The sequence below is a fragment of the Lichenostomus cassidix genome, chromosome Z (genome assembly GCF_008360975.1).
Source record: "Lichenostomus cassidix isolate B80296 chromosome Z, HeHo_3.0, whole genome shotgun sequence".
Taxonomy (NCBI): domain Eukaryota; kingdom Metazoa; phylum Chordata; class Aves; order Passeriformes; family Meliphagidae; genus Lichenostomus; species Lichenostomus cassidix.
The window spans coordinates 58,236,438-58,308,526 of record NC_139511.1 but is presented as its reverse complement, the minus strand read 5'-3'; the positions used below and the strand labels follow the sequence as shown (position 1 = coordinate 58,308,526).

Sequence of the window (72,089 nt, the reverse complement as noted above, 5' to 3'; positions counted from 1 at the left end):
ATTCTCATTAACATGTTTTTCTTTTTTTCCATTGAGGGAGAGGCCAGCAGCCAAAGTATAGCTTTCTTGCCTTTAACCCATCTGAAGAATATGTGAGCAGGAATACTTGTAGTGTTTTATTTCTGTTTTATTTCAGTGTGAAGGATATGGGTAGATCTGGATCATACAGGACTTTTACAGTCCTGGCTAAATAACAAACTACTTTTCTGTGTAACTAGAATGAAATTTGATCTCTTGCTTCTATGTGGAGGGTTTAAGAATAAAATGGAGGTGAATTTGTTAATTCATTAACGTGCAACTCTGTTAATACTTACTCAGGGAATTAAAGTTAAACGTTGTTATTCTGAACACATAAAAACCCCTAAGTAATGGTATTAAATTATCCAGATGCTGGGCGATTCTTTCAAGTAAAGCTGTTTATATTGTGTGCACTGTCCATTTGTGTTTAGAGCAAATGATTCTCATTAATATTGATTACTAATTCTTCATTTTCACCCTGCTCAGCAGTTCGGCATGCATATTTATGCATTGTCTTAGAACTGAGCCGTAGGCAAAAGTAATGTTTTTCACACACTCACTGTTTTAATGGCTAGCTTTAAGAAAGCTAAGACATTACTTCTTACAAACAGATATTGGTAAAACTCCCAATAAATTCTGTGGTATATAAGTAGACTTTTTTTAATTTTAAACATTTTAACTCAGGTCCTACCACATCCTGCCTACCTTGCCTAATATCATTCTGCTGGAGATTGGGAAGTTCTGGTGTATCTTTGCTGGGAGAGTGGGCAGAAAATACCCAATAGATTCAGTCTCTAGACAGGGAAGTGCCAAGAGATTTCATTTTACTGCATCAGCTGACTTGTAATTTCCAGGAAAAGGAGTAGGCAGAAGTGACAGTGTGCTTAGATCTAACTTCACTTTTGAAAACCTTACATTACTATCTGAATTAATTTCCAAATGTGATTCTATCTTTCTACATATCTCACATTGTTATAGCAAGTGATGTCACATGCTGAAAAACAAAAGAAGAGGAATAGAAACTTAACAATTGTGGCCGTAGTATAGTAAATTTTTAAAACACTTAGGAAGAAAATGCTAAATTTCTAATTTCCTGTGCATCTTTATTTCATCTGCACATGCCTGTATATTATGATGTGTTGTCCAATTATATAACTCTACCGTATATTTTCCTTCTTAAATTATTAAAATTTTTTCCTTCTTAACTTATTAAATTTTACTTCTTCTTTACTTTTTAGTAAAGAATTATGGTTCCATGTGGCCTCATGTCTTTTATTCACCACTTGACAAATTCTGTCTGAGGACAGATTTGGTTTTTTGCTTTGTCAAATAATCTGACACTAACTTCTTCACAAATACTGTTTCTAAGATTTCTATAATTCTATTATATTAATCAGTTCATTTTCACAACAATCCACTAACATGAGAGAATATTATTACCGCTTTCTTTCAGAAACAGGAATGAGGCACAGAAAGTTACAAGTCAAAGTATCTATTCATTTTGGGCACCTAATATAAACCAGAAAGGATTCTGTAGTATTTAACATGAAGTAGCTACGAGCCAGACCACTTTTAATATTTCCTGGAAGTACAGCTCTGAGTCCCTAGCACTGCTGTAGGTCTTGACATTCTGGCTCAGAATGTTGTGGAACAAAGCATGGGCTAAGGGAGCAGGTATTTCTGCTAGCCTTTCTCAACATCTGGAGGTAATCACTGCAGGGGTTTGTATCCAGTAACTCAAGGGATCAGTCCAGTCATTTTGAACATGCAGGCAATCAACTCCATATTAGCTGGTACAAAAGGCACAGCTGACATGTGGCAGCCTCCTGTGCCAGACAATCTGGAGTCGGAAAGGCACCTCTTAATGAACTCACCCACACAGGAGATGGGAACATTAAGGGTAACAAGCTGTTGGAGACAAGTGACTGTAGCAACTGCATTTTGGAAGACCCTAATGGCTTTTAGTCTGCTCAGTAGAGGCTGAATTTTATAAGTGGTCATGCACCTGATATGTAATTGGCATGTAGCAAGCATGTTTTGTAACCACACGACCTATCTGTTTAAATGCTTGCTTCACACTTGGATATGGATAAAAATTAACACACTTGTGAAATCAATGTGTGACATTTTACAACAGGAAATTAAAATTATTTTCAGAGTATGTAAAGTGCCTTTAAAGACTAAAGAAATTGAACTACTGAGAAAAAATATTAACTGCATGATTCTACATTATCAGAGTGTAGAACTGCAGCAGTAGAATAACTAAAACACACTTTTCCAGATTGCAGAATAGTTTGGCGTCTTTTTATGGTATCAACAGGATGCATTTTTGACTCTGGGAACAATAATAAGAAGAACAGGAAACTATTTGATTTCTCAAAATAGCAGAGGCCTCTTGCACAATTTAAGTACCTAAACTTAGGATGCTGATTTCCTATGGTTCTAGACTAGACCCTAGGTTACAGAATTATCAGTTGTTTGTATATTGGTCCCAAATCTCTGCTGCTTTGCAGTCTGTGCATGTTAGCCCTCCTACAATTACAGTTCATAGAAGAAGTCATTACTATTGTTTGCTCACTGATGGCTGACTGCTCTCTGTGGCTCACTATACAAAGGAAGAATGAAGCATGATTTGGCAACTGATTTGGCCCCCATTCTTGTTCCTGAGCAGAAAAGGGCCCTGTCTCCAAACTACACAGATTTAGGTGGGAGAACTAAATGAAAAACAACATAAAACTATATCAAAGTAGGGAGGAACTAGAAAGCATCCCTTCCTCTGCTAGGTCATGTTCTTCACCTCAAAATGTTGCACATGGAAAAAAGAAAAGCCATTGCCAAAAAAAAAAAATTCAAACATTGCATCAATGGAAAAAAAATGCCACAGCCTGTGAACCACTGGTATGTGATTTAATAGTCTGTCATTGTTCTTAATCCTGTTATTGTTTTCTTTGCTATTTGTTTCCACAGCAAAATTCCAGCAGTGGCAGAAAATGAATAGCAGTGAGACAGCTTGGAGTCCATCTAAAACTGTCTGGTGGTTCTTTCTGTCCTGGATTTTTGCTAGAATAAGATTTAATCCTGCAGCCTTTACTTTGCTGATATCCTCAGTGAATGCTCTGGGAATAGCAGTAAGAATAGGGAGTTGACAAACTGGACAGATAACCACAAATTGTTCAACATCCAGCTGCCTTTAGCTACTATTACTCAGTACAGTTGCTGAATGGCAGCTTGCTTGTACGCTAATAATCGAATTTCCTTGTGTTTAGAACATTTTGTCTTTCATTCTACTTCAACCTTCTTTATCCATCCATCAGTCATTCTCTATGTAAAAGTGAATATGTTTCAAATTGATAACAAAATGTCAACAATACTAAGTCCTTTGACTGCATGTCAAAGCCCCCTCTGCAGTTTGTGGTTTTGCTTATGATTAACTCTTTTGAATTATTTTCCTGTGGCTTTGTTCATCCCTGGCACAAAGAAGCCCCACCTCAATTTATAAACCACAGAGTCCATACTTTGCTATCTGTAAGCAGCTTTAATTGGCCCCAAAGAAAGTTACAACCTATATGGAATAGCTAACACACTTATGCTCAGTAAATACATTATTTTTTAAAACATCTCTCCAAGTATAAGTAATCACATTTTAATCCAGTTTTACTAATTGTTAATTACCAGACTTTGACTAGAGAACTACCCCATTAGCCTGCACAGACTTAATTTACCTCCTTGGTGCAGCAAAGATTATTATGGAAGAAAGAGCTTCTACTGTGAAAATAAAATGGTTTTTCTAATATGTGAGTTAAATCTGCCTTTATAAATATTATTGTTCTCTCATGATCTCACTACAAACATTTTATTTCTTGGAGAGCATGCTATGTAAACACAAACCTTAGCAAAACAAAGTTTAATTAAGGATCTTCTGACCTTCAGTAGAACAACATACAAGCAACAGATTTGCCCAGCAGTTCTGATCTATGTTATAAAAATAGCTGCATTGACAAACATGTGTTGGGAGAAAAGTATTTTTGTAATGGAAAGAAAATGCTACCTTACCTACTAACCAGGTATCTGGTCATCTTAAATAAATGTTTACATGACATTTTTGCTTAGAGGGTATGCAAAGACTGAGTGAGGTTCTGCCAGTATTTTATACGGCACAAAGGTTTCTTTAAGAAGAAAAACAAGTCTCCAATTTTTTTCCAACATATGTGGCATGGGGTCTTTGCAAACAGACCAGTGTACAAAGCAGGCCAGAAAACATTTTTAGATTTTTCAAAATCTAACATGTATAAACAGAAGCTCAAATAAGAGAGAGGAGAAAAAAGTTTAAAATTTCAGCCCTAACACTTCTTTTTAAAGCATTCAGAACTCGTGTATGTGGAATAACCTACCTATCCTTGTATTGTAAAATCAAGGTTCACAGTAAATTCATCTGTAATCTTAAACAGTCTGGCCAAATTCTTTCTTCTGAGATGAACACATACTAGGAAAGAAAATGTAACTTCAGAACTAGTATGGATGATAGTGTTAAGATTAAGGATGTAAATTCTGCACTGATACACACCAAGTGCAAGTCCAGTAAAGATAAGGGATTATATAATTTATATATCAGAATTTGTGGCTCAGATTTAACTGAAAACTATCTGCAGAAAAGGATTTCTAGCAGCAGATTTTACCACGTCTGCAGCCTTCCTGGCATTGCCAAAGTCAGGAAATTAGAACAATATGAGAGTATTGTTCTAATTCCAACACTGAAGGAAATAACAGCTCTGACATAGAAGTGAGATTTTGGTTGGCTTTCACCATGTGGAGAGGCAAGGTGAGACAGTATTTCTGCCAGTGAATTATTCACTTTCCTTCTAAGACTGGAATTTCACATTATCCACTAAGTCACCATATGAAGACAATAGCATTGAGATACCATCAATTCCCTGTCAGTCACTAAACTTGAGATTTCAGGGCAATCCTTCCACTCTCATTACTTACCCAGTCAGTCTCCCGCTGCTCCTTGTCAGTTAAAGATGCTTGACACAGTAGTTAATTCCCAGGGTACATTGGTATCGAATAGCATATTTGTGTCATTCCAGAAAGGAATTGTTCACTAACCACAGCAAATTTTTCCTGTAAATCCTTCACAAATCACAGCAGTTTCTGTTTAAAGACTTTCTGGATGAAGTATTTCTACCTTAGGATAAGCATCCTTCCAGGCCAACATGTTGACACTTTGCCTCAATGAGTTCTGGGCTGTGTTTTCAGGGATTCTTTGAACACAGAATTTTTTAAATCTCAAAATTCATTTATTAAGTTCAATTATTTTCTGGTAAGCAATTAGGTTGACAAATATATGCAAAGGATCAGTACACCACGTATCTTCAATATGCTTCAATATAACTTCATTCTAGCTATTTAACTTCAATCTTCACTCTGTTCTTAGGAGAGGAAAAAAACCAAATCAAACAAACAAAAAAAGGAGATAATGGGTGCTTTGTGCTAATTGCAAGTTAGCAGGTTTTATATGTAATGCAGGACCTAGACAGTACATAATTTTAAATATCAGAAACATTGCTACTTCCAGAACTTCACAGGTGAGATTTTCAGTACTTGTGTTATTTTTACTAAAGTGGTCCACATGAAAACATGCACAGCTGCAGATGTAATCCATAGATAGGGGCTTCACATCCTAAATATGCACACAAGCACTAGCTATAAAGTTTTAACATATGCAAAATAAATACACCAGTCTTACAGCACTTTACTGACTTGTGTCATTCCTATCAAGACTCAAGTAAAACCTTCAGTGAGGCAGAAGAGGAGGAAACCTGAAAATTGGCATTCTACTTGGGACACTAGTTGATTTTTAACTTGTGAAAAGTAAGACTGTTTCTACAGCAAGAGTGCTTTGGATCTTGACTTCCAGTGGCAAAACAGAGCTTTCAAACCCTTAGGCACATTATTCTCTTTAAATGTTCATTTCCTCTCTACTGTTCTGTCTGCAAGAATTGAACAGGTTATTATCACTTTAAAGAGTTTGCTTTCTATAGGAATTCCTCAAGAATTTGTGAGGGACAGATGCATTTGCCTCTAGCATATATAGAAATGTTTAAAAACAAGCCATGTGAATAACAAAGCAAATTTGTGTAAAGAGTTGCATGACATCACTTTAAAGTAACTTTTATGTGAAATTTTAAAATTATTGTTATACTTATTGTGTTTTTATTCCTTCACTGCTCCATAAAGATGTTGCTCCAACAGCAGCTGTTGCAGTCCTGTCAATGTTCATCCTTATCCTTCATCTGCTCTATCATCTCAACATTAAAAAAAAATTGTAATAGTAGTAGCAATGTGTCAAAATGATAGTCCATTCCATGATTACTTACATTTTTCACACTGTTTCCTAAAAAATGAGTAAACATTGATTCTTAGTGCAAAAGCTGGGATTAGTTTTCCACTTCTTAAGAGGCCCCTAAGTTACAAGAGAGCCCTGGAGAGATTTTCCAAGAGGTTGAGCAGATCCAGCCTTTTCCAGGTTTTGAAGGACATGACCCACAAACTGAAGTCTCCCTTCAGTGAAGCTGGCTATGTAACAACACAGCCTTTACCACTTGCAAGAATTTTTATAAAACAGCATGAAGTCTTGCTGCAGAAAGAGTTATGTTGTGATTCACTGACCAATCTAAACACCATGTGATTGGAATGAGACATGACTTTAAAAAAACCAAAAAAACCTCAATATTTATTGAAAACAGAGCACTCAGTATCTGCTGATTAGGCACTTGCAGGACTTGGGGTTACATTGCTGATTTCTTCAGAGCTTACACACATGCAGACCTAACAATCCAGCTAAAAAGAGAGCTCATAGCTTTAAGGAGCAATGGACTCAAAGCAATGGAAGTAAGAAACAGTAATTTTCTCAATCTAAACAAATATATTAAATACCATGTGGAAAATAGCTCTTTGCCACGGAGGTTTTGCATGTATCACTCCATTCTCACACACATTTTATTTTAATATCTAGCTCTTTGATATCACCACGAAGCTTATATTTTCCCTATGGGTGTAACAGAGCACTGGTAAAACCCACAAAGTCCTACTTTTCCTTTCATTTCATGAAATGTACTGCAAAATTTGAAGTGACAAAATTTGAATGACATGTGAAATGGATCATGAGTGGCATCCTTGGGTGCTTTGGTAAAAGTAACTGCAGTGATTAATCTAAAATCATTTGGATAATTACATGACCCTAATGTGAATTTAGCCTATTAGCTTCCTCCGTAAGAGTTCTTGTTCAATTCAGCCTTTCAGCCTTTTCACATTTTTCCCCTTTCAGCAGTTACTGAATTTTAGTGGTAGTTGAAATACAAATTTCTCTTTGGGGAATCAGGCCCACAGACAATTGTGATAGGGAAATGTACTATTTTAAAGTTGTGCCAAGTATATTGAACCTGTATTCATTTAAGAAATGCATCAAAAAGGTGTTATTCTGACGATTTTGTGCACCTTACATTTTTGCAGTTTAAAATACAGCTTTACCAGGATTTCTGCTGATCTGCTATATTTAATAGCATCAGAAAATCATAGAAAGGTTTGGGTTGAAAGAGACATTAAAAATAAATTAGTTCTAAGCTCCCTGACATGGGCAGTGATGCCACCCTCTAGATCAGACTGCTCAAAGCACCATCCAATCTGCCCTGAACACTTCCAGGGATGAGGCATCCACAATTTGTCCAGACAATCTGTTCCTCTGTTTCACAACCCGCACAGGAACTAGTTTCTTTCTAAAACCAAATGTAAACCTACTCTCTTTCAGTTTAAAGCAATTCCCTCTTGTCCTATCACTACATGCCCTTGTCAAAAATCCCTCACCAGCTCTCTTGTAAGCCCCCTTTACATACTGGAAGGACACAGTAAGGTGTCCCTGGAGCCTTCTCTTCTCCAGGATGAAAAACCCCAACTCCCCAGCTCTCTCAGCCTATCTCTACAGGAGCTTCTCCAGCCCAGTGATCATCTTGGTGTCCCACCTCTGGACCCACTCCAACGGGTTTATATCCTTTTTATGCTGAGGACCCCAGAGCTGGACGCAGCACTGCAGGTGGGGTCTCACCAGAGCAGACGGGCAGATCCCCTCCCTCGACCTGCCGGCCACGCGGCTTTGGACGCAGCTCAAGATGCAACTCAAACACTGATTCCGCCACCCCCTTCCGAAACACGGAGGCAGTAGCTGGTGTCAGGGTGGAAGCAGCGGCTGCAAGTTAATCCCGCGTTTCGTGCCGCAGAGCTTGCGCTGCCGGCGGGGCGGTGGGACCGTGCCGGCGCTGCCCGGCCTCGCCAGCAGATGTCGCTGCGCCCCGCGGATCCGCGCATCCCGGCGCTGTCCTGGAAAACCGCGGGAGACGCGGAGAGCGGGAGTACCTGAACACCTGAGCAACTGCGGGAACACCTGAACAACTGCGGGAACACCTGAACACCTGAACAACTGCGGGAGCACCTGAACACCTGAACAACTGCGGGAACACCTGAACAACTGAACAACTGCGGGAGCACCTGAACACCTGAACAACTGCGGGAACACCTGAACACCTGAACAACTGCGGGAACACCTGAACAACTGCGGGAACACCTGAACACCTGAACAACTGCGGGAACACCTGAACAACTGCCTGAACAACTGCGGGAACACCTGAACACCTGAACAACTGCGGGAACACCTGAACAACTGCGGGAACACCTGAACAACTGAGCAACTGCGGGAACACCTGAACAACTGAACAACTGCGGGAACACCTGAACAACTGAGCAACTGCGGGAACACCTGAACAACTGAACAACTGCGGGAACACCTGAACAACTGAGCAACTGCGGGAACACCTGAACAACTGAACAACTGCGGGAACACCTGAACAACTGAGCAACTGCGGGAACACCTGAACAACTGAACAACTGCGGGAACACCTGAACAACTGAGCAACTGCGGGAACACCTGAACAACTGAACAACTGCGGGAACACCTGAACAACTGAGCAACTGCGGGAACACCTGAACAACTGAACAACTGCGGGAACACCTCAACACCTGCGGGAACACCTCAACACCTGCGGGAACACCTCAACACCTGCGGGAACACCTGAACAACTGAACACCTGCGGGAACACCTGAACACCTGCGGGAACACCTCAACACCTGTGGGAACACCTCAACACCTGAACAACTGTGGGAACACCTCAACAACTGAACACCTGTGGGAACACCTGAACACCTGCGGGAACACCTGTGAGAACACCTGAACAACTGAACACCTGCGGGAACACCTCAACATCTGAACAACTGTGGGAACACCTGAACACCTGCGAGAACACCTGAACAACTGCAGGAACACCTGCGAGAACACTGCAACGCCTGCAGGAACACCTGAACAACTGACCGACTGTGGAAACACCTGAACACCTGCGGGAACACCTGAACAACTCAGGGAACACCTGCAAGAACAGCTGAACACCTACAGGAACACCTCAACACCTGTGGGAACACCTGAACACCTGTGGGAACACCTGAACAGCTGAACACCTGTGAGAACACCTCAACACCTGTGGGAACACCTGAACACCTGTGGGAACACCTGAACACCTGAACACCTGTGGGAACACCTGCGGGCAGCAAGGGACAGCATGCACTGCCAAGTGTAAGGCTGCCGCGACGAGCTGCCCGGCTGCTGCTTCGGCAGCGCGGCTCTGCAGTGCTTGCCCAGGGCAGCCGGTGGGCTCCTACCCGCTGGGCAGCATGGAGAGAGGCCTGTGCAGGCACGGGAAAACCCGGAAACAAAACCTGAGACACCAAGCTGCTGGTTTAGGACATCAATCCTGCTCCTGTTGGATCAGCTCTGAAGCTATTAAAAGACCACAGTAACCAACTGTTATTAAAACGTATTGCTGGATCAAATCTTGCTATAGATATTGCAAGAGTACAGCAGCGTACATGTCTCAGTACTGCAGCACTCCATGTCATGTTCAAGTTTGAAAGGCAAAAAACATAATAAGGGTGTTTTCTTGTTCCATTTGGCATATTCCCCGTGTTAGTAATAAGGAGATAAGAAGCATGGTGCTAATTCTTGAGTCCACAGGTGAAACACTGAGAGAAGAAGGGAGTGGAACAGAGGAGAGTGCAGGATGGGAAGGCAGAAAGACGCTACATGGCTTCATTACCAAAATCTTTCTGATTTCTTGTCATACGGAGTAGAGAGATCCTATAAACCTCCGCAGCATTTTGCATTCAACATGAACTTAAAGCATATTCAATGCATCTTTCGTGCCAATTAAACCAGACAGTTCCAAGTATGCTTAACACAGACGTTTGAAAGACTAACACAGCTGTTTCTGGGAATAGATACAGCTGTCCCACAGTGACTTGCACTGAGATGGCAATTTCCATTTTCATTTGAAGGGTAACTATGGGCAAGTTTACCTTTTTCCAGAGATGACGGGAATAATTAAAACAAAATTTAAAAAAAAAATTAAAGTGATATTCCTGCACAGTACATTTATTAATGAACTGCAAAATTGAAGTAAAATAAGTCAGGCTATCATCACACAATTAATCAGGGACAGCAAGAGCTTTTGGCAATCTGTATAAGCATAATATCACAACCAGCCAGGCATACTGCTTCACTTCAGGGTTAAAGTTTCCTCATCAAGTGAATCATTTGCTAGCAAAAGCGAAAACAGCTGCTGGACAGATAGCCGGCAATACTCCTGGTTGGCTTTATCACTATTTCAGTCAGTCAGACATTCAGAATTGCATTTTTAAATTATTTCTGGAGGACAGTTTAACAGAAGAAGAGCCAATAGTTAAATAAAGTAGCCTAACTCTCCTTACTCACAATACTCCTCTCTCACAATACTTAATTAATTGGTTGGCCATTTATGTAAGTTGTCTTTAATTTCTGAAAATTTCCTTACCTTGCAATGGAGCCTTTCTAAGTTTAAAATAAAATGGCAGCTCTAGAGCTTTAATTATAGATACTTCTGGTAATTCTGCTCTGCTATTAATGTAATAAAGAAGTCAATATCTGATAAGTATTGAACTTCAATTGCCTCTTTCTTCATTACTCCATTAGCAACCAAAGATCCCATTAGGAACTATGATAATGGAATATGTAAGGACAAGAGAGAGACAGAATTCTGAAAAACAATAGCCAAACAAGAAGAAATAAAAGTATCTTCTTTGATTATTTCTAGCACTAAGGCAACTATTATTGCACTAAAAAATTAAATAAAAATCTTCACCATTAGTTGCCATAACACATTCTGCTTTACATTAGCAAGCTCAGCTACAGCAATTTTCTAGCAAACATACTAAAATTTAGAAATTATTTTCCCTTTTTACTGCACTTTTCTCTTAGCTCACTTTAAACAAGCTATTGAATTTTGTAGGCATTATTTGCCTTGCAATCAGAGAGTAGCAAGAAGATTACAAGCAAGAGATTGTAGAAGCTCTTTCCCTGGGGATATTTGAAACCCACCTGGATGTGATCCTGTGCAACCTGTTCTAGGTGAATGATTTAGCAGGGGGCTTGGTCTAGATGATCTCCAGAGGTCACTGTCATTCCCAAACATTTCTCACTCCATAATTACACCACAGAGAGCCTTCGGGGTCATCAGTCCTGCTTTGCAGACACATGCAGTAGATGAGATAATAGGTTCAAGCTGTTAAGCAACAAAAGCAGATTATTAGAACAACATGACAGCTTTAAGGATTTTGAATTGTCTTTACTATTCTGCTGGGGAAAAATAGCCCTACCATCTTCTGGAAGCTCTGAAACATGAGCTTTCACTGAAGTTCTCTCTGCAGTCTTGTGTCTGACTCCCTGACATGGTGAAGACATCTCTGCTGTGTTTGTAGGTCACTAAGATTGCAGACTCGGCACTTCAGGCTCCTTCCTTGCAGGCAGAGATGGCTCCCTCCTCACACCAACAACATGGTTAACCATGCCCAAATTTCATCTATGCACAACTTGTGCAAAAACATACAACGCACTTGCTAACTTTACCATTTACCTAACCTGAAATCTGCTCCATTCCTGCTGCCAAAGTAATTAAATCTCTTCCCTCACTAGCTCCACATTTCAATTAGAAGAAATACAGAGTTTGTACTTACTGCCACATATCCCTTGGAAAAGCAAAAATATTAAATATCCATTTAAATAAAATATCAAAATCTTTCACATTATTTGTGTAATCATTATTCATAATTATAAACAGCACAATATTGCAATAAGAAGGGCATCAAAATTTTGCTTTCACTACTCCTGCATGAAACCTGTGCATATGTTGAAGCCACTCAAGACTGCAGCACTATAAATAGTGCTCTATTGTTAGTGGATAAAAGATGAAACAAGTCTCGCAGCACTGGAGCACAGGACGCTGTATTAAATGTTAAGCTCTGCCTGCTCTAAAAGTGAAAGGCGACATCAACTGATCGGCTGGTCTGTGGCTAAGACACTCGGCTGGGAAGAGCTCGCTGTGACTCTGCAGCTTCCCGACACAGCACGAGCAGCAGCTGATCTCTCTGCCTCAGCAATGGCAGAAGCTGTCATAAGGCACTGGGTGGAAACTCCTGTGCGCTACCAGGAGCAGTTTGCTGACCAGGAGCTGGAAGCACACAAACTGAACCACCTTTTATACGCTTTGCCCGGCCCTGCTACCGCTGCACCGAGCAGCCAGAGGTGTGCTGCAGAAAGCACGGCTGGGGCTGGGAAGAGCAGCCAGGAGGAGGACAACTCACACTTTCGGGTCTTGCTGGACGTTGTGCAGTTCCGCCCTGAAGATATCATTATCCAGACTTTCGAAGGCTGGCTCCTGATTAAAGCTCAGCATGGACCCAGGATGGATGAACATGGTTTCATATCCAGAAGCTTCACCAGACAATACAAATTACCTGATGGAGTGGAGAACAAAGACTTGACTGCACTTTTCTGCCATGATGGCATTTTGGTTGTTGAAATGAAGAACTCAGTGGGAAAGAATTAGAACCATGTCTATAGTTATCGGTGAGATAAAATCATTCTTAATGTAACAAAATAATATCAGTCATGCATCATTGTAGGGTGTAGTAAACATGTAGCTGTACTTTATTACAGTAAAGGAAATTCTTTGTATATATTTTTCTGTATGTTGACTTTATTGTTTGATGAGAAATGTTAGACTGCTTGCCTCCAGCCACACATAGGTTGAAAACCCAGGCTTGTTTCAACAATAGCAAACTTGCGCTAGTCTCAGCAGGAGAAAAATATCTATTTGATAACATATTGAAAATAGAGCACATTTTTGAATTAAGTAGCAGGAGTTGTGTTTCTAAGGAATAAGCATTTGTCATACATAGTCATAAACATTAAAGAAGGAATAGACAAGTTCTGACTAATGGAAATTTAATTTTTGTAGCAAAAAATCTGTTTTCTAATTTTTGAGATTAAATTTTTCTCTCTGGAAAAGCACACAAACTGAAAGTTATTATCAAAAGTCCCTACTTCTACAGTTCAAGCTTCTATACCAAAAAACTCTTGAGAAATTATATTTTTAAAGTGTGTTGAAGGTTTGAAAGTGTAAGAAAAGAAGAATAATCACTGACTATTTGCTTTAAAACACAGGAAGTAGAAATTATACTTTCTGTCAAAGTATAAGAAAACCTTTAAAGAGAACTTTTAAAGACATTTTTGAAAATTGGTTTTGTTTAACATAATAACTGAAGAAAAATTTTTGCATACAAATGCTCAAAAGGATGAAATTCTTCTTAGTGAAACCTCAGTAATAAAAAGACATTGGTCTTGCACAAATGCCTTTTTTCTTACACATTTCAGGTAGTCTTGTTGTTTAATCAGATGAGTATTTAATTGTCCATGCTGCTTGAAAATTTAGGTTGAAATCCCACAACTCTATCTTCAAGAGGAATTTTTTCTGCCTACGTATGATCCCCCTCTCCCCATAGGAACACAGGATCTGCATGAATCTAATTTTAAATACACTGATTCCTTACTGCAGACACAGCTTTAGTTTCTGTTCCAGTGTCTCACATTTCATGAGTGGCAGACATGAAAAAATATCCACCTACTATATCTAGTATCTGGTCTTCTCACCATTAAAAAGAAATAATGCTGTGGGTTTGTAAATACACATTTGAGGGGAATTGCATCTGCAAGTTGAACTGCCTCCTTTTCTGTATACTGGAGACAAGTATGACTGGTGTGCTATGAATAGTAAAGGAATGTGGAATGGAAAGTGCCAAGTTAAATACAGACTCTTTATCACAGCCATCTGCTGTTTGGACAAATCAAAAACATATTCAAATGACACTGAATACAAATACAATTTTAAGAACACAAGAAAAATATGATGAACAAAACCTGGACTCTGACTAGCTGAAGCCAGAGTTCCTTTAGTTTAAAATGAAAATCCTAAGCTTGTATGTCTGCACATGCCCATTTATGAGAAAGATTTACATTATGCTTGGTTTGACTTCAAAATAGTTGAAGCAATTGATTTTCAAAAAATGGGTAGTACAATTCTTGTATTTTGCTTATTAATTGTGCTAAAACTCATCAGAAATTTGTACAAAAAAGGTAGAATAAAGTCTCAATTGAAAATTTCAAACATGTGCAATTACTTTATGTTTTTAATAGACCAGAAGTCAAGAGTGTAAGGTTTTCTAACAAACTAAGCCAAATATAAAACATATGTCCCTACATTTCCACTCAGCCCCATACTTTTCCCTCATACTGCCTGTGTTCAACTTGTGTATTAGTTTAAGATCCCATTAGCAAATCAGATCTTGATTTCTAGGTCAAGGAGCTTCATCAGACAGGAATCTGGCAGAAGATGTAACATGGATCTAAGAAATTGAATTCTAGATACAGGTCTGGATTTAAACTTTACAGGCCAACTTTATAAAAGCTTCCCAAGCTTAAATCTATGGTTTCTACATCACCTTATGGCACAACTTTTGGGACAGAGTTGAGAATCACAAGTTAGCAATCTGCTCTGGTGATTTTTGTTTACAGAGTTTTGTAAATTTTAACACTTAAACTTACAGTTTATTATAAAAACTACTCTAGCTATGATTGCAGCGATGATATTCATAGCCCTACAGATGAGAAAGTTGTTCTAAAAAAAACCTGACTGATTTAATTATTTCAAATTAGATCATGATTGAACTACTGGAAACTTGGCAAGGAATCAGGCCATACAGCCAAAATCATATAATCTGTTCTATATATGTTCATACCATGGTTACACACAGGCCTGCTTATGTACGCAGTCTTGCCTCACAAAACTGGATGGAAAATGTAGCATCTGACTGTTCTGTACTGTAGGTCTCTCTGCATCACTCTGTGCTCAAGGCTGTACTTGCTCACAAAATCATCAGTCAGAAATCACTGCAACACCTTGACCCACACATGGCAGGGATGTACCTAGCCAAACTTTACATTCTCTTGCAGACAGGTCTTTACAAAAGCCTACATCCATGCTCCTTCGTGAATGGGAACTTCCCCGGCCTGGCACCTGAGTGCTCGTGTAACAGGGACCACACTGGAGTATGGACCTGCCCCTGACTTCCTGCATTTTAGCACCAAGAACATCACAGAGGAAAATGTTTCTCTCCTTTTTTAAAATGGTGGCTTATCAAAAGATTGTGGGTGGATGATTTTTATGTGTTTACCAGAACAACCTCAAAGTACTTGGCAAACTGTTTCTGAATAATCTGGAAACAGCTGTCTTCGCATATTTGATATGATGTTTTACTTTTATAATCTGATTAGAACTGAATGTGAATATCACATAGAATAGTGCTGATATTGCTCATGGGCAGCAGACTGAGATATTTATCAACTGCAAAGGATTTCTGAACAGCTACCGCTTAAGACAGGCTTAAGACATGCTGATGTGGTTAGGAACCGTGAAATTGGCTGCCTATAAAATTCTGGCCCAGAATAAGTGATTAACCTGTGCAAGCCATGCAAGACCAAGCGTTACCAAGCCTTCTCATTTCCCATCAGTGAGGGATTACCTTTGTAATTGATCAAACTGCTCCTCCAAATGGATAAAGATGATTTCATGCATGAATCTAAGCACTGTGAAAAATGCCTTCATAGAGAAGAAAATGTATCAACATGGCACTATTCTCCAAAAACATATTAAAAAAAAAATCCATATGATCCTTGTGGGCAGAAAGCCCAAAAATTCCTTTCTTTGACTTGCTGACTTTTTATAGCTTCTGCTGCACCCAAGGCATTTGAGATCTCTCTAACGAGTCCAATACTGGTGGTACAGTGAACCAAGGCTGACATGATACCCACCAGTCACTCAATAACCACTCAGCTGCAGCATTGGAAGAGAGAAAATGAAATCTCTGGGGTATCAAGCTGGCAGTATTCCCGCCTAGAGGGGAAGGTCTCACATTCCTTACTTAGTTCATAGCCAGGAATAAAAATGTCTTTTTTAATCTGAGTAATGTTACAAGATTGGCTTTTAATGTAAGAATATTTCTGAAAATATTAGGTACACCTTCTGTTATTTGAAAGAGATGCAGACCTCTGTCTTGCTGACTATCAGAGACAGTGGCTGGCCCCTCTCACCGAGAGCACAGCATCTCAACAGCCCTAATCTGTGAACACAGGAGTTCACTCTGAAGGGTTACACCCTTACTACATTGGAGATACCTGAGCTGACCCCACTTGTGCCAACTCTAGAGCCAGAATGCCACCCCTGTGTGCCAGCTCAGGTCCACAAATCTCAGGCTGTCTACTGCTGTGCTCAGGCTGAAAAGTCATCCCTTATTAAAAATACATGGACAGACAGAGAGACAGGAGAAACATGGCACTACAGCTCAGGACTACCCATCCAGGTTAGTGCTGGAGTGGAGATTTCTGCTGTCTGTGCTGTGGTGGGCTGCATTTTCACCACAAATCCGATCAATCTCCTTGAAATGTAACCCTCTTTAGCCACATGGCAATACTGCTGATCCCAGCTTTTCCAAGGGTAAGTATGTCTACCAGCATCTTGAACAAACAGAATTGGTGCAAATAGAGAATAATGTGCAGTTCCTCTCATGCTCTCATGCACTGATGTGTTTACTGTGCTTTGGGCTAACCCTGACCCTAGTGAGCACTGGTGATGAAGCATGCCACTGCCAAGCTCTGCCACATAGCACACTGGCAGCAGCAGGCAGGTCTGTGCATGAAGAAGAGACGGAAAACTGTAGTATCAGCATAAGCCTTGGCACACAGAGATCAAGGAAGCCCACCAGAGGTGTCTCAGGCAAGGATGGAGAGCAGGTAAAACACTCTATCTGGTTCAGATTATATGCAATACATATATATATATATATGTATATATATATATATATAGTCATGATTTAACCCCAGCTGGCAACTGAGCCTCATCCAGCCACACACTCACTCCCCTGCAGTGGGATAGGTCAGAGAATAAGAGGAGTAAAAGTGAGTGAACTCACAGGTTGAGATAAAGACAGTTTAAAAGGAAAAGCAAAAGCTGCATGCACAAGAAAAACGAAAGGGATTAACTGACCACTTCCCATAAGCAGGCAGTATTCAGCCATCCCTCAGACAGCAGGGCCCCAACGTATGTAATGGTGAATTGGGAAGACAAATGCCAGCATTCTGAACATCCCTTCCTTCCCCCTTCTTCCCCTGTATTTATCTGCTGAGCTTGATGCCAACTAGGATGGAATATCCTGTGATCACTTGGACTCAACTGGCCCTGCTGTGTCCGCTACTAACTCCTTGTGCCCCCCAGCCTCCTCGCTGGTGGGATGCAGTGAGGAGCAGAAAAACCCTTGCCACTGTGTGAGCACTGCTCAGAGAGCTAAATTATCCCTGTGTTACCAACACTGTTTCCAGCAAGTTCAAAACACAGCGCCATACCAGCTACTGTCAAGAAAACATACTTGATCCCAAAACCAGTAGATATAAAAAAAAAAAAAAAGTAAGACTTAATACTTTAATCTTCTACAAGAAATATTTTACTTATTTGTAAAATAAGTATTTTTAGGGGCTGAGAAAGGCATTTCAAAATTATTTTTATAAAATTTTGGTTCTTAATAGAAAAGGAACACATACATGGACTGAATGCTTGGTATGCTAGCCTGAAAGAGTAAGTCACCTACTGTCATCAGCTACATTTCCTTCAAATTGCACATCTCTTCAATTTTCTCATCTATTAATTGTACATTCCATCATGTAAGTAGATAGCATATCAGAACCCCCAAAAGTTTCATTTGTTCTTAGCAGAGCGGGATGACATGCAGAATAAAGTAGGAGTGCCCTATCTGTACTAGCCATCCCAAAATTGCTAGTCAAGTCCTCGTCAACTCAAACAGGTTTACTAATTCAGTGTAAACTAATTAACTTTTGCAGTTGTCCCTCTCATTGGCTCTGCATGGAGTTAGTTTGCTCCAGCAAGATTTCCTCACTCACATGTCAATGTACAGCCTCCAGGGCTGGCTGGAACCTTTCTCTCTATCACCACAGTACTGGTGTGACTAATAAAAATGTAATTCTGGTACTCTGTGTTAAGGCAGACGGAAACTCATAAGCTACCTGCTCTGGTGACAGCTGTATGCATTTTAATAGTAGTTCAATTATATTTTGCAACTTCACCACAATTGCCCAAGCACTGGTGGCATGACTAGTATGTACTGTACAAGACACACAATAAACACAGTCTCTGCCTTAATGTATATATGGAAGCCTCAGGACTTGATCCTGGAATGAAACTGAGAGACTCAATACAGATTAGGAGACTATGAGACAACTAAGTGAAGAAACATGAACTCTGAGACTCTATCATAATAACCATAGCAATATTTAATTTAGACCTTCTAGAAACCTCAGTCCAAAATGGCTACAGCGTCGAGACAGATAAGGTTTCCAGATTTATTTTATTCCAGATTTAAAGGTCAGAAGGATCAGTGATGATCCCCAGTGTGACACCCTGAAGAGAACACACATTATCTCACTTGGTAATTTCCTCATGAAGCCATCCCATAATATGTTTGAAAAGGATCACATATTTAAGACATCAAATCTTTATTTCAAGACTTCATTTGATGGAAAATTCATCACACCCTTCCATCAGTTGTTCAAATGTTTATAACCACCATGGCCTACAAAGAGCAGGTTTTCCCTAGTCCTCTGGGATTTGTTCAGTGATATCAATTTTATCTAAAACTAAAATTAATAGTCTGGATAGCTCTTGGGACAGTCTTTTTACTATCCTGTTCTTATGAGTCACAAAGATATAAAAGTATTCTGCTAAACACCCTTGTTAGCTACTAATAGAACAAAAAGGAATTCATCAACACGAAAAACTGCGTGTAATTTTAATCACATAAAGCAGAAACATGTATTGAATAACTTTGCACATATTTAATCCCTTTCCTGTATCATCATTGGTAATTCTGTCATCTTCATGTCCTACTCATCTAAACTATTGCTAGGATTCTGTTTCTTACAGAATAAGTCCTGACTGTTCTTCCACTGACCATATAATTTTTAATATACTTTGAGGTTTTTTCTTATCAATTGGATTGCTTACTACCAACTTCTTATTTTTTCCACTTCTACTTTCACTTGCCCTTTTATAACAATGTATTTTAGATTTGGATAATTATGTTTATATGAGTACAGTTCTGTATTTTTGAGTAGCTAATAAATATTCCAAATGCGTACAGAACAACCAGGGGCAGGTTCTGACACTGTTTCTCTTAGGAAATTATAATCTCTTAAAATTTCACTAATGGTACAGGATGCCCAGTGCATCTCTGCATTGAACTCCCTCCTAAAACACTCCAAACCAGGAAGCACCAGGCTGCACCAGCTGTGATAGGGAGTTCATGACATTCACCTTCTCACAAATACATGGCCCAAAGCAAGCACAGCAAGAACCTTCTTCACCACCTCAACCTTTGCAGGCCTCTATGCTCACCAAAAGACCAGCAAAATCCAGAAGCTAAAACACAATAATGTAGTGTCATTTTCAGCCACTGAACTTCTCAGAACTCTCAGTGTCTTGAGTTGACACTGAGTTGACAGGCAAAATTAGTAACTCCTTGACCATCCTTTGAGTACTCCATTTTCTCAAGCAACAACATGGAACAAAACTTTTCTCCTTTAAGATAAGAGAACAGTCTCATCCAAATGTTGATATTAATTAACCGTAATGTTAATGTCACTGCCTCCTGATAGCAGAATGCATTGTATCAGCTTAAACACAAGCTCTGAGAATATGAAAGATTGATGGTCAAAATGCCATCAAAACTGGTCTGTTGCCTAGCTTAGTGAGTTAGAAACTTCTCCTCATTTCCAGGGTGAGACTGAGAAGCCACTCTCACAAAATTCAACAACAGACAGTAAAAACAGTAAAAAAAGTAGTGTCAAGGGTCATCCATCCTGATCAGCTGACAGGTGTAACTGAGGAGCTGCCTGTGACTAGTCCTTCACTCTGCGACCAGCTCTGCCAGGCACCTCTCTGCACTGATCAGAGCAACTCTGGGACTGATGCGAGCCTCTTCAGCCCAAGAAACCATTCTAGAAACCATCAGCATTTATTTTCCCACAATAAACCCCAGTGTTAACACAGGCACAGCGCCTGAGAGGTCCTCTCTGCAATTTCTGTGTCCTGGGTGAGGACAGCGACGCATGCAGGAATTGAATGAATGCTTAAATTCTTCATTCTCACTATAACGTGCCTCACTCATCCTATACTATGAGTTTATTGCTGGGATAACATTATTTTCATCCCACATTTACATGGTACGTGGACATAATGCTGACTTCAGCATTAGCTACCCACTTAGCTCACAATCTTGCTGTTATCAAGTATTTGTTATCACTAAAGGTATGGTACTGAAATAGGTAAGACTGAGATTATCCCTCAAGGACTTGTGCAGCTCAGGACAAATACAGCAGGCTCAGGCATCCTCTTCTGCTGCCTCAGTCTTTACTCAGCAGGCAAGTTCTGCCTGTGTGCATGTCAAAGGACTGGCAGTTGGCACAGGCCCATTTGTCCATAACCATGAAAGACTCAGAATGTCTGCCTAGCACACATCCCCCTGCCACAGCATGGGAGAGCTGCATACATAATGGATTTATCTTGACAGCATCCTTAGATGGTTTTGAAACATAATTCCTTCAGACGGGAAATGGAGATAGACATGCACTCCAAGCAGTATTAAATGGAGAGAGGAGAATAACTGAGTAACAGCCACCTATTACACACACTGGGGCTGAGACAGCTAATATATATTGCAAAGGCCAAGCAAAAACCTCAGCGTTCCTGATCAATTATCTCTAATTTTACACAACCTAGTTTGAAAAAAAGCAATGCAATTTTTGCTTCATTCATGCTTGTGATTGAAAAATATTTTGTTTTCCTCTAAATCCCACAGCATCTTTTCCTAAATTTCAGTTCATAGCACAAGATAAAGTGTCTTCATTTTTCTTGGTTTTAGGTTTTCAAGTAAGATTTTATAAAATATTTAAAATAAAATAATATTCCATCTTCCAGAAACTAAAAAAAGCCTCACTAGAACAATATATTCATCAAATTCATTGCATTTTCTTTTCTCCTTTGATAATTCAAAGTCTTTACTTGCCTTTAGCGTTTTACTTTAAGCAAGTGAAATGTTTAAATAATTTTATGTTTAAAATCATTTCGTGCCCTCTAGTGGCAGCCTTGCCAGGCACCCTGAACTGTGACTTTCCTGTTATAGATAACACAAAAATGGAAGAAAAACAGTTTATTCCCCGATTAAGTGAAATTATTATCAATCTGTATAGTTTAAAAAAATTACAGTCAGCTCTAGTTATGATGAGGTAGTACCACCAGCAGATATAACACAAATAGCAAACCCCCAAAAAATATCACATACTGTGTAAGCATTTCACCAAATTTACTCTTAGAAATTATATTGATGAAAATCGACCTATTTGTAGTCATTTCCTTGCAAAAAGCAAAATTCAGTGTATTTCCTCCTAGAGTATTGTTTAATGTCCAGACACGTGGTTTTTCCAGGGTCCACAAAGGGGTATCATCACCAAGAAAAGGCTTAGTGCCACCGAAGTTTCATCTTCTCTCATGGAAAAACTACTTTGCTTTTCTTAGTAAAACAGCAAAGTAATAGCATAGAGGATCAATCACAAAACAAAGACAGAAAGATTTCACACCTTCAAGGAAACGTTACACAGAGCAGTATCAGCTTCCACTGTTTTTGAGTTCAGAGCCTCTACTCATTCACTTTTTCCTAATTCAATATAGCTTAAATCCATACACTTCTCTAAAAATTATTCCAAATTTTTTACTCGAAGTTTCTGCACCTCATCAGCAAAAAATCATGCTGCTTTCAAACATCTCTTTTAGCTCATACTGTCAGGGGTCTTGAGACATCTAACTCACATACCATGAGAGATCCCATATTTAGTCATTGGTAGCCATTTGATTTTAGTATGGCTTTCAGCTTCCCTCCCCCAAATTACACGACCCTAGAAACACAGTCAATAATAGACATTTTCACTGAATTAAAGGTTATTAGTCTCCATAATAACATATACTTTGCCTCTGAAAATTTGATTCCCAATGAAGATGGTAGAAATTCCTGACCAAGCAAAGCATTGAGATACATGCTTTGTGCAGCTAAAATGCTCTCAGTCACTATGTGCCACTCTTATCTGAAACCCTTGTCTCTCCTAGCCCAAACAGAAAGAAACAAAGCTCAAAGAATCCAGCTTGGCACTGTAGATAGTTATTGAGGGCCTTGGAAGCTGTTTCTTTTCAAATGCTTTAAAAATGTTTGTGTGGCTTCTAATTTTGCAGGTTGGTTTTCTTGAAAATAGTAATTGATGGCTTTAAAATGTTATTTATAATATCCACAACAGAGTGCCGGAGCACTGCGGTAATCAGAGTTGGCTCACTGGTGGGAAAGGATGGAAAACGTCATTTGCAACCTTTTTATTGTTCCAAATTCTCTTTGCAGTTTTGAACACTAGGGAAATAACATAGAACACATTTTCCTTTCACATTTTTGCCTTATTGAAGGCATTAGTGCTGGAAAAACCATGACCCAATTTCACATAACTTAATTTTTGTTAAAGTGTTCAGATAAAACAGAAAGATCTTAGAGAATAACTACATTAAAAAATGACACCTATTTAATTATGAAATATTATTCTCCTTAGCCTTATAGATCTTGCACTTCAAATTCTCCTGGTAGTTTTTGCCCCTGTTGGACCTGACACCTTTGCTTCTGTTCATCTGAGATGCAAACATCAAGCCAGTACTTACTAGAGAAAAATCAGGCCAAACACACTGAAGGGAGCAGGGAGAAGCAGGACAGATGCCACCTCCACCACCAGACCCAAGGAAGTTAGACAGTTGCCCAGTTCAAAGTTGTCCCTTTGTCCTGCCCTGGCTGTGACAGCCACAGCCCGACAGGCCCTGTCAGCATGACCACTTGGAGCAGCAAAATCCCATTCCTGACCCAGCTTTGCAGCTGCACAAGGCACCTGTTTGTCACTCCAGGTTGTCCAATGAGAGCAAATCTTAAATAGCTATTTAAAACAAATCAAGTAGGTCAGCATCATGTCTAGAACTGTTCACTTCATGAGACAAAAAAGACTATTTCAGAGAAAACATTAATGATTAAAGACACTGAAATTTAGATGAATAGGACCGAAAAGTTTGGGAAAGAGTTGGATCAGGTGCAGTCAAATACACACAATGAAATAAGCAGTACAGAGAAGGCAGATCAACACCTATTTTCCTGTAGTTTAACCTGTGACGATTCACATATATGCACAAGATTACCCAGATCAATCTTAGCAGTAACTTTGGAAGCAATACAAAACCTCAATCACTTATCTTGATTGGCAGCAGTCAGACTTTGGGATGAAATCTAAGATCAAGGTTAAACTGATCCACAACTACCTACTGATGACTTTTTAGTCCTTACTCTAGGTTGGCCACATGGAAGGAGGGCAGCATGGTGGGCCAGCTGCCACAGCAGTCTCTATGTTTTGCAGAAGAGAACCAGACCTCTGTGAAAGGCAGGCATTGATGGTGCACCAGCAGCAGGGGAAGAATGCTGACTGATGGAAAAAGAGCTTTGGTGATTCTAAGAACACTAATAGATGCTGATGCAGGGCTTGAGGAGCTCCTCAGGCCTGCTGACCAGGGGATGGGTGATCATGACCAGGCCATCCAGGTGTTTCTTACCAGCTGACAGCTCTCAGGGGACAGAGGATGCTTCTCACCATAGCACTGATGTAGATACTCAGAACTGCCCTCTGTAAACTTGCTGCAGCAAGTGTTCCACAGGCCTGTCCACTGAGGAGCTGTTTGCATGGTGAATTATCTATTCTTTGGGCACTGTATGGCTAATTAAAACCAACTTCCAGATTTAAGCATTAAAGGAGTTTGGGGCTAACATGCTGGACTGGGGTGAGCTGATGTATAAAAAAAATATTGAGTAGACAAGCTGAGCAACAGAAAGCAACAGGCCTGTGATAATATGTGCACTGATTTTGGAGAAAATGAAGATCCAAAGAAAAAGGTGTAAAAACTAAACCCCAGGTATCAAACACTAAATCCAACAATTCCAGTAGCATTCCAGTGAATCACCCCAGATGACAACAAATTATTTGAAACAAAGATCTATGGGAAGTAACACTCTCTGAACTATGGCAGAGAAGTAAGAACTGTGTATCTGTCCAGATGCTAACGGGACAACATGAAGAGCCGGGGACCACAAACTTGAACATCTCCTCTGAAGAATTTCTTTCTAATTGCTCATAAACAGACAGAAACCCTGAGAGAAACTCGTACCTAGGGAAGCAAAGAGAGCTCTAGGCTGATTAATTAAGAGCTCTGGGACGGGATCCATGGTGCGACAGGTGGGGAAACAGCCACGCAGGAACAAAAGCACCTCGGAGGGACTGAGGCTGTCCCACAGAACACCAGCATCAGCCGCATGACCACACCTTTGGAAAGGCTATCCACGTTATCCACGAGCAAAACGCACCCTGAGAGACTTTTCCTCTGGAAGCAGCAGGCAGCCGGAGGGGAGCCAGCAGCACCCACGTGGCACCGGAGCGCGGGGAGGAGACGCGGGGGCGCGGGAGGCTTCCCGGACGGACACGGGGAAGGGCTGGCGAGCCTTCGAGGGGTCGGGAGGCGCCGGCGGCGCTGGAGGCCAGGAGGCAGCGGGCCGCGGCCGGCAGGGGGCGTAGGGGGCCATCGATGGGGGCGGCCGCTCTGCGCTCGGCTACTCCACCCTGCCGCTCGGCTCTGGATTAGCGCAACTGGCGACGTGGGACAGCCCGGCCCGGCCCCGCGCCCGCCGCCGGCACCGGGAGCGCCACCGGGAGCGGCACCGGGAGCGGCACCGGGAGCGCCACCGGGAGCGGCACCGGGAGCGGCACCGGCAGCGCCACCGAGAGCGGCACCGGGAGCGCCACCGGGAGCGACACCGGGAACGGCACCGGGAGCGGCACCGGGAGCGGCACCGGGAGCGGCACCGGGAGCGCCACCGGGAGCGGCACCGGGAGCGCCACCGAGAGCGCCACCGGGAGCGCCACCGGGAGCGCCACCGGGAGCGCCACCGGGAGCGCCGCCAGAGGGACGCGGAGACCGAAGGCGGCAGCGGCGGCACTCTGGTGCCGCAGCCCCGCCGGCGCGGCGCGGTGAGGGGCGGCGGCGCAGGGAGCGCCCCCGGGGGCGGCGATGGCGCTGCGGGCGCGGGCGCTGTACGACTTCAGGTCGGAGAACCCGGGTGAGATCTCGCTGCGGGAGCACGAGGTGCTCAGCCTGTGCAGCGAGCAGGACATCGAGGGGTGGCTGGAGGGCGTCAACAGCCGCGGGGACCGCGGGCTCTTCCCGGCTTCCTACGTGCAGGTGATCCGCGCCCCCGCCGCCGAGCCGCCGCCACCCGCCCGCTACGCGAACGTCCCCGTCGGCGGCTTCGAGCCGCTGCCGCCCGTCGCTGCCTTCAAGCCGGCGGCGCAGCAGCCCCCGCCCGAGCCCTTCCCGCCGCCCCCGGCCGGGTATCCCTTCCCGCCCTACGGCGGCTCCTACCAGCCCAGCCAGGGTAGCGATGACGACTGGGACGACGACTGGGACGACAGCTCCACGGTGGCCGACGAGCCGGGCGCCCTGGGCAGCTCCTATCCCGACTACGAGGCGGCGGGCGGCGGCGCCCCGGGCCGGTACCGCCTGTCCACCCGCTCCGAGCCGTCCCTGGGCCCCCGCGGCGCGGGGCACCCGCCCGGCCACCCGCACCCGCCCGGCAGCGGCGGCGCCGCCAAGAGCTCGGCCACGGTGAGCCGCAACCTCAATCGCTTCTCCACCTTCGTCAAGTCCGGCGGAGAGGCCTTCGTGCTGGGCGAGGCGTCGGGCTTCGTGAAGGATGGGGACAAGCTGTGCGTGGTGCTGGGCCCCAGGGGTCCCGAGTGGCAAGAGAACCCCTACCCCTTCCAGTGCTCCATCGAGGACCCCACCAAACAGACCAAATTCAAGGGCATGAAGAGCTACATCGCTTACAAGCTGGTGCCCAGCCACACCGGGCAGCAGGTGCACCGCCGCTACAAGCACTTTGACTGGCTCTACGGGCGCCTGGCTGAGAAGTTCCCTGTCATCTCTGTTCCCCACTTGCCCGAGAAGCAGGCCACTGGCCGATTTGAGGAGGACTTCATCTCCAAACGTCGCAAAGGCTTGGCGTGGTGGATGGACCATATGTGCAGCCACCCCGTGCTGGCTCAGTGCGATGCCTTCCAGCACTTCCTCACCTGTCCCAGCACAGACGAGAAGGCCTGGAAACAGGGCAAGCGCAAGGCTGAGAAAGATGAGATGGTGGGTGCCAACTTTTTTCTGACCATCAGCGTCCCCACGGGCCCTGGGGCCAGCCTGGACTTGCAGGAGGTGGAAAGCCAGGTGGATGGCTTCAAAGCCTTCACCAAGAAGATGGATGAGAGTGCCCTGCAACTTAATCACACAGCCAATGAATTTGCCCGCAAACAAGTCACAGGTTTCAAGAAGGAATACCAGAAGGTGGGGCACTCCTTCAAGTGCCTCAGTCAAGCATTTGAGCTGGACCAGCAGGCGTTTTCAGCTGGCCTCAACCAAGCCATAGCCTTCACTGCAGAAGCCTATGATGCCATCGGGGACCTCTTTGCCGATCAGCCCCGGCAGGACCTAGATCCTGTGATGGATTTGTTAGCGCTATATCAGGGGCATTTGGCCAACTTTCCAGACATCATCCATGTGCAGAAAGGTAAGACCCTTTAGTGTTGTCTGAAATTATTTAAGTTTTATGTATCAGTGGTATGCAACAGATATGGAAACCAGGGGCTAAATTTGCCCTGTGTCTCGCTTGCTGGCCTTCAATTCAATCTGCCTGTGTTTACTCAGGTAAACTCTCGCTAGAAATACAGAAAACACATCAGTGACAATTTTTGTTCTGTGCCAAAGGCCCGGATGTAGCTGAGAGTTTTGCTGGTCAGAGATTGCTGTGTTTGGTTGCATATCTCTGAAAGGAACTGCATCTAAGTATACTGCTGATACATTAAAGATTAATGGGGGCTTGTTCACAAACCATGGAAATCAAGTGGTATGGAAACATGTATTACTCTGAGGTATGTTAGGTATCTTAAATCTCTGATCTAGTAGATAATGAATATGAGGTAATCTGAAGATGCAGGCACTCCTCTGACTGACTACCCTGTTCAAGGTGCATGTGGAGTGGGGGGTGTGTGGGTGTGGGTGTGGGTGTGTGTGGGTGTGTTTTGCAGCATCAGTCTGGTGAGATATAAATCTGCTGGGACATCTTTTTTCAGCTAAGCATTAAATTCTCTTGGTGTCTTTGAAAGAGTAATGGTCTGCTACAGTGTTCTTACTTAGAGTTGTTCAGTGTTTGCCCCTATTGTTAGGAACATATGCTGCTCCCCTGATGTCCTTTCAGCATCTTTCTGCCTGAAACATGCTTTTCACGTTCAGTTTGCTAGTTGTAAGGTGCTTTGTGATCTGTCAGAAAGAAAAACTCAAAAATGAAAAAAAAAAATCCGCTGTGTAACTAATGACACTTGTTCAAATAAGCAGAAGTTTGTAGTACTGCATATGTAGAGATGCTGCTGTTAAATTATTGATAGTCATACATTCTTTACCATTGCAAGTAGGTAAGTCCATCATTCATTCTTTTTTCTGTTATATTCCTTTCCTGTAGTTTTCAACTTAAAGTTCAGGGGGGTGTGGAGATTTCAGCTGTAAAAGAGGTTAAGAAAACATCACATATGTTCTGCAGAAATGGGTATCCGTAAGCTATCCAAGAAACTGCATGAGCTTTTTTGAAAATTATTTTGGAGATTAATAAGTGGTGTTCTGCATGCCAGGTGAGTTGTCACCCAGGGTGAATCAGTCTTTTTGCCCTTACATGACATTTCCAGGGGTTTTGTATCTGGAACAGTACCTTAAGTTCGGAAAAAAAAAGTTGGAAATGTTTCTTCAACAGAGCAAAAAGACAGGCTTCCAGCGGTCTGCATTGCTGAGAAACTCTGAGGAAACAGAGTTGCTATGAAGTGCATAATTTTTGTTATTTAAGAAAATAAGTTTTTCATTAAAATTGCATGCATCAACATCAGATTTCCATTCTGCTGTCAAATCTTGAAAATTGTGAGTGGAACCTTAATATTATTTTGAAGAGAAAGTGGGGGGCTGTGAAGTCTATGTTTGAGGATTTGCTTTGCTAGCTGCTGTGGCACTGTGTTCTGAAAACAGCTTTCAAATATTTTCGTTTTGGAGAGACAAGTGGCCTTGGCAATGCTTCATATTTGGGAGCAGAGCATGTTAAATTGAGTTGTGATCTAATAGGATTATCTGTAAGCTTCTGGAAAAAAATAAAGGGACAGATATTTTTATTAAATGGAAAAATCCAAGAGACTGTATATACTATTTAAATAATACATCCTCAAGCTTTAAGGTTATATGGAGTTCTTCACTGAAGTATTTTTGGAGACAAGGCTTTGAAGAGAGGATTTGGAATATTAAGATAGGTGCTGAACGCATCCTTATTTCTTTTGTAGTTCTATTTGAATTTACACTTACTGGGTAAGTTTACCTTGCTGAACTGGGAAAGGTTCATGTAAATACCCTTTCACTAGAGCAGTGCATGAGCATGAGTTGCTTTTGGACTACAGCACTGTCCTGGAGCAGCTTGGTGAAGTGTCCAGCTCTCCTGCATGTAGCTATTAATGCTCCATCACCTCTGGGCTAGCACTGTGTTCACAATGTCATCCATGGTACATTGTAGTAATAGGAAAATAGCATGGGCTTGAGAAGCTGGTCTCATGAGTGCCCCTGGTCATGACAGGAACAGAGTTGTGTGGATTGTGTGTTGTTGTTTCTGTTACAGCACAGCAAACGAGGTAAACTGAGAGTCGTGTTTTGCACACAGTGTATTGCTGATTTATTACTGTTGAGAGGTACTTTTAACAAGATGCAGCTTTTCAGTTCCAATCTATAAACTTCAGATGAAAATATGATCTGTTTGGTATTCTTGCAACATACTTTAAATTTGCTGTCTGGGATGGTAGCCAGTCTTGAGAAATGATATTGTCTCTATAGACTGTACAAATACCTGTTGGTGATGAGAAATCATCTGAAAAATAGAATTGATGTGTCTTTCTTTGAGGGTTTTGTTTTCTAGTGTACAACCTGATTGAGCAGTGAAATGACACCAAAGTGTCGTAAGTGGCAGAAGCAGCAGCCTACCTGACACATTGACTAAATGGCCCTGCCTTTAAAATTATGAACTCTCTAGTTAAGAGTAGTCAGTTGTTTGGTTTTTTTCGTACATAATGTAAATACATTGTTTACTTCAGATAAAACCCAAGATCATATTCCCCTGGACCTGAGAAGGACAGAAAAACAAAGGTAGCTGAACCCAAAACATGCCCATGTCTGTGCATAGAGCTGGAGGATCCTGAGTGTGAGAATGATGAACTCCCAGTCAGCCGTCCCACCTTAGTCTGAATCCCTGCAAGTTTATGGGGCATGATAGGATTCATGCAGGAATCCTCAAAGAGCTGAGTAATGTCATTGCAAAACTCCACCCAGTGATTTTTGAGCAGTCTTGGGAATCCTGAGAGGTTCCAGCTGACTGGAAGCTAGTAAACATTGCCCGAGTTTTCAAGAAGAGCAAGAAGCAGAAACCACAGGCCTGTCAGTCTCACTTCAGTGCCTGGTAAAGTTGTGGAGATTATTCTGGGAGGTGTTGAAAAACACCTGAAAGACAATGCAGTCCTTGGTCACAGCCAGCACAGCTTCATGAGAGGAAAGTCCTGTTTATTAAATCATGCTTCCTTTTATGACAAAGTAAACCACTCAGTCGATCAGGAGAAGCCAATTGATATAATCTTTTTGGATTTCAGTAAAGCATTCATTGCTATCTCTCACTGTATGCTTCTGGACAAAATGTCCAGCTCACAGCTGGGAAAACACTTCCTGTGAAGGGTGAGCAACTGGCTCAAGGGTCAGGCACAAAGGGTCACAGTGGCTGGGGTGACATCAGACTGGTGTCCTGTCACAAGTGGGGTTCCCCAGGGCTCCATCCTCAACCCTGTGCTCTTTGGCATCTTCATAAATGACTTGGACACAGGACTGGAAGGGACACTAAGCAAGTTCCCAGATGATACAAATCTGGGAGGAGCTGCTGACTCCCTCAAAGGGAGGGAGGCCCTGCAGAGAGACCCTGACAGATTAGAGAGCTGGGCAATCACCAACCACCTGAAATTCAACAAGGGCTAGTGACAGATTCTGCACCTGAGATGGGACAGCCCTGGATGCACAGACAGACTGGGAATGAGAGGCTAGAGAGCAGTGCCATGGAAAGGGCCCTGGGGGTCCTGGTCGATGGCAAGTTGGCCATGAGTCAGCAGTGCCCTGGCAGCCAGGAGGGCCAACCCTGTCCTGGGGGCATCAGGCACTGCATGGCCAGCCGGGCAAGGGAGGGGATTGTCCTGCTCTGCTCTGCACTGGGGCAGCCTCACCTCCAGTGCTGGGGGCAGTTTGGGTGCCACAATATAAGAAAAGACATTAAGCTACTAGAGAGCATCGAAAGGAGGGCCATGAGGATGGAGAAGGGCCTTGAGAGGAAGACATATGAGGAGCAGCTGAGGTTCACTTGGTCTGTTCAGCCTGCAGAAGAGGCAACTGAAGGGAGACCTCACTGCAGTCTGCAACTTCCTTGTGAGGGAAGGAGGAGGGGCTAGCGCTGATTTCTTCTCTGTGATGACAGTGACAGGACCCAAGGGAATGGCCTGGAGTTGTGTCAGGGGAGGTTTAGGTTGGATATCAGGAACAGGTTCTTCACCCAAAGGGTTCCAATTGGGCACTGGAACAGCTCCCCAGGGCAGTGGTCACAGCACCCAGCCTGACAGAGTTCAAAATGCACTTGGACAATGCTCTTAGACACATGGTGTGACATTGGGAGTGTCCTGTGCCAGGCCAGGAGTTGAACTCAGTAATATCTGTGGGTCTTTTCCAACTCAGCATATTCTGTGACTCTGTAATTTTAACTGTGTTGTCCTGTTATGCTTTTGCTTTATTGCAGTTAGCTGAAGAGCTGCTCAATTTGATTTGTAAGTGTGCTTTGTGCTATGGATTGAGAACTCTGCATGTCTGAGGTTTTGTTTAAAAACTTTCTGCAACTTCTGCAAAAAAAGCCACAGAGATAAAAGTTTCCCTCTACGTGGGCTTTGTCTTTTTCCCTAGAATTATGAACCAAAGCCATGTAAGCCTTGCTATTGCTTTGTCTGCATGTTACCAGGAAAATGTGTTAACTGTTGTACTTTTAATTGCTTTCGGATTCAGGTCTTTCTGCCTCCTGTGCTGAGACATCATATGTGATCTGATTTGTGTAATTTGTGTAAGACATGTGAATCAACAGACTGTTGAAATATTTTCAAACTGCTCATTATCTTATTAGTATTGTTAATTGATATTTTATGAAATGGCAATAGCTTCAATAGGAGATTGTACAAGATTCCTTTACCTCTTTACGTTTACAAGATTTCTTCTCTTTCATCTTGAATTCCCAATGTTTAAGGAATTTTCTGCAGGGAAGGAAGAGTTAAAGTTCCTGTTACAGGAGAGGCAGGGGAAGGATTTGAACATTTCTTTACCACATGCCAGTTGAATATCAATTGGTCAATGCTTTAAGAGAGACCTTTCTTCATTTCATATACACCCTAGTCCACATCTGATGATTCATTGGATTGAGCCCTACAGCAAAGAATGTGCCAAGTTGGAAGCCCCACATTTTCATTTGGATATACTTGGTCTGAGAATTGCACTGAAGCTGGCATAGAACATATCAGTACCAAGGCATACATCCCTTACAACAATTTGTTGTATCAGTTGTGTTTGGAAAACTAAGTGATTAGGGAAAACTGGTGCCTGGATAGGGTGGATGATGGCAGAGTTGTGTCTTAAGCTTCTAAACACCCAAGTACTTTCATGAATCTAGTCCTCAGATTCATTAAAGTCCTCATTTACCCTTGTAGGTAAATGCTTATAAAGCGCGTGTATGAAAATATTCTTGTCCATATACGTGGGGTTTTGGAATCGAAGATGCAAATATGTTAGACAGATGCGCTTGTATGCAGTTTTCTTTAGCCTCAGGCAAAACATTTGCAGTAGAGGGATATTAAATTCTGGAGGCTCAAAAAACTAAGCTGCATTTTGTAATTTTCTATTGCAGAACTGGTGTATCTTTCAAGAAATGTTGATTTATTTTTTTAGTTTTGAGAGGAAAAGCAGCTTCCCAATTGTAATGGATAATACCTTCTCTTTTATGCACTGAAGATCTACTTGGGGAAATTCCCTAGGCATTCTTGGTGAAATAATTTCAACGTATTAATTACTAAAGCTTCACTCAGCTTGATGCAATCTTCCTACTTCAATAATCTTCAACACAAATGTTCACTGCAGGCCCATGCAAGTTCAGGTGCAGAAAATTTGTGTACTTGTCAGAATTGGAGACAGCATATGCTAGTATTCTAGCTCATTCTTGTCTGGCTCTCTTGTCTTTGTATTTGCTTAGTGAGAATACAGAAGTTGGGGGTATTTTGGATTTCTTTGTTCCAAGTTTTGTTTGAGGAATTACTGTAATTGGCCTCTTGTGATTCGTGAAAGTGGAGGAAGTACTGACTAACATGCTTCTTTCATCTCTGCTTTCCAAATTTCTTCTCTGTCTTAACATTATGATGTAAATGTTTGACAAACTTCTGGTTATGATTTTTACAAAACAGATCTGAGAAAGTGGTCTAAATGTTCCCTAAGATACAGGCAATTCCCTCTCCTCTGCATGCCAGGGTTTAAGAGAACTATTTTTAAAAATGCCTGAGTGACTTATTTGGTTCTTGATCACTGTTTGTGAAAAGTAAAATGTGGCAAATGGTCTTATGTATCTGAAGCAAACTTAATTCTAGACGTAGGCTTTAAAGAATGCACTGTGTGTGTTTTTATAATATCTTACAAAACTTTAGGTGAAAAATCTGTCCAGATGGAAATGCATCAAAATTTAAAGCACCAAAAACCAAAACAGCACTGAAGCCTGGAACTCTTAACATTTTCAGCTTCCTTCTCACTCCTCCTCCCAGGGGAAAGGAATGGTACTTGTATTGATGAATAAATCAGGCTGGTTAATATTGGCACCTAAAATTTTACATTACAGTGTAAAAGCAGTGCTATTCTCTCATGCTTGTTTCCTAAGCTCTTCACTTTGTTGTGCAGACGTGGTTTTCTTCATCACTGTTTTTCTTTTTATCCACCCTGTAGGGTTTTTTTCTCCTCTGTCCCTCAGATGCATACATTTTGCATGGGTTCAACTCACCTCTGTCACTCAGATGCATAGAGTTTGCATCAGCTTCAACTCAGATAGCTGCTGGGTAAGAGCTTGGCATGTAATTCTAGCCAAATGACTCTTACAGCAGTAAAAAGAGATGGTACATGCATTTCATCTGTGTAAGAACTTCAGTGAGAAAAGTTGTACTGCTCCAGCATGACTTGTATTTTTTGCAGTGTCAGCCTCCCCATAGCTGTCACAGTGATGATGTAACACTGTCTGCTTGTTGCTGCATTACCCAATATTGTCTCCCAATATTTGAAGGTAACACTAAGGAAATGGAGCAAAAATGTGAAAGAATCTTCACATTTAGAAACTGTATAAAATTACAGCTGCCTTAGTGTGTGTGAAATCAGAAGACAGGAGCAAATTACTAAAATTGAGCAATAGCTTTACTCGAAGAAAATTAAACAGGAAGAGGGAAAAAAAAGGATGACTATGCCCTGTCCGTCTGAAAGATGCATGGATCTTCTTAATGTATGATGCATTTTTCTTTTCCACTCCCCCACAATCTCTGTAGTGTTCTAGGGGAGCAAAATTCATGTTGTCATGATGGGTTTTTTTGTTACTACCTTTTGAAACTAGCCTGATACCATACATCTTCAGTGACAGAGAGACATTCCATGGCTAATAAAACACCAGTGGGATGGGTTTTGTTTTCAAAACCAGCTGGTAGCAGAGGAAGAGTATAACTGTTCCTTCAATGGGAGAAACTACATGCGTTACTGCGCACCAGAAAGCCTCTCCAGTCTACCCTCTGAGTCCTCACAGGAAAAGTTTTGATCAGAGCTCACACCTTTAGGTTTGACTGTGGGCAGTGCATATTTAAATTGATAAAAATTTTCAACAGATTTTTAGTCAGATCACATAAGATGCCACATACTATGTGCTCACCACAAGCAGTATGGCCTTGTTTACTGGGAAGGCCCTGTGAGCATCTGGGGAGTAGCAGAACAGTGTCGACATTGAAGAATTAAAAATTACACTGTAGAAAGTAGAAGTAATTTTATTTCAAAAACAAAGTAATGCCTTTTGATAGACCTATGAAAAATCTACATAAATGAGATGGTTCTCACAAAGCTCTGAGTGTTCCTGGTCTGGCAGAAAGGGTTTCCATCCAAGCACAGAAGGCAAGAATTGGTAGACTGAAAATAGAAAGAAGCTCCCAGAGCTCTTCCAATTCTTTGTTAGCACATTACCAAAACCAAACAAGCTGACTGACTTTTTCAGTTCGTAAGTCACCTTTGAAACAAGGACATATTTCAGCCTTTCCAGCATCTTTCCATGACTTCATTGTTAGACTTTGTTTGAACAGTTGAAATGCCAAGTCAATAAGTGCAGACTGTATAAACTTATCCAGTTGGCACCTTATGTATTTTAAATTGCCTGGCTCAAATACCACAGAATTTGAAAATTCTAATTTAAAAAAAAGGAAATTACAGTTGGCTGAGCCCCTGAATATGAGCCTTATCAGCAGACTAGAGCAAACAAATGGCACATGCTTTCTACACAGTCTTGTTTTTATCTTTCATGAAGGCTGTGAGGACTTAAATAAAATCGGGGGGGGGGGGGGGAGTGGAACCCAGAACAATCCACCAGCATTTAAACAATCTGTTCAGTTATTGCCAGTGACTTTGGGTTGTTTTTGTAGCAGAACAGGAAGAAGTGTGATGTTTTCAGCCTTTGTTTTAAGTAGGTACACATCATGGGTGGACAACTTCTGTAATCATAATGAGCTGAGCTACCCTTTTTATGCCTACATGCAGTTCATTCATTAACAATGTGAAAAGCAGGTTCATCCTGTGATTCGAGGTTTAGATTGCTTTGTTGTCCCATGGTAAAAATTAATTTACTCTTCTAATTTCATTTAGAATTTTTATGATTTTGAATGTTTATATGCATGAATACCTATGATGGCTGACTAGCAGTATGCTAAAGAAGCTTTTCTTTTAAATAATCACAATATATAGCATTATATTATAATTTTCACATGTTCTGCTTTTCTATTATATCACATATTTAATTAGTTACATTAATGATGGCTTACCTTTAATATTTTTGTTCTGTAGCAGGAATTGTACTTCTTTTTGTCCTTACAGAGAAACTGCAGCATTCAGATATCTAAGAGAGGGCAGTAAAAGGGTACTAGGGTAAAGGAAACTAATATCTGCATTTAATTTGCATATTGACTCCTTTCATATGAATTTATATTAAACTGTCAATTAATGTTTTATTTGCTCCTTGTAGGACAGCAGTGGAGCTAAGCAGGTGATAATGGACAAGCAAACACCCTAAGTTGTGCTCATTCTTTGCTTCCCTTGTAGCCTTAACAAAACAAGTGCTTCATTGTGCCCCAGTAAAGCAGTGATGTAAGAGTCAGTGGAACTTGCATTTATGTGTGCTTCTCTCAGTAATAGTGTATGGATGTTGATAGGCAGTCTTACCTGTCTTCCCCTGTCCATCCACATCATATTGATCTTACCAAAAGTTTGAAAGAAGTTACATTTTTCACCAACAGTCTCTTCCATGTTGGAGAGGAGGAGGAGGAGACATTTCTGCTCCTTTGTTAACCAGTTGTTGTTAACCAGTTCTACTGAAAATTACTTTCTATCATGCATGTACAGTATAATTTCTGATGGTGGTCATCTTGAAGTCAGCATTATGAACAGGGCACTTAAAAAAGCTTTAAATATCTGTAGCATCTTTCTAGCATAAAATGCTTGTTCTTAGCATCCTGATTGGGAAATTTAGTGTTCAAAACCTTTGACAACTGGACTGTAATAGACCAACTACAGTTCTGGAAAACTCTAGTTCTCTTTAAAAAGCTTATTTGATGCCCCAGTCAGATGTAATAAGAAGTACTAAAAAAGACTGAAAGATTTTATCTTGGTACTTCTGCAAATTCCAGTTGCTTAAATTTTCAAGTGTGGTCCTGAAAAACATGACTAACTTTCTAATGGGCTAATGTACTGTGTTTCTGGTGACCAGCCTAGTTTATGTTTCACTCTTTTCTGTACCCCCAATCTGCACTGCCAGCTGAAACCATACCAAAGAAAAACTCTTTTAAATGGTACATGTCAGTGCCAAAAAGTACAGAGTGCCTTAGAACTGGACAAATCCAGCACCAGTTAGCATTTGCCTCTCAGGCTGCCATGCAAAATGCTATGTTTGTGATAACAGACAGCTGTACACATAGTTTAGCTGGATTTTATAGTCAAATAGTTGCTGGCAGACCTCCTTTCAGACATGACTGTAAGTACCTGTAAAGTCAAAGCTGTTCACAGTTTAAACATGCTTTAGTGGCTAAAATAAGGTCATTTGTTTGCTTGCAGCACTGCTAGTGTACAATACAACAAAAGATAACAGTTTTAACGTCACTGCGTTCAAGATTTGCATGGAAAATTTTAATCTTATTTTACACATTTTTTTCTATGTGGCCACCTAGCATTATGTTTTGTTGGGTTTTTTAAATTTTGTTAATGGCATTATGTGGGGCAGTAGCTGCATTAAAATGCTAATTCTATAACGTTTCTTTCATTTATTTGACTGTGCTGCTCTCACTTCCTGCTATCAACCATTCCAAAGGCAAACTATGGCATCTGCTCACATGGCAGTGTGGTGTAGTATGGCCCAGCAAAGCATTTGTACTGGAGGTGCTGCACACCAAAGCTTGTAGATTCCTCTGGGGTATTCTGGAACTGGAATGCACGTTGACAGTGTGGAAATTTAAATATCTTTTCAGCAGTGTGATAATTTTAGACTCTCTGAACATGCGCTGGTATTAGATTTTAGATCTTAGATTTGGATAAATCAATTGGCTCTGTATGCTCTTCCTCTGTGTGTGTACACTAACTGGCAGATATATGCTCAGTGTGTCTGGTCATGTCTTAATAATCATATTATTTAAAATTTAAAAAATACTACTTATACATGTACAATGTCCATTAACCCTCGTGATTTTGAAAAATTGATGTTTTACTCTGCGCATTCTAACACCATTGTTATTTGGGTTTATGTTAATTAAATCAATTTATAATTTAAGACCATCAGATGAGGTTACAGCTAATTAACTTTCTGAAATCTCTAGAAAAGACTGTTTTATTTGTGTGTGATCTCATGAGTTCTGTAATTGAAAAGCGACTTCATTTTGAACTGAAGAGTGTCAGCTTTCAATGAGCTTTGCAACAGGGTAACTGAAGGAACAAATAATTCTGTCTGATGTTAATAACTCTGCAGTCGCTCAATGTTAACCTAGATGTCAGCACACTACTGTAATTTATAAGCCTAAATTTATAGGATAGCACTATGTTATTCCGGGCTTTTTTTGAGCAATGGGCAACAAAATAATAAAAAACTAAGCTCACTTCTTAAACTATTGTTAGGCTGCAGATTCTAAAAGCATTATAGCCGTTTTCATGTATCTACAAAAACCCCTGTAACACTAAAGTAATTGTAGTTTGATGTATTTGATTTTTATACTTCTGACATTTCACTATGGAAAAGGGAACATTGTTAAAGTGGTTTTGCACCCTTAAGGAGAAGAGTATCATCCTTTAAACCCAAAGACTGGGTTTGAAAACTGTTGTGTTGGCACTTACCAAAAGCAAGTGGCATAATTTTGCCTTTGGTGTTGAAAATCACTTGCCTTTTTTGGTGTAAAACTGTAAAACTGGATTTTAAAGGAGCAACTCATCCCAGTATTAATAACTGTAATGGTACTTTTCCCTGTGACATTTCTTTTATATGGTTCAGCCTCTACTGAAAATGTCTTCTGGTTTTAATTTCAGGCAAATTCCTATTATGCTGCTTTCCATTATAAATCTTGGCCAGGAAATGTAAAGAATTTGCAGAATCCTAGTGTAGGCTTCTTTTGTTAATCAGTGCTCAGAGCGTTCTTAAGAAAATAATCTGTCAGTGTAGCAAAACCTCTGTTTCTTTACAAACTATTTCACTTTGAATTGAGAGGGAGAATTTTGGGGACTTTTATTGGAGTAGGATTTCACGCTGTGTGTTATTTCATTGTTGTGGTTGAAGCACAGCTGGAAATTAAGCACCGTGCAGCCACTCGCTCAACCCTTCCTCTCTCCCCCCCTCCTCCCCCGACCCAGTGGAATGGGGAGGAGACTCGAAGTGGAACTTCTATGTTGAGATAAGGACAGTTTAATAATTGATACTAAGGTAAAATGCAATAATAATGGTAAATAGTAATAACGATAATCAAAAGGAAACAAACAGGTGATGCACAATGCAGTTGCTCACCACCCAGTGACCAGCGCCAGACCCCCCCTTCCTGAACCCAGATCAGCCCTGCTTCCGAGTAACTCCCTCCAGTTTTATATCCTGGGCATGACTTCTGTGGTGTGGAATATTCCTTTGGTCAGTTCCAGTCACCTGTCCTGGCTATGCTCCTTCCCAGTTTCTTTGTGCACCTCCTCCCTCACTGGCAGAGCATGAGACGAGGAGGGTGGGGGGGAAAAAGTCCTTGACTTGGAATAAACATGCTTTAGCAAAAACCAAAACATCAGTGTGTTATCAACACCATTCTCACTCTGAATCCAAAACACAGCATTTTAACAGCTACTGAGAAGAAATTAACTCTACCCTAGCTGAATCCAGGACACTCATGAAATGTTTCTGCAACTTCCCTTGTGTTGGAGCTAATGATTGTGTAACCCAGAGCTGACCTGGATCACATTGCTAAGCCGTTGATCAAGCTAAGCCATCATCTCTCTCCCCAGGCCAGTTGCATTCTTTTATTGGATTAGTCACTTGAGACATCTCATAACAACATCTTTACTAGATCTGGGGTAAGAGGGACAACCATGTAGACCAACTTGCTCTGGCAGCAGTCTGCTGGATTAGAAATAATGTTGTTTCCATGCGCATGAGCTACCCAGGGTTTGCTTTTTCAAATCTTTAAGCAAAGAGCTGTAGTTCAGTAATCTCATCATTAAGTAAGGTAAAAGAAAATCTTTCTAGTACTTTATCTGGTTTTACATACTTTTATGAAAGCAGCATCATGAATATGTTTTTTTCCTTCCTATTAGAGATGGTGTCTATATTATAACAGTGTCTTGTAAGAAAAGTAAAGCAAATGGAGCTGTTTGACAGGTGCAAAGCTCTCCCTTCATTAATGTGCTTTGAAGGACACATCATGCATTCTATTAGACCATTTGATGTGCTGGACAGATGAATTGTGTGGAAATGCAAGTTTCTAGTAAGTAGTGCACTAAATGTTATTTTGTAGCTTGCTGATAGTAGAAAGATGAAACATTTGTTGCACAGATCATCTTATTTGCACAAGATTTCTGAGGTACAGCTGCTGAGAGATTGTAAAAGTGTGTTTGCTCTGTTTTAGCGTAATTCATCATTGAAGTGAAAGAAATACTTTAATAACTGCAGTGATAAAAGCACTAGAATCACAGGATATGAAAAATTAACCTATTGCCACTTATAAGCCAGGTGACTATTCAAGTTGAGTATATTGAAGTGAAATACTGAAGACATTGATATATTGATGATTTAATGGATTCTTGAGACTGACTGTGAATTTCAGACCCCACTGACTTCAACAGATGCTTAACCACTGCTTCAGGTGCTGTATTCAGCAGCGTTAAGCTGACACTTCTTTGTGTTTCATCCATATGCAGCATTACTGTATGTAGTTAAATCATTGTTGCTACAGCAATGTGTTGTTTCTCTTTTTTAAGAATGGAGCAAGCTCAGCCATGAAACAGATGTCATTGTAGTAAGTCCTGTGCAAATACAGAGCAAAAAAAGGGCTCCTGCACTGAAGAATTTTTGTATGGATTAGTAGCTTCAGATACAGTTGATGCTTCACTCCTGTCTGTTGCATGCCGCACTTGAGAGCTGACGTTTGGGTGTTTTGAGAAGAGGTAAAAATGGGAATGCGGTACATCCTAAGCAGGTATCGCTGTTCTTTGGCTTCTGATTGCATGTGCTGGCAGGCTCAGGGCAGGCCTGCCTTCCTGAGGAGTCTAAGGAGTTGAAGAGCAGTTTGGATTGCAGTCAGCAAGAGCTGAGGCTCAAAACTTTTGCCTTCTGGCAACATTGCAGGGTGCAACTTGGACTTGGAGACACATATCTGTCAGCAGGGATTCATAGGAGTACACATATACCTCCTGTGTGGAGGGAGAGTGAGTGTATGGATTCAAACCTACTGTTGGTTGACTCTTCACACAATCTCAAAACATCTGTTACTGGAATAAAACTTCAGGTGATGTGAAAATACATTGTTTGATCCAAATCTGAGTGCTCTTGGGTTCAGGATTTTTTTTTCCTGAATGTATATAACTCTTCCTACCTCATTGCAGTCTCATGTTTGCATGTCTCAATACACTTCTTTTTTTCCCTTATAGTGTGTCCTCAGCACACATTTAAATTGCTGATTGTATACTCTGTTTTATGGCTTGAAATTATTTATTTCTATCAGAAACTACATTGTCCCTCTTTTCTTGGCTTCTAGCACAATACACTAGCACAAATTTTGCTAGCACAAATGTCCCTTGTTAAAGGTGTTTATATCGTCTTGTATTGTCTAATCTTGTATTTCAAAACAAGCACTGAAATCTGAGTCTCTTTGAAGCCCTCAGCTGCATTCAGTGAGCACCAGCATGTTTACTGTAAGGCTTTGGGCAATGACAAGCAGCATTCACTTATGCTTTTCCCCATCTTTAAGAACAGAAATAGATGTAGTGCTGTTTTTTTGCATGATCTTTAATCCAGGCACTCTTCTCTTGTTTGAAAGCTAGTCCTGATCACTGGAACAGGACTCCTGGCAGAAGGTCTTTTCCTTAGAACAGAAGCTTTAAATGCATGAGCAAAATTGTACAGAATCTGTACATCTGGATCTAAAAAAAGCCCAAGAATTTATTTTTACATATTCCTTCCCTCTGGGAATAGTGCACTGGCATATATTTATCCCCGGCATGTACTCAGCAGGAGGCTTCCTTGAACTAATACGCATTGGGAGGTGGCTCCTTCTGTTTCTTTTTCCTAAAATGTGTGATATGTGTGATATGTGTTAGTCTTTTCTGGGACTGCTGTGTTTCTGCCCTTTTTTTTTTTTTTTTTTTAATATACCTTGGGTTTTTTTATTGTCCAAACCAATACTAGGTATTCACATAACTAAAATCAGAAACCAGGAGAAGTTTCTGTAGGTGTACTTTTAGACTGGGGGGCCTTGCTCACCCCAACATCCCGCAAGAGCATCAGCAGGAGCTGTGAGATGCTGGATTTGGTGCTGAGTGTGATGGAACAGTTAGTGAGGATGGAGGTGGAGGAGTTTGTGGTGTACAGCCTGGGGTGCAGCGGATCAGGAGCTGTGAGCTGGGAGTCATTAGGGGTTACCATCCCCTAGTGAGGCATCCTCCTCTTCAAGAGGGATGTACACAAGGAGCATCTCTCCAGTCCACAATCCCTCACCCTATCCATTCACCATTAGGAACCTGCATGAATCACTGAACCTTCCACACCAATAAATCACTGTTCTAGCTCAGGGTTTTGCTCACATGGATTAAAATATAAGAACTATAGATTATGGAATGGTGTTTGGAGAAAATTTGGGTGTTTTTTGTTACTAAAGCTGCTTTCAAAGCCATGAAAACTAATAACGCTTTTTTGCTACAGTTTGCTAAATGAAGTCTTGCAAACTTCAGTAGATGCTGAATAGCTTAAAATTGACATTTTAAAACCGATGACTAATTTCTTCTTAAAGTAAAGCATATAGATTTGAGGTTTTTTTCCTGTGTGTTTAGGGAGGATTCTTTGACGTAAAATAACATAAAATTTTCCCTCTATCTAGTTATTTTAAGATTAATTATATTACTAATAATTAAATGCTTCATTTAAAGGCATTAAAAAAAAAAACCCAAGCAAAGTTATACTTAAGCATATGTATAAGCCTTGTCATATATTGCTGACATCTGGTTGTAGTCTGTCCAGGTTTCAAAGGAAATTCCACTACAGGACCAGTATGATCCATACGCATTAAGAGAGCATTGTTAATGATTGTACCTTTTCCCATTGGATTCCTTCCCTAATTATAAATCTTCTTTTCTTTCTTTTTCTTAATAGTAAAAAAATTGCATCACATATCTAGTCTGGAGGGCTTTAGGTAATACATGTTTTTTATTGATATAAAATAATTTGAAGATTATATATGCTCCAGAGCTCAATTTATGCTTTCAGCTGCTGATGCTGTGAATTTCAGTATTTCTTTTCCAGTTTGATCATTCTAGAAATAGCATCTAAAACTGTTTCCCACATCACAACTGAAGAGTTGTCATGTTTATTTAACCAGCTACATCTGGCTTCCAGTAAGTCCCAAATTTCAGTTTTTCACAGCTGCGCATGGATTCCTGTCGTGCCCACAGAGCCCAGAAAAATTTTTTTGCTAAGCCTGGTTAAGTTTGTTGAAAGAAGTGGGGTTTTTTTGTAGGAGAAGGGACTAAATGTTTTTCAGATTATACTGTACCTCCCAGATTCCTCACTCCCTGGAATACAACACACAGATCTTCTAGCAAGGTCCCACTGCTGGCATCACTGCATGTGGGAAAGGCTTTTCAGTGGTGTTTTTGGGGCCAGGCTAAAGATGATGAGGTCAATCAGAAGAAGAAGACAGTGCCAAGCTCTTAGCCATCCCATTGGCATGCCATACAAGCCAGGAAGGTGTGGAACCCTGTGACTACCTTGCAGCCCCCACAGAAAGACACTGCCCTTGGCCTTCAGGCAGCACACTGTAGTCACATGTAAGAAGTGTAATCTGAAAGGAGAATTACGACATTACAAATATTTAAAGGAACAAGCATTGAGTGAGATGATAAAAGCTGTACTAGTCTGGTTGGGATAAGTTATGTGAATAAAAGAAGTGTGTAATATTTAAGTCAGAGAAGTTGCTCTGTGAGAAATCAAGTTCTAGAATATGAATGTCTTAAGATGTTTCTTGGTATTCTATCATTTTATGGGTCTGCTTTGGGTAGGTCTGTTTTGGGTGATACTTTGTTTTTGTCAGATGTGCCTTAATTAGCTATTTGGAGAAGGAGGACTGTTAGTTCTATAACTCTGATTTTCTGCTAGCTTTTATAACACTGCATAAGGTCTACCTGGGCATCTCTGACTTTGAAGTAAACTTTTAGATTCTCCAGTAGTCAGTAATGAATTTTGAAGTATCTCTATTGTAAAAGCAAAAGCATGTATTGACAAGATTTTGTGTATTAAGGTGTACTTTTCACATTTCACAAGGATTGGGAAAAGGAATATTTGACATAGTCCAATTCTTAACAAGACTACTTTAATGGTGTTTATGCAGGCTTAAATTGATCTGACTAGTTTTCTAGTGCTTTCACTTGTTCAACTACTGGTATAATGATCAGTTGTTCTCTGAAGGATACCATCTGGTTTTTAAGGTTGTGAAATAAAATGTTTTAGTAACTTTTGCATGCTTGAGCCTTAAAACGGTGTTGAGTTTTATTTTGTACACAGGATCCACTGGTCTGTGATTTTTCTTACATTAGAAAGCTTTTATTTTATTCCTTTGCATTCACATACATATATATGCATACCTATAAATACACTGAGAATAAGCCTTGTACGTATCCTTGTTGTTATAAATCACTTGTTAAAGTTCAGTAGTCAAGTCTCTATTGTCCTCACAGTTCAACTGTTTCGTTTTGTTCTTTACACAGGAGCCCTTACCAAAGTAAAGGAGAGTAAGCGGCACGTGGAAGAGGGGAAGATGGAGCTCCAAAAAGCTGAGGGCATTCAAGAACGTTGTAACATTATTTCTTTTGCAACCCTCGCAGAAATTAATCATTTCCACAAAATTCGTGTGAGGGACTTTAAATCACAGATGCAGCATTTCTTGCAACAGCAAATACTCTTTTTCCAAAAAGTGACACAAAAGCTAGAAGAAGCTCTTCACAAGTATGACAGTGTTTAGCCTCTGGTTTGTGGACTTTGCTCAGCATGAACGTGACCCAGGCAGCAGAACAAATGCTGCTGAAGAGCTGTTGCCAGTGGCAGATGGCGGTACAAGAATGGGTTTATGTTCACCTGGAACCCTGGTTTAACCTCCAATTATGTAGAACGGAAACAGTTATAGGGCTATGTAGTAGAAACAGTACCACGCATTGTAACTAAGTTATACTGTGTATGCCTACACCATTGTAACTTTTTTGAAATAATGAGTATACTATTTGCCTTATTGCTTTTTGAAATACGGTATCTTAGTGCATACTTTGTAGACCTCAAAGCCCTTTGGGTATTTAAGGAAGTTGGCTAGATAAAAGCCTGCTTCAGATGCCTTTTTACTTTCCTAGATTTGGATTTCCTGAATTCAAACAATTCTGTGTTTACAGACTCCTACTAGAGCAGCTATGTGATTCTGTGCCTTTAGACTCTATTTTTCCTTTTCTAGTAAGTCACATTTTTATGATTGAATGAATGAAGGGTTGATGCCTATGACTGTAACTGATGATGAAACCTCACATTGACTGGAAAAAATCAGCTGCCATCCAATTTGCATAGCACATACTTTCTTATGACAAATGTTGGCTCTAAAGGGAGAAGTTAACTTTATTTACATTTTCCCTGAAAATGGACTATTTGTTACATGTACTAGGATGTTAAGCACATGTACAAAAATACACCACTTAATTCCCTTTCTGAAATAAATAATACAGTGAGGGCTGAGGTTTTTTGGTATACAGCATTACTGTGAGTGGAAATTTGAAGAGCTAGCCTAATAAAAATTGCATATATTAAGGGGATATTAGTGCAGGCTATGTGGCTGCAACATTTTTTTTAAGTTTCAAATTATTTGCTCTTTGTTCAGTTGCTGATTCAGTTTAACTTCAGACTTGCATCTGCATTGCCAGTTGTCTGAGTTGAAACTCCACTGTGATTCATTAGTTTACTAAGTTAAAAGTTTTTGGGGATGTTCAGTAATATAAATAATCTGAAGTCTTGGCTGAACTGACGTGGAAAACAGGTGGCATTTTTATGTTTGTAACACTCAAGAATTAACAATTGTCTTAATTTTTGTATAAATATTTTTGACAAGCAGGGTGCATTTATATATATATGTAAACACTATCTTTTGAAGAGGTTTATGGCTTATTTCCTTTGAATTAAGTCTGAAGTCTGTATTTCTTACTTATTGGTTTCCTTCTTATAGGTCAGTGTGAAAGACGGTTTTTGTTTATCTTATCCTTTTTCTCCTAAACAAAAATAACAAAACTTTGCAAGGAAGCAAAATGTTTATTTTTTTGTTTTAATTGAATTAATCAAAAATAGCTTAAACAAATGAAAGCCTGGAAAGGAAGTTGAGCAACAGTTACAATTAAGTACAAATCATTCCTCACCTATGCAGCAGAAATGTGCAGTTCTTTCACTCAATCATCTGAGTTTCTGTAGTTTAACCCCACACCTCTGTTTCAGAGGAACAAATGTAAGAATGTAGTTTTGGTTCCAAGATTCATCCCAAAATGTTTGGAGATGGCTGTTTTGTGCAAGTTGTGTTTGGCGGTGCTTCTAGTACAAACACAAAGCAGTAAAATACAGAGTAATGACGAGGGGAAAGTGAATATTTGTAAAGAAAAGGACAATCAGTGAGGAAAGCCTCCATTTCCAGCCTGTTGAAACAGTTCTGCAAACAAGGTTGACCATAAAATAAGGACCACAGTCTTAGGGCTGACTAGCTCTTTACCTTCCTCATGGTGTCTCATTCTACATTCAAAACTCACCACTTCCCCTACCAGCTCTTCCCAGCAGTACTCCTGCTTTCCCATATGTCATTTAATTATGTGACAGAGTGATGAGCTAGGTTTGAGCTGAGTTCCATGGCTTATGTTTGCTTAAGCCAGATACTGTTTTAGTAAATGTCTTTACAGTAATTAGATCAGACTACAATGAAACTGATTCTACATGGAGCTATTAAGGCCTGTTCAGAAACTTATCTTGGTTCAGTTGAAATATCTTAGGACGTTAGTGTTAATGACTTGTTCATGTCCGGGAGGAAATTAAGCTGTGATATGTATTCATACAACATTATCAGACAGGTACAGTTTTCCCTAATAAACTGTCATGGCCTTCACCTTACTTTCTCATTTGTGAATTTTTTTGGGCAGGGGAAAAGTGGGGTTACTAACTGGTTAACTTTGATGTACCAGAAAATCTTGACTGGAATCCTGGTTTAAATTGTAGCAGAGTTCAAAAATGTTCAAGTCTACATCTATATTAGCATCTTCCTCTTTTTCTCCCTCATTATAGAGTTGAAGTTCTGGCTGATGAGTTGAAATTGGCTGATGGGTGGAGCACAAGGAGTTACAGTAAAGGGTTGCATCAGGCTGGTGACCGGTTACCAGTGAGGTTCTACAGAATTCAGTCTTACACCCTGCTCTCTTCACTGTCTGCATGAACCACTTGGACACAGGACTCAAAGGGATACTAGGTTTGACAATGAGACAAAGTTGGGAATAACTGTGGATTCCTTAAACGCAGAGAAGCTCCTCAGAGAGACATGGGCAACCCACAGAGGGTAGGCAATCATCAGCCATATGAAATTCAAACAGGGCTAGTGCCAGATTCTGCACCTGGGATGGGACAACCCTGGATGCACAGACAGATGGGAATGAGAGGCTGGAGAGCAGTGCCATGGAAAGGGCCCTGGGGGTCCTGGTCGATGGCAAGTTGGCCATGAGTCAGCAGTGCCCTGGCAGCCAGGAGGGCCAACCCTGTCCTGGGGGCATCAGGCACAGCATGGCCAGCGTGGCAAGGGAGGGGATTGTCCTGCTCTGCTCTGCTCTGCTCTGCTCTGCTCTGCTCTGCTCTGCTCTGCTCTGCTCTGCACTGGGGCAGCCTCACCTCCAGTGCTGGGAGCAGTTTGGGTGCCACAATATAAAAAAGACATTAAACTACTAGAGAGAGTCCAAAGGAGGGCCATGAGGATGTTGAAGGGCCTTGAGAGAAAGCTGTATGAGGAGCAGCTGTGGTCACTTGGTCTGTTCAGCCTGGAGAAAAGGAGACTGAGGAGAGACCTTGCTGTGGTCTTCAACATCCTCATGAGCGGAAGAGGGGGCACAGACACTTATCTCTTCTCTGTGGTGGCCAGTGACATGACCCAAGGGAATGGCCTGGAATTGTGTCAGGGGAGGTTTAGGTTGAATATTGGGAACAGGTTCTTCACCCCTGGGTGGATGGGCAGTGGAACAGCTCCCCAAGGCAGTGTTCACAGCACCCAGCCTGACGGAGTTCAAGAAGCACTTGGGCAATGCTCTTGGGCATGTGGTATGATGCTTGGGGTTTCCTGTGCAGGGTCAGGAGTTGGACTTGATGATCCTGATGCATCTCTTCCAGCTCGGCATGTTCCATGATTTTATGATGTAGGGAGCCTGAACTCCATTAATGCTTACTGCAGTATACAAGAACTACGGTATTAATTGTATTTGGAACACATATGACATCGACAAATTCAGACTGACGGCTGAGTGGTCTGGCATCTAAATGTACTCTACAGTAATGTGAATATAGGACTGTGGACTCACCAAAGGAAATCTCATGACTTAAATAAATAAATGTGAAAGAAAGCAAATTTGCTCTGTGTCATAATGTTATACTCCTTTGTTTCATGTGATTCATATAATTTGTTTTCAATTCATCAAAGTTTTTGTGTTGATAACTAGTAAGTATCTGGTATGCTTGTTGGAGTTTGATATCTGCAAGAAGATCCACTAAAGTATTGGTTCTTGTGAAAGTGCTGAGTCCTATGAAAACTCTGGAATGAACCCATCGGGAATATATCTACTTAGAATCACTAGCAAGTGGAGCGTGAGTAATATTTCTGTTCAAATTGTAGGGTTTATAGTTAGAAATTAGCAGCATACTAAAATTATAAGATGTTTGATTCCTGTCGCTTTTGTCTTCTGATACTTGCAGAAGATAGCCCTGTGATTTGTGCGTGTTCTGTAGATACTGTCTACCTGTTTCAGGGTATACTTGGTTTATAAGTACTGTAAAACCCAGCTCAGAGAGATCAATAGAAGTATTGTGTGGTGAAGGAACATTCAAGACAAGCACCAGTAACCTGGGAAAAAGAAAAAAAGGAAGAATATGTTGCGAATAAAATTGGTTTGGTTTTAGAAAACTTTAATCAGCTGCCTGTGCTGAAATTATCTGCATTACTTTGTGAGGTACAGGTATCTTTTTGGTGAATTACAAGATCTGGTTGGCATTATCTGATTATTTTGCCAGACCTTCATTATTCCAGCTAGCATTTTCCATTCTCGTTGCCTGCTCCAACCTGAATTCTTCTGGGAAGCTTAAGTAAAAATTGTTCCGCTATTTCTCAAAAGAGTTAGTAAAAAATTTTTAAAAGGGAGCTTAAGTTCTGTAAACAATTTGGCTGGAAATATTTAGTTATTTCATACCTTGGAGAAAGGACTTGATATTTGTTAGGCTCATTTTCTTTTACGGCCTTTGATATGCTTTCTGCCCTGCCTGTGAAAATTTGTCCATCTATTTCCAAGTTATACTGAAGTTTTTCTGGGCCCTGCTATGCTCAATTTTGACAAATACATTTTCTCCAACTCTCCTTTGCTCCAGGCAATCTTTATTCTAACCTTAGTCAGCAGCAGCTAAGTGAGGCTTTGTCTGTAATTGTTTTCCCCCTTCGTTCAGAGGAGGCTGAACTTCTCAGATGAGAGGCTATGCAAAGAAGCTGTCAGTAGGTGCTGGGAGCTCTGTAAGCTTGGCCATGGGGAAAGAGGAGCAGCAGCCTGGAACACAAGTTTGATGTTGTGCCTTGCAGCTACAACAAGGTGGATGTCAGAGATAGTTGAAGAGGAACAGGAAGATAAGAAAATAGTGAGGAGGGAAAGCCCTGTAACTACAAAAGCCTGTTCCTCCAGTCCCTGATTACTCCTTGAGCTTCACAAGCATCTGTGGCCTTTTGCTGTTTCTCAACAGCCATAATGAGCAGGCAGCAAATGGGTAACTTTAGTTCTGCTGGTGGTAAGGAAACATTTTTTTTCCATGATCAGATGTTACTTTCTTTGCTTGCTGGTCTCATGGGCAGTTGAAAACTGTTGAAGAACTGTAGATTTTGGGGCTGAATGAGATGCCATAGTTTAGGCAGCACAATGGGTGTCGGTGTAGCCTCGTGTTCTAATATATGCTTTTTTCTTGAGAAGAGAAGAGGAGTTCAATATAGGAAATTGCACACATAAAAAACTCTGTATTAAAGAATACTGAGATTAATAATTCTGTAAAAAATTGAAAAATAATAAAAAATAATCAGAATTAAAGTAGCCTGTGTAACTAGTGTGTAGAGGTACATTGTGAGACATGGTCAAAGAACTTTTTGCACCATTTCCCTGCCTGATTAAGTGCACATGATATAAAGCACTGTCCTAGTCAACCAAGGTCTGTCAGGGAGGTTGTTGACTGGATAATCCTTCATCTTTTGCAGCATCAGTTGTAGTCTGCATGGTGAGAAAGACAGAGTGAAGATCACGTACAGTCTCTGTCAGCCTGCAGAGTCATGTTCAGAGCGCTCGACTCTGTCCCTATCTCTACCCAGGTTCTATGCAATATAAACCATGTGAGATAAATAATTTAAATGCTTTCCATTTTCTGTAGGCTTGAATTTAAACCCAGGGCTTACACTGACTAAAGTTCTGGGAATTCACAGTTCTCACTGAAGGTTATGCACATTCTGCTTTGAATAAAGGAAATGCTTCAAAATGCAAAGTTGTCTGGGAAAAAAAGTAATTAGGTATTCATTTCTTAAGGTAGACCAGCACAAATTAGAGGACCTATGTAATCTATCAGCTGCAAAAGAGGAATAGTTAACCTGGATCATATTGTTGGAATATTGCAAATATAAATAAACTCCTTGAAATTAGTTTTCAGATGTTGATTTATTAAAAAAAAATCCCTCCTAAGAAAATTAATACTTAGCCTTCAGAATGAGGTGTGAGTATTATTTAGGAAATACAGGATGGGGCTTCATGCAGAGGAGTGAGGAATCTCAGTCAGGTACTGTTCATTCAGTGAATGAAATGATAAAGGTCTTCTCAGACAAATCATAGAGTGATCATGTCATTGGAGCACATTTTTCATGTATATTCACAGCTGAATTAGTCTCTTGAGTTAGTTAACTTATTTCTGGCATTTGCTAAGGTTTGAGATGCTGCTTTTATAATTCAGTAATTTCTCAGTGTAATACACAGCAGTGTAGTATGTGTTATACACAGAAAAGTAAATTGTGTAATGTACATAAGTAGTGTAATTTTGGTATACTTCAGACTCATGCAGTTGGCAAAAAAGCTCAGGCATGCCCTGAGTTAATTTAAATACAAATTACTTTTAGATATAGTAAAACAATTTTCTAAAGGTGAAAGGCATCTCCTGTACTGACTGACTGATAGACTTGCCACTTGGCAACTCCTTTTAAAACTGTGCACTTAATTTTCTCCCACTTTGAAATTAATGGGAATTTTTTTTTTCTTTGACTCCACTGGGAAGAATATCAGGCTCAGTGAGTTGAAATTACATCCCTCCATCAACCCAGAAGTGTTCCACCCAGAGTGTTCCCCTCCTGTGCTCATTTGGAATTGAATCTAACATACAGAATTTTGAAGTTGCCTGTCAAAAAGCTCTATTCTGCAATTTTAATAAAAATCATACCCTGTTTTGGGGAATAAGACATTATCATTTGAAATTAAGAATGTAATTTTCAATTATTTTAGTTTTAAAAGGCATTTCCAAGAAACATGAAAACCTGTGAGAAGATAAAAGAAGGAATTTTTTACTTCATCTTTGCTCTCTTGAATATTTTAGTTGTCAATAACAACTATTTTTTATGGAGAAAATAATGCTGCACAGGAGGAACATGACATAAGTACATAAAAAATCTTAGAGCTAGGTGAAGCAGTACAAAATTTTATTTGTAATGAGTTAGAGCAACTGTATTTCTCACAGTTGGTACACCCCATGCTATATTTTAAGGCCTTGGCTTGGAGGGGGTGGGGGGGAGTAAAATAGAGTCAGGTCTTTAATTAAAAATGAAGATGGTGAAATAATATTGTAAGAGTATCCTCCCTTCCATGTTTAGTCACTAGCCCTCAGGTAAGAATTGCAGCAGATTTTTAGCTCCTTCTCTGTCCTGGAGGGGCACTCAGCTGTCTCCCTGTGCTACAGGAGGCTGCCATACCCATCACCTTCAGCCCAGGCTTCCTGGGGTGACTGGGGCAAGAGCCACAAAGGGCAATTCCGTTTCTCAGGCAATTTCTGGTGTAGTTGCAAACATGTGAGCAATGTTGCAAAACAGCACTTGCAAAATGAGAAGTATCAGAGTAACCCAATGCCATCCCGGCAGGGTGCTGCCACATTCAGTGGTTTTCATTTTGCTTTGCTCAGAGAAATGTTGCAGGCAACAAGATTACTCCAATTTTTAAATAAAAGGAATTTTAAGACCATGATGCTGATTCAATTGTGGTGTCAAATCTGTGCCAATGATTATCCATCATTGGTAGATTTCATTCCATATAATTGTAAGAAAAATAGGGTTTTTCAGAACTCAGTAAATGGTGGGAAAACCTTGCTTTCCTGCATCCTTGTTCGGAATCTGTGAATCAAGCTTCCTAGAGGGAAGGTCCCTGCTGTCAGAGTCTGGTGCCAGGTCTACACTGTGCCCATGGATAGCTGCTGTATAGAAAATCTGTCCAATAGATTAGTACAAACCAGACTGAACATGCTAATGAAGAATAGCTAATTGGTAAGAAAAGCGTGCCTTCTCAAGAAGCTCAATTACCTTCTCTGGCAGAGTAATTTCAGACATTTAGTGTGTGCAGTTTCTTTTCCTTCCCACTGTCTCCATAGGACTCACTCGTGAATAAGCATAGGCAGTTGCTCCTGGACAGCTTGGGCTGTTTCATAAGCAACATCCATTCAGAAGCTTGTAGCTGAAAGGCAGCTGTATCTCTGCTTTAGGGTAAATAGTGTGGCAAGGTGCCTTTTAAGTTGTGTTTTGAGTGGCATGAAAATCAGATGTAAAAATGAAGCTGTGATGATACACATTAAACCCTGCATAAAGATGTAGCCAATGCATCATCCTGCAGTGGTGAGCAGCTGAAGCTCTTGTCCTATTCTGCCCATCTTTTCCCCCAAGTGGTTGTCAGCAACGACACTTCAGTCTCTCAGTGTCTCCAACAGGTAAGTTTCTGGGCTCTGCTATCCATACCCCCACAGCTGATGCAGTGATGAGGAAGTGTGTCTTAGTTCAAGAACTGGTTGCACACACTTTGAACCATACTTAAGGAATGTGTTTGGTTGAAGGAGTTGAGCAATATGCATCCCCATGCCTGGGAGTGGGGAGGAAAGAATTTTAACTGTTCACAGCAGTAACCAGGTAAAGAGCAGACTGCACCTTAGAACATTGCTCAGCATATCAATGTGGTAAGAAAAGCCTGTCTGGAACTTGTTATGGCAGGAAGATGAGAAAGAAGGGGGAAGTAATTGTCTCTTTCCTCATAGTCCAAGCGCAAACTGTGGAGCTGTTTGTTGACAACCGAAAAGGGAAGCTGAAGGATGCTGCAGGTTTTCCTTTGGAGCATTCTGAATTGTGTATGCCCGAAGGATAAAGTATCCTGCAAAAGGCAGTTGTGGCTATTTTCTCTTTATAATCCATACTGCTTGGTCTACAATACAGGAGCAACACTGGCAGAAGGAACCTCTGGCAATAAATGCTCAAAGGGTTTCAAGGTCATCTCACAACCTCCCTTGCATTCTTCTGCACTTGGAGACAACAAGGATGGACCACAGCTCACACTAATCACAGATGCTTGTTTCTGAGACACGTGCCTGAATCTCTGAGGCCAACAGAGCTGGAATTCCCTTACACATAGGAGAAACTATTTCACTGCTATCCAGGAGTGTGCAGGAGGCAGTGACACTAGCACTGGCATCAGTCAGGGCTCAGCATTACCTTGTTCTTTAGGAGGACACACTGTAGGTGCCCACCTGCCAAAGAGGACTCTGGGATGCAAGTCCCCAGGTTATAAAAACTTACATCTGAAACTGGGCAGGAAGGCCATAAGCTCTCAAGGGGCTGTGTGCTGATGACTGCAATGCTCATTCCTTCCACTGACTACTTCTATATGTTCTTTTGCTTCCGTCCTCAGGAGATGTGTGTGCAAATTGTTCAGGGAGTCAAGTAACCCAGTGCAGAGATCCTCTCCGTAAGCCAGGCACCTTAAGCTAGATTTACAGGATCCACGTTCCTTATGGGCCTTAAACCATTACCTGCTTGGATAATCAGGAAATCTTGTTCAAATTAGAGCTAAAGTAGATTAGTTAAACAGTGTTAAAGCCTTATGTTCATGTGCTCATTCAGGATTCATGCTGTTTACGTTTAGCTTTATTTCCTCACATATGGAATTAAAGTAAATCAAATTAAGCTTAATATTGAACAAGAATGCTGAGTGTTTGCATAGGGAGTTATGCAGCTCTAATACCTAAATTTCCGTATGTAGCTGACACATGAAAACTAGTCTGAACATCTCTGCACAGAAAAGATGCCAAATAATTTCCTATTTATTCAAGAATGACACAAAATCAGAACAACTTTTCTCACTCCTAGGAGCTTTTCTAAACTGGGATTAGAGGCTAACACTGCTCTAGTCCAGGTCAAATTCTCCATAGGAGCTGCAGCTGCATATACACAGAAATCCCAAAACCAGAAAGGACAGGGTGAGAAAAGACTCTTCAAGCCTTCATGGCTCTCAGAGTTGCTGCAAATATACCACCTCATGTGTGAGGCATGACATGCATTCTCCCCTTCACATCACACCCTGCCATCCTTGTGCTAGCAACCCTCCGCTGAGCTGCATTCCCACACATCAGTCACTGTCCCTGCTGCCCAAGGGAGGAACAAGCATAACAAAGTAAAATAGGCAAAAACAGGCTGATAGAATTAAACTGTCGTGCAGGGTCTGTGATCTGTAGCAATTGGCAGTGCGATCTACATGTTTATGGGTAGGGATGGCTCAATTTTTTCCTTGTTATTGGTGCATCAGGCATGTTCTGTCTGAAACAACTATATTTTTGTATAAATTTCCTATACACGTATCCTTTCTACATTTACTCTTTACTCCAGTTTGGCTGGCTGCATTCTTAGAACTTGTATCAAAAATTCATGAAAACTTCTGTCAAGATTTTACCTGTCAGATTCTTTTTTGTCTCTTGTGAATAGTTGTCACTGAAATATTGTTTCAGTGGTTAATTTGAACTCTTTCTGGCTCATTTTTAATTCCTAGTCAAATGTTTGTAATTTCATAGTCTGACAATGAGCAGAACCTAATCTCTGTCAGCAGGGAGGGAGATAATCTGGCTGGGCTTTTCCTCTCTGTCTGAGGGTCCTGATGAACACTAAGCAGCCCAAAGCACTGGTGTATCCCGGAGTGTAGTGAAGCCAACATATGGGCTGCTGCAAAACAAGAGCATTTGGGCCTATATTTGGAATATACATTCAAGGAGGCACTTAGGCATCCAATTCCCAAATTATATATTTAAAATACCTTTATCAGCTACCTGGAAATGCCTAATTCCATAATTACCTACAATTTTGGGTTTGTTTTTGGGACAGATGCAAGTGCACTTTGCACCTCCCTCAAGGTTGGTCATGTCTTCATAAGGTCAAATACCTCATTGTTTAAGGTGCATGTAAAATTCATCAGCACAGATTAACTGGACCTTGCTCCACCTGTGTTCTTAGAGTTGTGATGGCATTGTTGGAGTTCACCTGAAGGAGAAAAAGGTCTAGATTAAGTATCTGCTCCGTAAGTGCAGTGTCCAGAAACTGAAACCTTCAACTGGGTTCAGTTTCTGCTGATTGATCCTGCAGGCTTTTCTCTGGTAGTAGAGTTCATGGCTCCACAGGGTTGAGTCCCAAGATGTACATGCTAGGGGTGAGACCTAACACTTAGCAGCTAAGCTGAGAGCCTTCCTCTAGGAATTCAGAGTGCAAGGTGCATTGAAACTTGCACTCTGCTGGAAATGCTGGCTATTTGTTTTACTTTAAACTGTCTTTCAGAGAATCACAGATTTATAAGGGTTGGAAGGGACCTCAGGCGATCATCCAGTCCAACCCCCCTGCCAGGGCAGTGTCACCAAGAGAGGTGACAGAGGAACACAACCAGGTGGGTGTTGAATGTCTCCAGAGAGGGAGACTCCATGACCTCCCTGGGCAGCCTGTTCCAGTGCTCTGCCACCCTCAAAGGAAAGTTTCTCCTCATGTTAAGGTGGAACTTCTTGTATTTTAGTTTATGGCCATTGCTCTGTCTCTGGGTACCACTGCAGTCTGGCACCATCCTGTTGGGATCTGCCTTAAAGATATTTATATGCATTGATGAGATCCCCTCTCAGTCTTCTCTTCTCCAGACTAAACAGGCCCAGCTCCCTCAGTGTCTCCTCATAAGGAGATGCTCCAGATCTCTCATCATCTTTGTGACTCTTTGCTGGACTCTCTCCAGCAGCTCCTCATCTTTATTGAACTGAGGAGCCTGAAACTGGACACAGCACTCCAGATGTGGCCTCACCAGGGCCGAGCAGAGGTGAGGGTCAGCTCCCTTGACCTGCTGGCCACACTCTTCCCAATGCACCCCAGGATCCCACTGTCCCTCCTGGCCACAAGGACACACTGCTGGCTCATTGTCACCTTGTCACCCAGGACTCCCAGGACCTTCTCTGCAGAGCTGCTCTTTAGTGGGGCAGCCCCAGTCTGTGCTGGTACCTGGGGTTATTCCTCCCCAGGTGCAGGACCCTGCACTTGCCCCTGTTGACCCTCATCAGATTTTTCTCCTCACCCAACTCTCCAACCTATCCAGGTCCCACTAAATGGTACTGTATTATAAAAAAGCCAATATTTTGTGTATTAATTGTGGTGATCCTGCATGGTGCTAGACCAGGCAGTAAGCACTTCTGAAGCCACTGACAAGGTTTTGAGTTTCACAATTACTAGGAGACAAGGCTGAATTATGGTAAACCACAAACTGCAACATAGTCTGCCTTCTCACCTTCTTCAAGAGATGTCTTTTTTAAGTTAGCAGAGGGCTAATTATCAGCATGCTTTGAAGTGGGCTCTATGCCTGTGTCAGTGTGTGCTAATAGGGGTGTCAGTGCATAACAGCAGCAGGCATCTACTTTCAGGTTGGAAGAAAACAAATGATGACAAACACACTCAGCTCTTGAACACATTTATTTACCAACTTATGTAAGAAAGGTACCGTCCTTCAATCAAATGAAAATATTCAAATCCTGTTAGCAGCAGGATCTTCCAGCTAATTTTTTTTTTATATTTATGGCCCCCACTGATGATGATAGACAGCAGATGCCTCCTTTTCCATTACTGACACCTCCTTAAAAAAAAAAAAGGATGCCAAATAGCCAAACAAATAAAAATCACAAAACACACAAAGAAACAAACAGATGTTTAAATGAGACTACAACATGCTGACACATTTCTTCACTCAGCTTGTAATTTCTTGTGTTAGCTGGAATAATAAACATCATGTCAGTATACCTACACCCCCAGTTCAGTGCTGAATATTTAGGTCTTTTTGTCATTCTTTTCTGCTAATTGTTTTGTGTCTGGCAGACTTTGAAGTAGTGTATTTTCTCTCTTATCATACAAGTTGGCAGAGTGCCCAAAGCATATTAGCTCATCAGCCAGCCATTTGTACCTGCTGCTCACTGTCTGCTACTGCTAAATATGTGCTAATGATGCTATCTGAGCCTTGGGATGAATTTGTAAATTGTGCTCATGCCAGGGAAATGAATGCTACTTACAAAGGTGACAAAGAAAGCTGCTGCTCTTAGATGAGATGAATCACCACATTATATATTACTCTGGGGTAACAAATTACATTTTCAGTCCTGAATTCATTTTTTTGGGAATGTGATTATGTGGAAACTGTAGCATGTGAGAAACCTTTCAAAGTCTCCTGAGGTGGAATAAAGACACCATAATAGATTTTTCTTTTAATGATCTAATGTTTAAATACATACAAATCTGTTAAAATGTGAGTTTTTAAGAGGTCTTTTCATATATTGTGTTGTAATTTAAAAACTGCAGCCCTTAAATATTTTATAAGGCCTTTTTTCCTTTCTTTAAGTTACTTTTCAGCAACAGAGAGCAATGTTCAGCATGTCTGAATTACTTATGTATAAGATGTATCAAAAGGAATGGCATAATATGAGAGCAAATCAAGGTAATTTGAAATTCCAATGTGCTGTAAAATAATGCAGCCTCTGCTAAATATGTTTGGTATGAAAGAACTATTTAAGCCAACTGTAAGTACAGCCGGAGTTGGAATTGTTTAAACATTTTTTAAATATTATTACAATGTGAAAAACTGTCTGAAAACTAGGGTTCTGCATTTGACAAAGACGCTGAGTAGAGGTGGGGATAATTTTGGAAAGCACTGCAGTTCCTCTTTTCATTATTTTTGTAGTGCCAGGACAGGCAATGCCAGTGCCCTTCCAAAGTGCTTTTTCATGTCATATCTTATTCCCTGAAGTTAAAACAGGAACAGAAGAGGTGAAGAGAATCAGCCAGACACACACAGAGTGGGCATTCTGGCTGTCCGCCCATGAAGTCAGCGATGGGCATCCCAGGGCAGGGATGGCTCTCCCCTTGCCTGGCCGCTGGTCTCAGCAGCTCCCAGTGCCAGGCAGTGCCACAGGCTGGACTGGCAGGCAGAGTCCAGGGTGAGGGATCTCTTGCAGGAGCCTGCAAATCAACAGGCCCAGCGCTGGCTAATGACTGCGAGCTGGGCTGACATTGGGTACTGGATGACATGGCATCCAGAGGTAAAGGACTGCCATCTCACAGAAAGGCCAGCCAACACAGCTCTAGTTTTGAATCCCTGTTCACATGAAGTGTCCTAAACATGCTGAATCTGTCAAACTGATCAGACAATCTGGTAAAAAAACAAAGATTTAATATTTTCCAAATAAGCCACAGAATTTTCTTTCATATGCTAAATCATTGGAAATAGAAACTTTTGAATTTGTCCTTGCAAGGGATGAAACAACATGAAAGAACTTTTAAAAATATTTGTATTTAGCCACAAAAAGAAACTTATCAAAAGGCATTGGTCAAAACTATATGCACGAGGTGTGACCGAGAAATGCAAATGACATCTAAAGAAGTAAACTTAGGACACCAGGAATTTCAGCCATGCAAACATCCCAGATCATGAGAGCACCACAATGACAGGAACTATCTTAGCCCACAGTCATTCTGGCCATAGGAGTTCTGCTTAACCTATTACAGACAGCACTGACATTCACCACATGGGTTTTTTACAGAATCACAGAACATCCTGAGCTGGGAGGGACCCACAAGAATCATCAAGCCCAGCTCTAGGCCCTGCCCGTCACCATCCCCAAGAGTCACACCATGTGCCCGAGAGCATCATCCAAACACTTCTTTAACTCTGTCAGGCTCCAGACACAGTTCACAGTTCACAGCACTGTGAACCACTGTGAACCACTGTGACCACTGCCCTGGGGAGCTGTTCCAGTGCTCAGCCACCCTCTGGGTGAAGAACCTTTTCCTAATATCCAACCTCAACCTCCCCTGGCACAGCTTCAGGCCATTCCCTCAGTCCTGATCACACAAAGAGATCAGGGTCTCCCCTTCCTCTTCCCCTCATGAGGAAGCTGTAACTGCAATGAGATCTCCCCTCAGTCTCCTCCAGGCTGAACAGACCAAGTGACCACAGCTGCTCCTACAATCCAGCAGCTTTAAAAGAAAACCCCAGTTTACCCAGTCCTTGCACACACATCATGGCTGGAAGATGGCTGTGTGAAATGTTTTGGTGCTGTGTGAATGTGTTGCTATTAGAGGGTGATTGTGGAAACCTAAGTGTCTCTAGAGACAACACCACTGTGCTGTGTAACCCTGTGGCCCTGCAGTGCAGTACTGCCTTCCAGCAAGAAGCCATGAGCTCTGCAGTGGCTTTCCAAGGCCTCAGGATTGAGACACCTCAGGCTTACACTGTCTGAATGCCACTTGACTTGCCTGTAGCTCTGCTTTGCTTTGTTTAGCCTCCAGTTAGCCAGGTGCCAATGGCTAATTTCCTCTTCCTGTGTTTACCTTTGTGTGGTACAATCATGGTTCTATATAGCTGGCAGTAGCAGGTGGTGGTGCTACGTTGAATGTGATGTTTAAGACTCTGACACACCATATAGGGCAGAGAAACAGAGGTGTGGTACAACAGCAGAGGATTTGAGAAGTGGAGATGCAGAGAGCATCACAGAGGTTATGGAAATGCAGTGGTAGTAGGGGGTGGGGCATAGGCTTGGCACTGGAGACTCATCAGTTGTCTGGTTTTGAAATATGGATCCAGATCTGGCCAAAACTAATTCTACAGCTAACAAAGAGAACAAGGAAATAATGTCTAACATACATAAATAGTACCATATATAGTAAATACATTTGAAAAGTGAAGCCATAGACCAGTAAAGAAATAGAAAGGTATAAAACTGTTTTGGAAAACATTTTAAAAAAACCTTATACCAAGTGCATATTGGAGAAGGAAGAAGAATCCAACACCACAACCATCACATTCCTCACAGTGAGTGACCCCAGGGGCTATGGTTGACACTGTTGTCCTCTCCAGCAGCCCAGAGCTCCTGAAGGCCCAGAGGAGAGTGGAAGGGTGAGCACGTGTCCAAGGAAAGAGATAGATATGTTAAATATATGCACGACAATTTTATTATTGCTATAATTGAAACTTTTTCTTTACAGAAGTACTTTAAATGCATTACTAGTCTCCTTTTTCCTGCAATAATATCTACATTCTTGAATTGTAGATCAATTAATGATTCTTGAACTAGACCATTAAGCATTTTTGTTGCAGTAACGATAAATTCTTGCCATTATTTATATATGTGTCATGGTTTCTCTTAGTCCACAAAGAAGATTTTGAGCAAAATGGTGTGTTATTTCCCACACAGAAGGTGAAGAAATGTTTGTTGGCCACTTTGGGGTGCGTAAGCCAAGGCAGACCAATGCTCTGAGCTAGGTGACCCAGTACTGACATGACTGCATGGCTACACTGGAGCTAGCACCCTGTAAAAGTGATTTGCCAGGTCATATTTTCAATTTGTAAGTTCTTTTGCAGACACAATTTCTTGAAGAAGCAAGATGTTTCCAGTCAAGAGGCACCCTGGAAAGCCATGGCTGTGGCTCAGTTTGGGTGAGCCTTTCCCTCTTGCTGAGTCCTGCCTGTCCCACTCCTGGCCCAGGTCTGTATCTCTGGTCTGTCTGGGTCATCCCTAATGCTGACCACCGATCCTGGCCCATACCAGAGTAAAGATCACAGGAGAAAAGGACACATTTAACTTCAATCATTTTGGGAGGAAAGCAGACATGATAACAACCATGTCAATCCCTGTCTGTGGGAGCAGGAGGGCAGAGACATAACAGCCATGGGAGACACCTGGCCTTGATCTCAGAACACATCGTGTTTTGTCTCTTCCCTGGTTCTGCCTCAAGAGCTGTTATCCACAAGAGTATCTCAAGGTAAAAAAAACAACTTTCTTACCAGTAAAGGCATCATGCTGGAGTAATGTTAGGGTCACCAAAAGCAAGTTTTGTCCATGTCTGAAAGACTTGCAAGTCCATTTGGGAAATGATGTGTTTATATATTAAATTGAGTTTAACTGGGAAAAATACTGCTGTGCAGCCATAAGGATCAGAGGACCAGGGAACAGCTTGAAATGTCAGGGAATGGTGGAAAAATGTTTAGTTTTGACAGAAGGAGATGGATGTGGGAAGAGAGGTTTTCATTACAGATACAATCTGATGGTAGTTTTACCAGGAAATAACTGTATATTTATGTTTTTAAAGGCATGTTTCCAGCCTAATACTACTACTATTGCTGTCTGCTGAGAGTTGCTGTGCCTGTGAGAGTCCCACATGCTGAGCCACTTGCTATAAAAGAGGAGCTGTGCTACCATGCATGCAAAGTGAGGCCTTTAGTCAAATAGATAAGCTTGGATTGCTGTGGGTACATGGAAATAAGGACAGATGTAGCAGCCACAGAACAAGGTTGCAATGGAATGAGCCTTTATTTTATATTGCCTGTTCTGCTTTCTGAAATATCAGAACTATGATTTCAAGTTAAGAATGCCTGTGTAGTTACACACACATTCATACATTTATATTCATTCTCTGTACATTGCAAATAGCTACTCATGCAAAATAAACACTTGTGCATAATAATCACTAGAAGATGTGCACTGTTCTAATGACTGCTCACAATGAGATGTCCTACAGCATATCCACTGCACAAATTTTCTCCGTTTTCCTTCAAGTACACACAGTTTAAATCTCATGCTGATTTACAGCTTCTTAGATTCTGAAGTTAAGTACACCAACCTTTATGTTGCCTTATGTTGTATACACAGTGCTTTGAGAAAGTACCAGAATTAACATCAGTATCTTCAGAGTCTGCTCTGAATGCAGTAGGTTTTGATGTTTTTCTCAAAAAAATCCACTTGCCCTTGAGATTTGATGCAAAGGACTAGGATATACACCCTCTAGCCTGAAACTTGTAATTTGCGTCTATATTGATTTCAGAAAGGTTTGCTCTCTGAATTTCAGGTGCCACATCCAGGCACCTCTTGAACACTTACAGAGATGGTGACCCCTGCCTGGATTGGAAGGTGGTTCAACTTGTTCAGGGACACAACACACAACACCCTCCCAGGTCTCCACAGTCAAGTGTGTTATCCTCTGCCAGCATCTGTTGGAGCCCATAAGGGACTCATGCTCACAGTTTACAGAATAACATTCTTTATTAACATAACAGAAAATTATGGCACTTTAAAGTTTGAAGATTGCTGGTGAGAGTATCTAGCTGCAAAAATACACTCAAAGCAACACACAGACTAATGAGCTCTAATCACCAATAAATCGAATCACCAATAAAAGTTAGTTCAATATAATAATTCAGCACACATGGAGTGCAATTCTTACTCAATAGGTGTCCCTATGGGGAAGAAGACAGGTTCAGCCTGTTGCCTGATCCCAGAAGTTATGATGGAGTTTTCTTTTACTTCCCCATTTTTAAGTTATTTTTATACTAGTTTTGCATTTAAGGAGAGCTTGGGTGACTCTAGTCATACACCATGTTCGCTGTGAAGTGGTTTTACTTTGGAGGTGGGTAATCCCACCCAGGGAGTAGCATCTGCATTTCACCCTATAATTTCTGTACTGTTACAATTTCTGTTGGAATGTGACTATGACTTCCATGTTTTCTCTGATTTAACCCCCAGCCATTTTCCCACACCTCCCCTGATGCATTTAATCTCATCCTTTCACTTGAGACATGGCAGAAGGGAATGACCCCCACCTGGCCACAGCCTCTTTTCAGGGAGTTGTGGAGAGTGGTAAAGTGTCCCCTGAGCCTCCTCTTCTCCAGGCTAAACAGCTGCAGCTCCTTATAAGACACTTATAAGCTTCCTCTGCAGCTCCTTATAAGACACTTTCTAGACCCTTCTCCAGCTCCATTGCCCTTCTCTGGTCTCTTTCCCTCACTCCAGCTCCTCAATGTCTTTCCTGAATTGAGGGGCTCAGGTCTAAACACAGGATTCAAGGTGTGACTTCACCTGGTCCTGCTGGCCATGCCATTGCTGATCCAGGCCAGGATGCCATTGGCCTTCTTGGCCACCTGGGCACACCCTGGCTCATGTTCAGCTGCTGTCACCAGCATACCCAGGTCCTTTTCCACAGGGCAGCTTTCCAGTCACTCTGCCCCAGCCTGTGGCACTGCCTAGGGTTGTTGTGACTCAGGGACAGGACCTGGCCCTGGGCCTTGTTGAACCTCACTCCGCTGGCCTCAGCCCATGATTCAGCCTGTCCAGATCCCTCAGCAGAGCCTTCCTGCTCTCCAGCAGATCAACACTCCCACCCAAACTGGTGTAGATGCCAATAATAAACAGGACTGGTCCCAGGACAGGTCCCGGCACTGAACCCTTGGAGAACATCACTAGTGACTGGCTTCCAGCTGGATTTAGTTCCACTGACCACCATCAAATCTCTTCTGTTATGGCTGATATGAATGCATCTTTTATTCCTTACTGAAACAACCCTCCAAATCTACCTTTATTTAGTGTTTTCTCAATCTGGACAGGTAGGTAATCACTGAACTGCAATTTGTGTTTTAACTGAGACACAAAACTGAGATAAAAATGTGATCTTGTTAATATTTTCAAAGATGATTACCCAAAAGGTATCTATCAGTAAGAAAATTTTGTGTTCCCATTAGGTGTAAAGGTATTTGAACCTCAGCTAAAACAGAACAGAATTTGTTCTGCACTGAAGACAAGACAGGGAGCTCAATAATAGGGACCACACGATAATATCAAGTAAATCACAGAATCAAAGAATATTCTAATCTGAAAGGTACCCACAAGGATCACTGAAGTCAAATTCAGTGATTTGAATTCACAGAACAACCCCACAGAATCACACCATGAATTCACAGAACAACCCCAAGAATCACACCATGTGCCTGACAGCATTGTCCAAGTCTTATGTGGGATAGGATGATGGATTGAAAAATTGATATTCCATTCCATAAAGATAATGGCAGAGATGTATGGAGGGTATGAAGAATGTTGTGATGAAAACAGATTATGCCTTACCATTCCACTTCATTGCACTGCTGAGTTAGCCTGTCTTTAAATTCATAAAAGTTTGTACTAGCTGGGTGTCTCAGTGAATATCAAGGAGATGAGCTTTCAGTAGTGACCTGTTGCACATATGCACAAGCAGAGTCCTTTATAAAACAGTGGCTTTCCAGGGCCAAATACACATCTGAAGTGTGTTTTCTTGGATTGAAGGCAGTCCCAAAAATTTTGGATTCTTCTTCAATAATGCAGAAATCTCCGGCTCTGCTCAAGGAGGCTGATTTTGCTCTCCTGTGGGTCACTGTAAAGGGGGCAAGTCTGCTCCTGAAAAGGGAATTTGGCTTGAGGTCAAGTTTATATGAGCTGACTCTGGTTCCAGCAGAGTGGCTGTGAATGAGCATTATAACAGAATGACAATTTGCAACTCTAATGGATGAGCCCACCTGCTCTGCATTGCACAGACCCTGTTCCTCACACTGTTGTTGGAACTGGCAATTGGCATCTTGACAGACAGAGTAAAGGCTGGCATTTGGAGCAAGAGAGGGAGGTCCCACTGCCGGCTGACCCCCTGTGCTCTCCACCTCCTTACCAGTGTATGAAAAATGCCATTTAATTGCTGATTTACTAAGTGAAATGTGTTATTTTTTATACTTCCACCAAGAACATATTCTTCCAATATTTTTCCTCTCAATGTAAGTGTTTCTTGGAAATATCTGTGGTTGCTGTAAATAGAACAAATGCACCAAGACAACCAGATATAGCAGACTAAGACACAGACTAAGTATGGGATTCTTTTACAGTAAATTTGTGGACAACTGAACTGGGTACTTTTCCATGAATAAATAAAAAAGGAAAAATGTGAGGTCTTCACTAGTATTGCAATCAATGTTTTAGTGGAAACATTTTAGTGGAACTTTAATCTTGGAGGGACTAGCAAATATTCTATACAAGCTGACCAGTTTCCTGCATTAACAGACTGGCTGCTGTCCAAATTGAGCCTCCTCCATGAAAATAGACACTGTTTTAAAGAGATCACTCAGCAAACTTAATTTTTAATAATTAAATTTTAATTATTAAATAAACAGTGTAGCCAAGAAACAGCTTCCCAAATCTTCGCAGTGTTCATGTTACAATAGCAGACAGAGTGTGTGAGGGAAAATTACATTCACAGACACCAGCAATAACTAAACTGAGTTCCTGAATGTACAGCTATTTCAGGGGAATTTATATTTTGTGTGTTGGATACTAAGGGGGCTCTAACTCTTTCCCTAATAAAGGGAAAATCTTGAAGAATTTTGTTGTTAATGGAACATGGATTTGACTTTGTATCCTAGACTGAGAATTTCTGCATGATTTGGAAAGGCACTGAAGGAGTGGAGGAGGAAAGCAAGGAAAGAAAAAAAGATATTCAGAGGCAGACATTATTCAAAACCACATTCAAGGACACAGCGATAGTAGGTTAGATATTAATAGGCTGCTGGATAACTTCATTGCTCCAAAATGCCTGTTAAAAATCACATTTTATTCTTGCCAAAAGTTACTTACTTCCCACAAAGAATGTTTTCCTGAAACTTTTTCCTTACTTTATAATCACTGAAATAAGAAGAAATGAAAATAAAGAAGTAGGAACCTTCCCTTGTTGAAGTAGCTGGCAATATCTCCAAAACCAAAGTGTTAAATGCTCAGGAACAGAGAATCCTGAACCTGATTTTTTCAGATGAAACTTCCCCAGCCAAAACCCCAATCTTAATGTCTCTTGAAATTTTCACACTTTAAATCTCTAATGATGTGTTAAAGAATCACTTCAAATTAGATGTACAGAAAGATCATAGTGCTCAGCTATATTGTGCATTAAAATGTGCTAGAGGGATTAATTTTCTATAAAGACAGAGAAATTTTTGTACATCTTACATTAGACAATTTCTTGTCTTCTCCCTCATTAGCAATGCCCTGTTTTTCCATAGAGAGCAAATAATTCCTGGCCAAGACATAGTTGTGTCATTTTAAGTAAATCCTCTTCTTAAATTTGAAACATTAAAATTATAAAAATGTATTGCAAATACATTCATGATAGATTTTAAAACCCAATATTTGTTCTAAAAGTCATAGTCCCAGGGCTAAAGTTATTACTAGAAAACTAGATACTTTGGCATGTATTTATAAGAGACATTACTAAATCAAAACAGCTCTGGCCAAACTTGGATGCTGCATTAAATGACTTTTTGATGTACTCAAGTTGGCATAAGAAGAAATTCCTTTGGCTGGTTCCAGTCCTAGCTGGGGGAAATGAAAACTGTATGCAAGAGGCAAAAATGTCTGTCCTTGCAGTCAAGAGACGCTCTCTCAGCTCTACTTTCCCTCCTCCTTTGCCCCGGTAAAGCTGCCAAACATCAGAGGGAGCACATCGGGTTACAGTGATTTTTCCACAACGGGAATGAGCTGATAACTATTATACACTGAAGTGTGTTGTGGGGTAAGGTGTGTTACCATGCAGATGGAAAGGCAGCTGTGAGGTGCCAGGGCATGCAGCTGTGAAGGAAAGCAGCCAAGCTGGGCCACAGACAGAAAAGAAGTAGGTCAGTGACAATCTGGTTCCAAAGCAGGCAAGTTGGAGTCAAGCAAACCTGCAGGTCAGAATGGAGTCTGCCCAGCTTACGGGAACTGCTGGTAAAAATGGTGCCAGACAGGCAATTCTTCCCTGCTGACATCAGCACTCTTCTCCCCATGGGGAGCAGCAGCTGGAATGGGACACAGGATGGGACAGCCAGGTTTGGGGGCAGCACAGTTCTGCAGAGGTGGCTGGTGGGTGCCTTTGGCACATCTGCTCACACAACCCAGCTGCCAGGAGTGTTTCCAAATCATGCACAGAGTTGGTCTGAGCTGTTTGAACAGAAGCAGGAAGAGGCTGCATGGCCTGCACAAACAAGTGCTAACACAGCTGTTTATCCTTTTAGCATAAAACTATAAATATGAAGAAAAGATAATCTCTTTCCCCAGTTTCTTAGTTTTAGCAATCAATAAGGGAAATGGACTTGCAGGATAAGACAAGCCACAGTTTTCTAACTCCTAAACCCTCACACTACAACAAGCCACAAAAACCTGATACTGAGGACAGATTTTGGTCCCAGGTTGTGTCCCAGAAAGCTAAATGCAATTTTTTCTATGTCTGTATGTCATCCCCAGTGCCTTGCACAATAGCTCTAGAGAACTATGATGTGCTAAGTGCGAAACTTGGCCAATCATTAGGTTTAATCCAAGTGACAGCGACACAAATGAGGTACAGACAGGACTTAACCAAGTTTATCCTACCTAAATGACAAAAACAATATACCCTTGCCTAAAGGGGGCATATGTAGAATTCCTTTAAAAGAACAGAAGACCTCAGTCATGCAGAAACACTCAATTCCTTGAAAATATCAATGTAGGACAGAGAATACACCGGAAATCACTACTCTCACAAATGTATATTGGAAGGACAGAACTATAAGTCCAGGGACATAGTTTACTGATGGACTTGGCAGTTCTACATTAGTGGTAAGACTCAGTGGTAGTAAAGATCCTTCCCAAAGTAAATTATTCTATTCTATTCTATTCTATTCTATTCTATTCTATTCAGCACAACTGTCTCAAAACAGCTCTAATGAGCTGAGGACATCTGTGGCCAGAGACATGAAAAATGTCAATGGAGTCTTGACACTAACACTTCTGCCAGAGATGAGTGATGGAAGAAGTGAGGAAGCCTAATAAATTGGAGAGAGTTCATTTATTTCCAGGCTTGGAATGAACTGGAGCTTTTCAACCTCATGAGTAACTGGCTGTTGGCAACCAGTTTAAAGCTGATGGGTCAAGAGTGCTCTAGGATCAAATCTCACATGCAAGTGCAATCTCATTAAAAGAGCTCAGCAGACTCAATGTATATCAGATTGTTTCTATAGAGCAAGAATGCAGGTAGTATTTCCTTTCCTCTTCTTTAATGTCTTCAAAACTAATTAAATACTGCCTATGGCAGACAAACTGACTCAGCTGAGCAAAGAGCTATCACAGTCCCTCTGAAACCACTAAAATGTTTCTGGCTGGCAAGCCTAGCTAACATAACATCTGGTATGAGAAAGAATCCATCACATAAGCAAAGATGAGGCGTGTCACTGCTCAGAGACAGATGGGATCCATTTCCCCACAGACTGTGAAAGCCCTTTTTCAACAATATTTGATGGAGATGAAATCACTTAACTGACAGTGCATCAGACAAGATTAATGGTGACCTAGCAGCAGTTTCCCACTCCATCCCTGCTGCCAGCTCAGCAGGTGAAGTTGCAGCAGGACCATTCTAAAGAGAAAGGGCATATGTGGACCTATGGGTCCAGCTTGCAGGGCTGTGGAGCAATATGTCAGCAGGGGTGCTCTCTCCCCCTGCATCCAGACAGAGCAGGGTGCTGCTGACTCAGGGATCCACAAGCAGCTTTGGATGGCTTAGCTGGTGTTTGTATTCTAAATCTCTCCACATCTGTTTTGCCCACACAGCAAGGCAGCAATAAATAGCCATAGTAAAAATGATGAGCCATTAATCCATCCTGTTCCTATGTCCTATCTCACAAGGTGGAACAGGAGAAAGAACCTGATGGGAGAGCATGGTCACAGGCATGCAACTGGCTTGGCAGGAGCACCAGTGTGCACTGAGGCTGTCCCAGTGATGGGGAGGGTCAGTGGGTAACAACACTGCTCCCAGAGTATACCAAGTTAGTCAAAGATCAAACAAAGGCCTGATGTTCCATCTAATTCATACCCATTTAAAGAATGTTTCTGTGTGGTTTTGGAAATTAATGCAATGAGCTGAATTTTGAGGAAGGACATTGTAAAATGACTCTTTCAAAGGACTTTATTGGTCAGGTTTTTGTAATAGCACCCAGAAGAGTTATTAAATACAGAACTAAATACAGATTATTCAAAAAGAAGTTTGGCCAGTGATCAATAAAGACTATCAGTTAACATTAAACAAAGGCGGATTTATGTAATTGTTAGCATGGCTTGTGCAATGCTCCAAATAAATGAATAGAAGTCACAATACAGCTGCCTTTTAAATCCGTGCCCCAGATAGGAGACAGACACAGGGGATTTTGTGATTTGATCATGCAGAAGAATAGTCAGCTTCTGGCAATTGGATAATATGTTGTTGATTATGTGCACTATTTGTTGAATGTTTGAGGTGTCCAGGGAGGGAAGAGTTCCAATGTACTTTAGAATATGTATCGAACTGGTATTAGAGAAAATACTTAGAAGAAACAAGACCAGCAAAGAGCACAAACTGCAAAACACCCTGTTGAGGAATCTGGGCTTCCCAGCTCAGAGCAGATTAAAAGTGTTTGTGCTCTATTAATTGAGAGTTTACAGAGGGAGCTTTAAAAAGATGTGGAACACAGATTTGTTTCCAAATGTTTCCATTATCATACAAAAGGTCTGCAAGCACATTTAATGTGTGCAGCTTTTGCTTTCCCTGTTAAACTGCCTCTATCTTAACCTATGAGTTCATTCACTTTTCCTATTCTCTCAACCATCTCCCACTGGTGGGAGGAGTGAGTGAGTGGCTGGGTGGAGCTGAGGTACCAGCTGGCATCCTTACTATGATATCCTTCACAAGGACCATTTCAAAACGGAAGAAAATAAGGCTTTATGACACTTCTTTGACTGTCAAAATGTAATTGACATTGTATCACAAGCTGAGACTATATAGTGCATGAATCCAAAGGATTTCATGCAGAAGAAAGATAAGTCACAGTGTGTTGCAGCCCCACATGGAAACTCTCAATATTTTGGAAGAATAGAGGTTGAAACTGTGTCTCCACTAGGGCAGCTCCTTATGAAGAATTATACTCTTTCCCTGCCACATGTGTAATACTGACAAGATACCTTTTCTTTAACCTGGCAGTGGCTTCCCATTCTGACTTCCCTTCTTTCCACATTTAAGTGGAATTTCCCCCTCAATAGGAAATCAGCAGAAAACCACACAGCAGCTGGAAAAAATAACAAAGGAAGAGGACTAGAAAATTTGAATGTATGGAAGAATAAACTCTCCTTGGATCTACCTGATTGTGCAAAAGCCTTCACATCCTGCTCCTGCAACTTAAGTAGGGCATGGACAATACAACAGCAGCCATACAAAGTATGGAAATTCTAGTTCAGAAAAGCATTTCACATTTTGGAGTTTAACTTTATTTTAAGCTGGATAAAACCCAAAAATTCAGATTCCTTCCAAATAAAATTCCAAAGCATTTTCCTGGCTGTTTGGTTTCAATATAATACACTTTTTTGAAAGCTGTTCCAAAACACAATGAAAAAGTTACATTTTTTCCATTTTTAAACAGTTCCTGTGTACTCTGTTCTCTTTATAAACCATTTTGTTGCAATTGCACATTTCAGAGTGATGCTATTCCATGAAGTTGCGCCAGCAAGCTACAAGCAGATCTCCTACCTCTCCTCTCATTGCTTCAAATTACCCCAAAATGTAGATCTCTGGATCTAAAGGGGGAAGAGGGGGAAGTATTAATTCTTACAATTATTTTAATATTTATAAGTGCCTATTCTTAGTAGCCTCAGTATAGTACATTTGAATATGCTGGATGCCTGAAATAGAAACATATAATTTGTGTTTCTGCCACAGAAAGAAGCTGGTGCCTTTACAGCCCCAGAGGCTGGAAGATGAGAACTGCCACTGAATGCTCCCAGTTGGGCTCAGCATATCCAGTCCCATCCAGAAATAAAGGAACAAATGCCCATTGCAGCTGCAAGAGCCCCACATGGTGCAGAGGCTTTCAGACCCTCTCAATGTCACAGCAGACAGCAGTTCCATAGACACTGAGGTGTGATGCTGAGCAGTGTGCAGCTGGTAGGAATTATTTAAGGGCAATTTAGCAAATTAGGCTAATGATTCACATGAATTCACTCACAGTGGTTGGTGTAGCTGGAGGGCCAACACAGGGTTTTTCCCACTGCAGTGAGGATCCCAGCCCAGCAACCAGCTAAAGCATGATGGTGCTTTACAAAGGATTCCCTCAGAGGGCCCACAGGGGCAAGCAGAGGTGCCTAAACAGGCAGGTTTGACTGAACTGGCACCCATGATGAGGCACTAGCAACACCTGCTGCTAGTACAGTGTAGATAGATTTCCACTTGTCAGTGTGGTTAGATTTGTGGATGTTTCATCATTCACACCTTTGAGATTTGGCTTGTGTTGATGGAAGAATAGGAAATAAATTCATCCCTGAAAGTGTTTCAAAACAATAAAACATCTGTCCATAAAATAAAATTAGGTGTCTCCCATTTCTAATTAAAATATGCCTTTCCTTTAGATAGGGAATGTTGTGTATGACTAAAGAGCAGTAGTCCTTACCTCCTCCTGTTCCCA

At 41.3% G+C, this 72,089-nt stretch overlaps 2 protein-coding genes across 2 annotated transcripts; both read left to right on the top strand.

The window, feature by feature from the left end:
- Positions 1–12,318: 12,318 nt before the first annotated feature.
- Positions 12,319–13,167, top strand: HSPB3 (heat shock protein family B (small) member 3). Its single transcript, XM_085043390.1, has one exon. It carries the CDS (start codon positions 12,441–12,443, stop codon positions 13,035–13,037), a length of 597 nt encoding a protein of 198 aa, XP_084899516.1. The 5' UTR covers positions 12,319–12,440; the 3' UTR covers positions 13,038–13,167.
- A 12,231-nt stretch (positions 13,168–25,398) lies between these two features.
- On the top strand, positions 25,399–47,083 carry SNX18 (sorting nexin 18). Its single transcript, XM_085043387.1, has 2 exons — positions 25,399–27,342; positions 44,676–47,083. Exons 1-2 carry the CDS (start codon positions 25,797–25,799, stop codon positions 44,927–44,929), a joined length of 1,800 nt encoding a protein of 599 aa, XP_084899513.1. The 5' UTR covers positions 25,399–25,796; the 3' UTR covers positions 44,930–47,083.
- Positions 47,084–72,089: the final 25,006 nt, after the last annotated feature.

Bases quoted from the DNA above. Each gene is read 5' to 3' on its own strand.
- HSPB3 (XM_085043390.1), top strand. From the start codon at position 12,441: ATGTTAAGCTCTGCCTGCTCTAAAAGTGAAAGGCGACATCAACTGATC.
- SNX18 (XM_085043387.1), top strand. From the start codon at position 25,797: ATGGCGCTGCGGGCGCGGGCGCTGTACGACTTCAGGTCGGAGAACCCG. The intron at 27,343-44,675 runs GTAAGACCCTTT...TTCTTTACACAG, and splicing joins CATCATCCATGTGCAGAAAG to GAGCCCTTACCAAAGTAAAG.